This window comes from Temnothorax nylanderi, unplaced genomic scaffold, assembly GCF_030848795.1.
Source record: "Temnothorax nylanderi isolate EJ_2023f unplaced genomic scaffold, tnyl_v1.0 TNYL_tig0854_pilon, whole genome shotgun sequence".
In the NCBI taxonomy this organism is placed as follows: Eukaryota; Metazoa; Arthropoda; class Insecta; order Hymenoptera; family Formicidae; genus Temnothorax; species Temnothorax nylanderi.
Genome location: NW_027249916.1, coordinates 1 through 60,496, shown reverse-complemented (window position 1 = coordinate 60,496; position 60,496 = coordinate 1). Strand labels below are relative to the sequence as shown.

Here is a 60,496-nt window from a genome sequence, read left to right as displayed (position 1 = left end):
TTTTAAATATAATTTTTCTGTTTAGGCACGTGTAATAATTTCAGATGATACGCAGACGAGGCAGACTATAAGTGAATGTGGTGAGGGAGGGAAGATGAAGAAAATGAATAAATAAATGAACGATCTTTATTTATTATTACTACAAGAACAATGACTTTGCTTCGCCAGTAAATAATTGAACAATTAATGTAGGTCATGGTTTTAATCGACCTAACTATAATAATAACATTTATTAATGATTAATATCTCGACATTATTTTGACTATGGATTTTGCTCTTTATCAAGTATATAATCGTAAATTCGCAAAAGTCTTAATTAGCATATCATTGTACCCAAATATGCCACAAGTCTAAAAGTTGAACATTATATATACAGATGAGTCAAAGTATAAAATTTAGTAAATATATGGAAATAAATATAAATATATATAAAACTGAAATGTTTACAAAGGAGAATGTGTAAAAATAGTTGATTTTTGCCCGCAGCCGAAAAATAAAATTTGTATGTTTTTTAAATAGTTTTTATCACGTGGTGCAATTAGTATTCTATAAACATGTGAAGAGAACATATGTAAAAATGTGAAAAAAGTGAGTAAATAAGCACGGATGTGCCATAAGAATGAGATACATAATGATCTTTTTTACGAAACGTTCTAATTCTCGAAAATCATCAAATGTAAGTATGACATTTTGTTCTGATGATAGAGTTTGAATATAAAAGAAAATAACAAACCTACAAAAACTCAAAGAATACACACGCTTCGCACGTCAAAAACTAAGTAAAATAAAGTCGAAGTAAAATAAAATATGTAAAAATATTAATATAATGTAATTATCATTACCAATTTGTTATATAAATGTCTTAATCCTTATCGGAATCCTCACAATCAGTTGCAGTAAGATCCAGACTCAACAGTAATTGTATCGCTTCAGGCGACAACTCCTTCAATTTTTTTTTAGGCAGTTTTCTCAAACTGGATATATAAGGATCTGATGACACCAACAGCCAATTCAAAACGTCTTCCATGGTCTTTTCACGCGAACATTTTCGCGAGAATCCCTCTCGATATTTTTTAACGTCTTTGCAGGCTTCCCGAGCTTCTTCAGATAGTTGCCCAATTGGTAAAAGAGCTGAAGCTATTATCTGAGGACCGTGTATTAACAGTTTGTGAACTGTAGTTGGCATATTGTACCACGGATATTCAGATACAAACATTTTTGCGGTTTCCAAAGCGTACTTTTTGTAATTGTCTACATCAATGTCGTGTCCACTTGAAATAGCTTGTAAAATTATATGGAATCTTTTAATAATTTCTTCATTTAAGCCGGTTATTAAAGCGGTTATTGCCGAATTTTTAAAAAAACACCGAGCAGTGGTTCCGTCGTTTGTACTACCATATCCGGGCGTCGGGCGATCTACAATGAGCCCCAATTCTGATCTGAAGCCTTTTTGAATATCTGCTTTACGTTGGCTAATTAGCTCTTTTTCGTCCTTTGTCCGTGCTTGCCACTTTTTAAGGCTGAGTTTATAAGAAAGATGCAATAAGCACTCAAATAAACGAATCCACGCGTGCAACGTGGACATCCCGAAGCATAAATTTGTTTCCTCTACATCTCTTGTTAGGATTTTATCAATATTATTAAAATCTTTCGAGGTAGCGCCGCATAGATAGCACCTTAAAGTAGAAGGTGTAGACGTGACAGCATTACATACTTTTCCGTCAGTTATGGTAAACAACATTTGGTAATTGACCGTTATTTCTTTGCCATCTATTACGATTTCAAATGGTACTAGCGACGTAATCTGCTGCTCGATAAACTCCACTTCATTAACCGTAGATTGCGTATCTTCGTGGAGAAACTGTAGTCTGATAGGCCGACAAAAGCGAGGAGACGAAGGTCTTGGATTTTTCCAAATAATGATCTCAGTTTCGTTATTACTTTCGGCAAATTTAAGTTGCAAAGGGACAAGCGACGTTAAAAATACATTTGCGTCCGAAGTACTTTGTCATTAAACTTTTGTTTATACTCGCTTTGACCGGGACTTTCGTTGCACCCCCACTTACAGATCAAATCCGCTTTTATAAACATTTCCGTATTCAATGATCGTATTACCTCTCTTTGAGTAAAAAGAAGACGTTCGCATGTGTGGTCTAATAAGTCTTGCAACTTTATATCAGCACTACTTTCAGTAATAGTGATACTAAATCGAGGTGGATAACATAATTCTTTGGCTGCTCGCACTGCGTTGTAGTTCGGATATAATCGACAGTTATGTTTTCTTCATTGATGACCTAATGATATTGTATTGCTTCTTGGTGAGTTTGGCTTCTACCATAATCGAGAGAGCTACATTCGCAGATAACGTAGTCTCGACTGTTGTTTGAAATGCTTTTTTGTATAGTAAAGCTCTCGTTGGTGAAGTTGTAACGTCTTTTACAACTTGTGCCGAATGTAAATTTCCGGAAGAGCGAAGGCTCATTTGCGTTGCGTATGACAGCTCTTCTGTTGTGAAGTTTCGACGAAGATCTTCAGTCTTTCGCCGTTTTGATCGCTCACTAGATGAACCGAAGTCCAGCGAGGGACGACCGCGTACGCTTAGTTATCTGTATCGGAACGTATAGGGAACGACATATTCACTTCCAGCCAATTCTCGTTTTTTTGAAGAAAAATTTCATAGTCCTTTTTGCCTTTTGCCATTTTGCGCGCAGTTTGGAGAAGAATGTTGACATATGTGATCTGGCATCTGGATGGATTTGAATGGAACAGTTATTTTGTTCGGATAATTCCTGCTCCAAATGTTTAATTTGGGTACTAAACTCCTTGCTTAAGCAATTCCGCATAAAGAAAAATATCTCTCTTCTTTTGTAAGTTAGTAGCTCATTGCGAGATCCTGTAAAAAATGCATGAAAAAAAGCGTATATTGTAGTAACGCGATTTTTAGGAGTTTACTCGAGGTAAATGTCTAAGTATGTGTGCGTGAGTGTATTTTTAAGAAGCTTGCGTTGACCCGATGCGAAAGAGAGTCGTTAAGAGTCAAGAGTCAAAAGTCGCGAGTCTTCGGTATAATAACTATACGATGAATAAACAAATAAGTTTGTAAACTCGGTCAACAATTATTTTCGATTTTCTTTGTCTAATTTGTATGTATCATTATTATATTTAAAAAATAAACTCGAGCTCTGAATACCGATTGTGAGAAATTTGTTCGTATTTAGTGAACAAATTTCTTACAATCAGTATTCAGGGTTCGAGTTTATTTTTTAAATATAACATGATATATACAAATTAGACAAAGAAATTCGAAAATAATCGTTGACCGAATTTACAAATATATTTGTTTAGTAAACATCCTGTATAAGGCACCTAAAATCTCCGGTATGTTAATTTCTACATAGACTGGATTTTAAACACTATTGTTATGGGCAAACCCCTCGGGCAGCTGTTACTAAGCGGGACTACCTGAAATGTAAGACGCCGCGGGAGCCTTCTCGGAATGCGCGCAGTGTTACAAAAAAATTCCGTACAACAAGGCTAGCAGATATTAGCAGTTGGTTATTGCGAATTTTAATTGCCAATAGTATAAGCTATAAGGGAGGAAAAAAAGAACGCGGGATCTTGCGGGATCTGCCCCAGGTAGCAAACACAAGTCATTTTGACGTCAAATACTAGTCATGTTTGTACAAATGACGTCAAATGACCAAAAGCGACTATGTCTTTAAAAATGACATTATACTGACGTTATTCCATAACATCATTATGACGTCTATTTTTAGTCATTTTTGGTTAGGTTAGTCTATGACATCGGCGACTAATAATGGACGTTTATAAGACGTCATTTCTTAGACCATCTAAAGACATCATTTAAAGACGTCTTAAAGTCGTCCAAATAAGGTCTTTTTGTAATATAACTATTTTTACTTCTTAATATTGTTTAATAAGTAATAATAAAATAAAAACCACAAAATTAACTGCAATATGTTTGTTTAGCAACTTTATGATTGAAGTGGCGAATTTATGGTATAAGTGGATGTAGTTGCGTGTGATTATAGTTTTATGATAACTATTTCACGCAGTGTTATAGCTATCAAGAAGATTATCATTACAAGATTTTTGAACACTTTAAAGATGTACCTGTTATAGACAAGTACAGTTAATAAGGAAGCATCAGGGTGAGAAGATCGTCACTGTCCACTGGATCATCGAAGTCAAGCGACTCGGACGCGGTACTGTACTAGGAGGGGTGACCGCCTTGAGAGCGGCTATACGCACATGGCATGTAACGAAACAGTTAAAAAGTTTTTTTTTTCTTAGATAAAGAAAAGAACATTTTTTTATAAACGTTTATCAAGTAGACATTTTAACATTTTAATTTCATAAAAAAACATTCTAGAAACCGGTATGTCGTTCAATTGTCTGTGACATTAGACCGTCATTTTAACGTCATTATGCCGCCAGTTAGTGACGTCAGGAATGGTCAGTAAAGGACCAAAATTTGACGTCAAAATGACTTGTGTTTGCTACCTGGGGACGGTCTTATGTCAAAATGGGATATAACCAAAAAACGCCTTGATTGATCTTCTTAAAGCTGAGATTTCAAAATCAGATCAGTACGGCAGAAAGTTACTTACAGATGTTATTGCTACAGATACAGGTATTAATGAAGAGACCATGCAACTAAAAGTCTACACGAAATAAAAATTAAATCGAAACAACAGGAGCTATGTCGGTCCATCGTTATACGTCATTAAACAAACACGGTAAGCGTTATTTAAAATTATACAAGCAAGAAAAAAATATTCTACGTACCTCCAGGAAGAGCATCCATTTTGCAGAATTTGATTATCACTTTTACTTTAAAAGTTATTCACATTAAAGGAGACTGAAATTATTGACGAAACGTGCGAAAAACGTCTGTCGTTGGCGAGAGTCAACTTTGAACTAACATACCTGCTTGATATAAAATAGTGGGGGACTGAGGACAATGAGATTCTATGGGGAACTTAGAACATACCTAGAAGGGAAATCGCCTATGCTGCCTAGGCCGAAAGTGTCTCCAATAGGTATTTGTGCGAGAGAGAAAGGTATACATGGGATGATTGTTTTGTGCGCATGCGTTGGAGATCGTTTCTCAATTTAATCTCAATCCCAATTCGTAGTCTGAGGGCCGGCACTTCGACCAAACTTCGATTAACTTAGTCGTGATTAGTCCATTGGAAATGATCAATCGCATTTGCTCATTAAACAGATTGACAAATGCGATTGGTCATTTCCAATAGACATATAATCAACGATTAAGTTAATCGGAGTTTGGTCGAAGTGATAATGACTTGGATTTTCTCTTCTTCTAAAACTTTCATCTATTTGCAACGCACAATTCACATTCTCAAATATAAGTAATTCTATTATGAAACCATTCACCTTCTACTAAACATTTCTCACATGCAAACTGAGAATTATGTGGCACAACTGCTTTACAAAGCTACTTGTGCATCTAAAATATATAATTTCTAACACAAAATGGAAATACTATTCCATTGCATTTTCAAAATCATTTTCTGCAAGTTCTGCCACTTCAATGTAATTATGGAGATACATATCTAAATTACTTGGTTTCCCTCTACCGAAAAAGATACCGATAATAGGGTAAAAGTACCAATGCCCGGACATGTACCTATATCTAGACACCTTTATTATTTATCAGTATAACGTGAATTAAAATCAAAGATAAAAATATTTATTCTTGTAGTTTGAAACTTTAGTTATAGTATCCAAACATTTATTTTCATAAATTTATATTTTTTTAAAGGTGTTTGTGTTAGTGCGAGAAGGAATTTCGGCGAGAAGGCGAGAAGAGAATTTGAACAGAATTATAGTCTAGACTTTTAAGTTTATAATTACAATGTAATTTGGTAAAAATGTTACTTTATACAGATTATTTACAGGTTGTCGAGTTATCGCGAGTCCGCGAGCCACGGAGCAAATCACGCGAGTCCGCAAATAATAGAATCGCGCGAGCTACGAGATTTGCCGCTGAAACCAGTGTAGACTAAACGTGAGCCGCGAAAGTCTTTCTATTTCGTGCGCGCCCGAAAGGACTTCTAAGCCCCTTGCACAATGCCAGGCAACAGGCAATAGGAACAGGAAATAACCAAAAAATTTTTAATTACAACCTAAAAAATTCGAATACTATGATTGGTTGGCAACAGGCAATAGGCACAGAATTTTCAACGTGACGGAAACTCTGTGTCTATTGCTTGTGTCACTGTTTATTCTGCATTTATACATGATTTCTGATTTCTATTCCCTGTTCCTATTGCCTGTTGCCTGGCATTGTGCAAGGGGCTTAACACTTTCTTTGCTACGAGACTTAAGCCCCTTGCACAATGCCAGGCAACAGGCAATAGGAACAGGGAATAGAAACCAGAAATCATGTATAAATGCAGAATAAACAGTGACACAGGCAATAGGCACAGAGTTTTCGTCACGTTGGAAATTCTGTGCCTATTGCCTGTTGCCAACCAATCATAGCATTCGAATTTTTTAGGTTGTAATTAACGATTTTTTGGTTATTTCCTGTTCCTATTGCCTGTTGCCTGGCATTGTGCAAGGGGCTTTAGAAGCGAGTGCTCTCAGCGCGCGGAGGAGCTTTATCAATTCAAACTTCGAACCCCCGTTCGCACTCCGAAAAATACGTAGGGCCAATCGGTTATCGACGTCTCGAGACGTACGCGATTTTGCAAATTTGAATTGCTCAGCTGTTCTCGGGGTCGGTAACCGATCAGCTGTTTTCAAGGAAGTCTTTCTCGTTGTCTCGGGTGTTTACCTTTCGCTCGGAAGCCCGGAGACAAAGGGAGAGAATTGGCACGAGCAGAAAAAGCGTGACACATTTTTTCTGCCTTTCGAAACTCTCGGAAACATATCGAATATTCTCGGATCGCGAATATACCTATTTAGCCGTAAAATTTAATGTAAGATTTGAGAAAATCTAAGCGAATTTCCGAGAGAAATTTTTTATGTAATTTTATAGCAGGATTAAGCCGTACGATTTCGAACAAAAGGTATCCAGACATAAGTACGTGTCCAGTAGGCCAGTCAAATTAGACATTTGAGCTCGGAAGTGAAGCGGTAGCAATGAAACCTTTTTAGGCTTGTTGGGGGGATGTAGAAGAACTTATTTCTGAGTTTTCGGGTTAATCGGACAGATGGGTTTTTAAGGGGGGGAGGGGGAATGAAAAATTTCGTTTTTTCGCAATAACTCGGCGAATTTTGACCGTACATGATTGACTAACCCCTCATTTTGTAGCTCTTTTAAAGCCCTACAATTCATTTCGTGAAGACCCTAACTTAAAATCAAGATTTGTCGAGTTCTAGCCGGTGAAAGTGGGAAAAAATGTATTTTGTCGCGGTTTTTTGCGTTTATCTCGTTTCCATTAATAGATAGAAATATGCCGCCACTGACAAAGTTGTAGGGCTTGAAGAGACCTACAAAATGAGGGGTCAGTCGTTCAGATTCGTTAAAAATTGAGCCCAGGAAAGCCTCTGGAAGTCGCGCTTTTAACGCGTGGCCGATCGTCGCCGGCGGCGACGCGGGCGGCGCGGGCGGCGCGGGCGACGATCGGCCACGCGTTAAAAGCGCCACTTCCAGAGGCTTTCCTGGGCTCAATTTTTAACGAATCTGAACGACTGACCCCTCATTTGTAGGTCTCTTCAAGTCCTACAACTTTGTCAGTGGCGGCATATTTCTATCTATTAATGGAAACGAGATAAACGCAAAAAACCGCGACAAAATACATTTTTTTCCCACTTTCACCGGCTAGAACTCGACAAATCTTGATTTTAAGTTAGGGTCTTCACGAAATGAATTGTAGGGCTTTAAAAGAGCTACAAAATGAGGGGTTAGTCAATCATGTACGGTCAAAATTCGCCGAGTTATTGCGAAAAAACGAAATTTTTCATTCCCCCCTCCCCCCCTTAAAAACCCATCGGTCCGATTAACCCGAAAACTCAGAAATAAGTTCTTCTACATCCCCCCAACAACCCTAAAAAGGTTTCACTGCTACCGCTTCACTTCCGAGCAAAAGCCTTTTTTTGTCTAATTTGACTGGACTACAGGCACTCTGGTACATTTACCTACTCTTAAGTGTCCCGGCATTGGTACTTTGACCTTAAATGGATATTTTTAATGCAGTGCAAATCTTCCGAGTATCGGCTAAAACTGTTTATTACAATTCTTTTGAAGGGGGAGATTCCGTCTACATTCCACCAAATAATTAAGGGATCAAGAAAAATTCTCTAAAAAATAAGCAAATTTTAAACAGTTATGACTTTATTAAAAAAATGTAAATCCAAATTTAAAAAAAGAATTTTAAAGCTTAAAATTTCTATTTTCGAGAGATCGCTGCTATTTTTCACTTCCTTTACTTACTATTAAGATTTTTAGATTTTCAATATGTGTTCATATAGCAAAAACATGGTACAATACTATTCTCACACTGTAATTCTTATATAACTTTGGCTGATTAACTACCTTATTGAAAACCTTAATATAAGTTCAATTATGACGTTGGGGATCATTAAATTCGAGCATATAAGATTTTTTTTATAAATATAAATATGTGAAATTAAAATATATCTTTTCAAGTATGCACATACAGGTTTTATTTTAAAATTTAAAATGTTTTCCTGATTCACCAATATCCCTCGACGATCATTGTATTTGTTATGAGAAAAAACAAATTCTAAAGTTTTATACTTATTTAATTACATTTAGTATATAAAAGTAATGCCATCTAAAAATCAATTTTTAAAATATTTTATACTTTATCCTGACCCAAATATTTTGATATAAGAAATGAAATATCTCGTACATATAAAATATTAACTTTATGATAACTTTACTCCTTGGTACTTTTAGGCACAAAACAAGAATAGATTGATGAAAAAAATAGCGACTAAAAAATAACATAATAGCATTTAAAATATATTGTGTGTTTATATGTATACCTATATGAACCTATTATTTATGCATCGAATTCGATGCAGATATTTATCTGAAATATTTGTATTATAATATTAATTAATCGTAAATCTATGTTCTCTACTTACGATCATGTATTTCATTACGCGAGACTGAGAAGTCGATTGGTTTATTTCATCGATATATTCACACGCGCGTTTTGCCGTTTACTGCGAGGATAGCTTGATGGTGAAAGTATTATAAGAAACTGTCGAAAAGCAGGTATTATAAAGGTTTCTCCACACCGAAGCAGTTTTCTATATATGATTCGTATAATTATATTATAAACTCAACTTATTACATTAACAAAACGGTTATTTTAAATAAAATTATTGTTTATATTAACATTAATATTTATTTAGATCAAATTAATTAACATCACTGTAGTAATTATACTATTAGATTTAACCAGAATAGTTGATTATATGCAAGTATTAATGTCTCGCACTTATAAAATAAAATAAATTTACAATAACGATGAAGAATTTCTTGTTTCTTATTTATTTGTTCAATACAGTAAATAAGATTGCAACGTTTGCTTCGCATTTTATATGAGAATAACTTTCTTAACGTATAAATATATTTAAACTGTTTAAATTTAATACTAATCTTTGTTGAAATTAACATAATAATATAATTTTATCTGTTACTAAATGTTAGGATTGAATAATTAAATTTGATTACCGCAGAAAAACATTATATGTATGAAAAAACGCAAATAACGCAATAAGAAGTAATATAATTAAATTTGTGATTCGTGCATGCAATTATGACATATCTAACTATTATATGCTTAATCTGATCTAATCTAATAAACAATCAGTACATTTGTTATTAGTTGTTATTACTATACTATATTTAATTCCATAAAGATTGGTTAAATATTTAATGTTAATAAACATGAAATAGATTAGTATTTTTATTTTCCAAAACTGTGTGGTTATCGCCGCGTATTCTAAAAATAAAACCAAATAGCTATAGCTATACCATTGGTGTTGCAAAACATTTAATTATTTAATCAATCGATTTCGAGCTTTTTAAAGCTTTCTTCAACTCCAACAAATCCTTTGCTGTCTTTGCCTTGCCCGGTCGTAGCGCCTCATTAACGCGATGACCTTCTTCCTCTTGGAACCAAGCAACGTGATCTACCAATTTTTTGACTTGTTTATCATGTAACTCCTGTAGAGAACCGGCTTGACCGCCTGATTCATTCGGAAGAACTTCGAGCGGTATGAATTTCTCCAGAGTGTCGCTCGTGGTATGGATATGAAACTAGAATTTATAGAAACATATAGTTCAAAACTTTTATACTTTTTTCATCGAATTATATTCCGCTCCACGCAATTTTTTCCAAAAATAAAATATAATTAAAATACGTATTTATACATACGTATTATATACGCAGTAAATACAATATTTCTCTTATCTCTTAGCATTTAAAATTATATTTTCGAAGATGCAGCGTTGTTTAATATATAAACAATTTGCTATATCAAATAGGAAATTTGATCCTTTCACTTTTTCACTTTTAATGTAATAATGTGGATAATTGATCGGTAATGTGTGTATATAATTTCAATCTTACCATATCCATCAACTGCTTTTTCATGAATGGTCTCATCATATTCATAATGACATCCATTACCGGAGAAGAATTCATAATATGGAAACCCTTCAATCTGACAGGCAATCCTTCTTGTAGATAGTAGAGCCATTTCTTTATGCCCATAGGACTCAAACGGCCGACATGACCGAAAGAAAGGTTTTTCACGTCAAATAACATCATGTGGCCTTCGCAAGTGCCTTCGGTGTAAAGGCATAGATCGATCACCATATTTAGGAATTTCATCACATCGTAATAAACAAAATGCGATGGATCGCTGTCTAGGACACTTCCATAAATGATTTTATAGCCTTCTTTAGTAGTTCCTTCCAAAATTTGGTCTGTTCTGTCGATAATAAGATCACTTCTACTTTGTATGCGAAATTTCTCTGCGAGAAATATTGCTGCATTCATTTGTCGTGTATAAGGAATACCACACACACATGAATGTAACGAATAATTAAAAAGAAAAAGATTATAAATAATATATACTTACACCGTTTCAATTGCTTTTTTGAGTTCCTTATTGTTATTAGGATCTCGATTGCAGAATAACTCAGGTACGTGAGTCCTAACTGTGTAAAAAGTATCGATAGTAGTTTTCGTCGGTTTGAGTCGATAATAATTGCTATGCAAGAACAATGCTAATTCGCTGTCTGATATCTTGGGCAAGTGAGGCTGTTTTTCGCACCATTCTCTCAACATTTGAATATCTGCCTCTTTCAATTCAGGATTCTTCTTCAGTTCCTCCTCGAACGATACTAGTTTTATCGAAGCCATCGATACTAGTTTTATCCAGCCACTTTGAATTTAAACTCCTATGGAAGTGAAAACAATAACAATGTTGACAGAATCGTATAACTACACTACTACATTGTATATCGTAGCAAAACTGGATATATTTTTTATTTATACGTATACAGGTATACAGGTGTAGCAAGGTATGTGACTGAATGGGGCCGCGTGAAAGTCGTTCAACTCGCGAAATTTCAATACATAAATATGTAACATTTGCTTTCATTTATTTGATCCTGCGCTAAAATAGCATTGATCTGAAAAGCTTTGCGAGATAGGAATGTTTTATTCCTTCGTAATACAAAGAGATTTTACAGCAGATTCTATATGTATACACACACACACACACACACACACACACACACGTATATATATATGTGTGTGTGTGTGTGTATTGTGTATATATATACATATGTATATCTTATTATAGGTATATAAAATAACGACATATGATTGAGGAAATAGGGACCATTACGTTAAATTTTTATATCTGTTCGGGAGTCGATCTCTCGACGAGATCGTCCCGATTGAAATGCCGGGATACGCTCAGAGATGAGCGCGAAGACAATCGGTTGCGCGAATCCTTAGATTCGCTGAAGGATCGTGCGCGGGAGAAAAACTTGAGAGTTCGTGTCGTTATTAACAAAACGTTTATTTCGTGCACAAGGTGGAGCAAGGCGACGCCCGGAGCAATTCGCGTACACGCGGAGATTTTCGTCCTTCTGACAAGGCCGTTCCGCGAATCGGATGTAAAAATCGGAGATCTTGAAATTGGAGATCTTGCAGTCGGAGATCTTGCTCGCGGCCGACGGAGATCTTGAGCGCGAGGCCGAGGACGATCGCGAGAATGATACGGGCGTCAGCTCACAAAATCACAGAACACTCAGTGTTATGGCCAGTCTACAATGAGTCATTAGTCGTTAGTCAGATGTCGGAAGAAATAGTCATAAGCGTATGGTAAGGCAATCGGAAGTCTGTAATCGGTGATCGTAAGAGATGGCATTTGGCCAATCGCTTACGATCGCCGATTACAGACTTCCGATCGCCTTACGATACGTTTATGACTTTTTCCGACTCTCTTCCGACATTTGACTAACGACTAACGACTCATTATAGACTGACCTTTACACGCAAACGATTTTCAATCTTAGAACGCTTGGCACGAGATTTTATCAAAGATCGTCAGCTCCCGTACGAACGAGCCGACGATTCAAAGTCTTCTGCCTGCTCCGAAACTCTCCGTTCGGTAGTCGCGCCGTGGAAAACTGAAGAATGTGCTTATTCGGCCAATCACGCGTGACTCTATTTTCAAGCTTTAGTATTTCATTATAGGGTTGCTAATGCTCGCGCGTCGAGCACGTGCTACTGTTGTGAGGCGCGGTGCTTCAACGAATAATCGCGCGCGACGCTCTTCGAGGCGCGTGATCGCGGCTCACGACTGAACCATACCGGGCAGCGAATATCGACGAGTTTAAATTGTATGCCACACGATATAGATAATATATTTCGTTTTGACTTTCAAACAATATCAAATGCAATATTATATTAACTTGTTTATGTGCGGAATCTTCCAAATAATGCATTACAATGTGGAGTTGAACGTAATCGAAAAATGATTGCGTGCCCAATACTTAATTCTTTGCAAGCCAACTTGTCTTGCACAATTGTTAGACTAAAGTATGATCATTTTAATGATAGCGAATGAAATATATACTTATAAGTTCCATATACCTCGGATATACGTGCTACACGTATGTGAAAGAATTTCGGATGTCTCACGATCAGCCTGATGTCTTGGACAGTACTAATTGAGATCTGCATAGACCTTTTAAACTGTACCAGTGACGAAGCGGCAATGGAGAATGTAGCGTGACAGTTGAGTACGTTTATTGACGTACGTGATGAAACATGCTATCTTCGTGATAATTAGGGAATGTATGAAAATGTATGAAATTCTACTTTATAGACACATACAGTTTTCCCAATCAGCAAAAATGAGAGACATGCAATCTATAGCAACGAATGTCTGGATTTATTATGAGTATTTCTTATAATTATACGTAATAAAAATTAATATATACATATTTATATAATAAATAAAAGTGTGCAAGTAAAACTTTCAATGCTCCTCATAGTTTTTAAGTGGCAAGTAGAAACTTGCACATTGCTTCCTCATAATTTTCAAATGTACAAATTATAAATTTGAGCCTATTTTTTAATGTATAATTATTAGTAAATATTTATTAATTTGGCTTCCTTATAGAGAAAACTTTATGAGCGAAATAAAATGTTGATTAAGCAACGTGCAAATTTATAATTTGCATACTTGAAAATTATGAGGAAGCAATGTGCAAGTTTCTACTTGCCCACTTAAAAACTATAAGGAAGCAATGTGCAAGTTTCTACTTGCACACTTTTTTATTGTGATAAGCTTTATTGCGACTAATATTTGTTATACTATTACAAAAATCAATTAAATAATTAATGTTTTTATTAAAATAATCCCTACTAATTGCAGATATTTCTTAATTTTTCCATTTTGTTTTATTTTTTTATTTATACATTAGTTTTTTAGTTCTACTTTAAAATAATTTTTTAAATATATAAAAAGTGATTTTATTACTAAAATTATGAAATAATAAATTAGTGGCACAAATGAAGTTTTACAATCGACACAATGTTAAATCGATGTTGACTTGAGTAGTTCAGGCTACATGGTCCATATATGGACTTGAGAATATAAGACTGAAGAATATAACAGATTTAGAATTGAATAAATTGCAACTGGTTTGGCGCAATTTTTCTAATTTTATTATATTTTTAAGTCTTTTCTCCCAGTATTTCATATATAATTCTTTAAGATTTGGTTGATTAGTGCTTGAGGCATCCTGTCTTTTTATTAAGAACGTTCAATGAATTTATTCGATCGAAATCTGTAAACAAAACACTATTGCTGCTAAGGTGACGACAAGTGTCTTGAACATTCAAAGGAGTATGAATGTGTTAAGAATTTATGAAACTTGACAAGTATTAGATGAAGTTGTAGTTATTCTTTAATTAAATAAAGATTAAATACTGTTCTTTTTAAATTTAACATATCTTTGAGATGCTGTGATGTAATTGTGTCCGAAATTATTTTTCTAATACCAAAATTAGTGGCTGCTGTAATTTTGGTATTATAAGTACGGATCATGCCCCGATCATGGCTTAATTGTCTGGATCATGCCCCGATCTTGGCTTAATTGTCTGGTTCGTCCCCCGATCTTGACTTAATTGTCTGGATCATGGTGTTAGAAGTCTTCTAACACCATGGTCTGGATCGTCCCCCGATCTTGAATCAAATCATGCCCCGATCTTGGCTTAATTGTCTGGATTATGCCCAAATCTTGGCTTAATTGTCTGGATTATGCTCCGATCTTGGCTTAATTGTCCGGATCATGCCCCGATCTTGGAATAATTGTCTAGATCATGCCCCGATCTTGCCTTAATTGTCTGAATCATGCCCCGATCTTGACTTAATTGCTTGAATCATACCGATCTTAGATCATGATCCGATCTAGACAATTAAGCCAAGAATATAATAAAACTATAAATACCCCAATATTTCAAAATTTGCCACACATATTTCTAAAAAAATTATGGACCTTTAATCGCATGTAAAAATTGATCTAATCAACTAAATCTTAAAGAATTATATATGAAATAGGGGTAGAAAAAAGTGAAGAATATAATAGAATTAGAAATAGATCGATATCTCAAATATTGAGAATGCTACAGCGTAAAACACACTTTTCTAAAAAATGAAAATCCCCTTAAAATCCATACCGGTCGACAGATTTTAATAAAATTAGAGAAGAACATACTTTCTATGATACTCTATTTGTGTGCAAAATTTCAACCCGGTATCTAAAAAATTATAGAAGTAGATGCGTGTACAAAAAATCCGTACACACACACACACACACACACACACACACACACACACACACACACACACACACACACACACACACGCACACGCACACGCACACGCACACGCACACGCACACGCACACGCACACGCACACGCACACGCACACGCACACGCACACGCACACGCACACGCACACGCACACGCACACGCACACGTACATACATACATACTTCCGGACATTTTCTACTAATATAATTTCTCGATATTTTGGAACATTCTAAACCTATTTTTATCAAAATCTCGAAACATTTTTTTTTCACCATCACAAAGCTTCCTCTATGAGGAAGCAAGATTACAATTTGTAATATGCATTCGGAATATCAATTTTAAAACAATTATAAAGTATAATAAAACCACGGTATATGGTTAAAAATTTATTTTGGTATACCGAAAATGTTGTAAGTTTTTTATTGTTTCTGAAAAAGATGAGATGGCGATTGTATATATTTTAAAATTAACAACTCAAGATATCGTGTTAAATACAGCTAATTGTCACAAATCATCGTTTTCAGTTAGGCGCACAATAATTTTGATATTTAAAAATATAATAGATATAAACCTCAAAACAGTGCAGTCGCTGAAAGCACATAATTTATAATCAAATAGATACATATTACTTCTAATTATTTCTATATTAAAATTAATTTATTTATCAGTTTTTGTCAACAAGATTTTTTATTTTTACGCTTTTTTCGGTTACTGTACATACAATATTTATATATCTCCCTCTTATACGTATATTTAAACTGACAGGGAGACCGGGGCCTAACCGTCAGTTTTTTTTCGGTGCCGATTTTTTAACAAGAAAATAAATAATTTTAGTTAAATGTGGTATACCACTGTAAAGAGTGAACTTTTAGCTACAAAATTTATATAGGAAATTTTTATCTACGTCGCTTTGTTTAACCGGTATAGAGCAAAAACGACAACGGTGGAAAAATTGAAATCTTAAAAGTGCCGGGGTTTAACCGTCACACTGCATTTTCAATACATATACGTACATCTAATCCTGAAAAATAATAGGATACATGCAATAATTGTTTTTTAAGAGAAAAATATAAAAAATTATTTAAAATTTTTATGCGAAACATTATTAAAAAATAGTTACGAGGGTTCCTCTTTCCGCAGAAGTCACTTGCCCGACTTGTTTCACTCCTCGACGTCCGATGACTCTATTCGGTGTCTGAACGGTTGTAATTCCCGTCTCATCCATATTCCATATGCAGTGAGCCCGAAAATGCCTTGGAAATGCACCCGGACTGCTTACTGACCGATTAGCCCCAAACACAAGTTTCAGGTTTGATCGCCCACGAAATATTAGACATCAACGATAATGAAAAAACTACACTGGATTCGTGTTCAGCATGCATTACTCTTTATAATCACGTACCTCGAGATTTGGAGAGCAAATATTATTGCAGATATTACAAAATTTCCACGCGCAGAAAATGTAACTTTCACCTTCCGAAAACACGTTTGCCCTCGTAAAAATCATAACACGGCAGGTAACCTGCCGAAACTCCGTTGGTCACATGGGTACCATAAGCAGCGTTTACAATGTTAATAGCGAGTTCGCACAATATACAGGTTCCGAGATATTTGATTTGACGGTTCAACCCCGGCGACGGTTAGGCCCCGGTATTTATATATCTCCCTCTTATACGTATATTTAAACTGACAGAGAGTTCTGCAATGCATTTTCATGGAATCTTTTTTTAGGAGATAAGCCAAATCTACAATGTGTTCTTTGCTTCCTGTTTTCTGCTCTTTTAACCTCTTTGCGACTTATCTCGTATTTCGCAATTCCGTCGCGTAACATGATGTTTCTTGTCTCTTCTAAAGTTCGTCAATTTTTATCTTGGGCGACAGAGAACAAAAAACATCGCGTTACGCGACGGAATTGCGAAATACGAGATAGTCGCAAAAAGGTTAAGAGCAGAAAACAGGAAGCAAAGAACACATTGTAGAGCAGGCTATATGTTCTTATATGGACAACAAAAATTTGTATGCATTTTTAAAACTGCTATTTAGCGATCTAATATTCAATTCCGCCGAGTTAGCTCTTTTTTCTGATGAAAATTTAAACAATAGTTAATATTGCACTATAAAAGTCGATTTCCGTATGACGAAAAGATATGTCGTATCATTATGAAACATTATGAGCTATTAATAAACGTCGAGAGTCATAACTTCATTCGAATCCGATATCATTATCCACATTAATTACACAGTAGACGTCATAAGCTTCCACTCAGTAAATTCAAATATAATTGAAACATGGATTCTTAATTAATCGGTTCCTAAACAGAGGTATATTTAGAATTCTTGCTGGTGTATCGAGAGAATTGCAAATTGTTAACTTAAATTTCTTATTTGTAGAATACTCAGGATATATGCGGTTGTAAGTTGTAAGATACATATGCGGTTGTGAGTATATAATATTCATTACTTTGAGGATTTTTGCAGTTTTGATTATATTTCCAAATTACTTTAAGATTTTATTACATATATAATTATGTTCAACGTTTTTATTGTTTTTGCATTTTTAATACTTATATATTTGCAAAAATAGAATATTTAAACATATATTTTAACATGTTAAATCGCTTTTGCTCTCTCTCTCTCTCTCTCTCTCTCTCTCTCTCTCTCTCTCTCTCTCTCTCTCTCTCTCTCTTATCCGACTAACAAGAAACAATTACCGCGCAGTACTTTGATTAGAACGAGAACTACTGTCGGGAAGTCAGCACTGTTGTGTCCTCGTTCTTACCTTCACATTTAGCTATCCTCTCTTCTCCTCTCCTCTAGCTAGATGTTTACATGTATTAAGATATATACTTATTATGATACGTATAGCCTTGTCAGTTCTCGGAGATTCCCCAGTTCTTAAACTTCGTATTGAAGAATCTTCCAATGCCACATCGGGATAAGCATGTGTTAACCATAGCTAATTGTTCTAAAAGTTGTATTCTAATCGGCACACAATTTCAATATATAGATTTCGTCATCAGATGGTAAGTTACATCTTCACTTATTTCAACAAACATATAGCGTAGAGGTACGTTTAAATAATTCGTAAGAAGGAATTCGAAATATACATTTTTGTTCTTCTAATTTTGAAAAGATCATCTTCTAAAAATTATTGCCATCGGGAATTTATTTCTTTTAATAAATATATTTAAATATATTTTGATATAATTGTTAATATTGCTATTATTGCTGTCCCTACTTTCGTTGATATAAAAACGAGTTCAAGTTTGTATATCACAGTTTTATCTTAAAATCTTGTACTCAGAGATTTCAAATCTATAAGAAATTTCTGGCGGTATAAAATTATTGTATTAATGGCTGTATATATTGAATGTTAGAGACACTTTTTATAGCATATTTCTTAATATATTATTTTACATTTTCTTTGAGATGTGTTTTATAATAAGTTAAATGTACAATGGAAATGAACAACAGAACGAAGAGCTAATTCTTTATTATGAGAGAACATAATACATAAAATTTTATAAGATTTATAAACAAGTATACATTCATATTATATGTAACAAACATGATAAAAATACGAACGCGCAATAATCAGCGTTTGACTCGTATTTAGATCGATATTCTCATCAGTTACTCGTGCTCACATATGTAAGGCAATAAAATAATTTAAATAAATTTCGTTTGACTGTGTTTGTTTGTTACTGACAAAGGAAACCCACGGAGGTGTCCCACTCCGATCTTGATGAGTTTTATATATGTTGTTGTGTAGACAAAAATAAGAGATACGTTTTTCTTTATATGTGCCCATATACGCATGTTTAGAGAGTGAACACCCCTTCGGAAAAAATCGATTTTTCTCTTTCGGGCCGAATATCTCCGAAACTATAAGAGATAGAAAAGTTTTCAAAAATGTAAATTAAATGGCTTCAAAAGTACTTTGAAATAATAACAAAATATTTTTTTATTTCTTTTATTTTTTAACATACCCCCGCCACCAATACATTTTTTTCAAAATTTTAAAATTTTTTGATTACCAAATAAAAGGTTGTTTTTTTATGAATTCAACCATGTATGAGGAAGTTATGTTATGATAAACCATTTTTGAGAAATAATTATAAACGCCTCTGTACACACTTTATCCGTGTCCGCCTATGCGCTCGATTCTTCATGCAACGCGTTCTGTTTGCATCTTCGCGTACTTACACCTAATAGAAGATGACTAATACATTTGGAGGACATTCTACGTAATCATGGAAATTTTTATCGTGTTCTAGAGTCTAGACATAACAACTGAATCATAGATAAGATTAATTGTAAATAATGTAAATTAAATCATGCGCGACGCATATCAAATGTGTATGTTTCTAATTTGACATCACAAGGTGACTTATATATCGTAGTAATAATAAGTATTATATATTATTATATCGAATTATACATATAATTATACATATAATTATGGTGATTTGGTATAATAATATATAATACTTATTATTACTACGATATATAAGTCACCTTGTGATGTCTCAAATTAGAAACATACACATTTGATATGCGTCGCGCATGATTTAATTTACATTATTTACAATTAATCTTATTTATGATTCAGTTGTTATGTCTAGACTCTAGAACACGATAAAAACTTCCATGATTATGTAGAATGTCCTCCAAATGTATTGGTCATCTTCTATTAGGTGTAAGTATTCTATTAGGCGAAGATGCAACCAGAACGCGTTGCATGAAGAATCGAGCGCATATAGGCGGACACGGATAAAGTGTGTACAGAGGCGTTTATAATTATTTCTCAAAAATGGTTTCTCGTAACATAACTTTCTCATACATGGTTGAATTCATAAAAAAACAACCTTTTATTTGGTGATCAAAAAATTTTAAAATTTTGAAAAAAATGTATTGGTGGCGGAGGTATGTTAAAAAATAAAAGAAATAAAAAAAATATTTTGTTATTATTTCAAAGTACTTTTGAAGCCATTTAAGGAGGGTGGTTAGTAAAATCACTTTGATAAGAATTAGTTCAAATTTACGGAGAATATTCGTCTATGGGAATCTGTCGTCCATGCCAAAGTTGAAGACAATCGTCTGCATGGTTGTCGAATAATTAATTATTGAAGTTATACTCTTGTCTCTCTCTTATACACGGGCGACACAGCAGAAATGTTACCTAACCTGTAATGTAACTCTCGAAAGCATATTAAAAATGATAAGAATTTAGTGAAAATAGGTGCAAATAACTCTTTACATATTTAGAAAGAACTTTCTCGAAGACTGAAATGATTCGTCTTTATAGTTATCAAGAAATTGTAAAAATAAAATAGGACCACATTTATTATTTCCACATTTCAATGTGGATAATAACGTATTTGGGTTTCAATTGTACAAACAACTCTTTTTAAACCTTAAGAAACAGCAATTAAATGCATTCCACATATTTATTTGCTAAAATTCGTTTATTTCACGCGACGAAAATCTAACCTATTGCTTTTTCCCTGCCGCGCGCCCCTTCTCCGCACGAAGAGCGAACCAACCTCCTTAATTTACATTTTTGAAAACTTTTCTATCTCTTATAGTTTCGGAGATATTCGGCCCGAAAGAGAAAATCGATTTTTTCCGAAGGGGTGTTCACTCTCTAAACATGCGTATGGGCACGTATAAAAAAAGACGTATCTCTTATTTTTGTCTACACAACGACATATAAAGCTCATCAAGATCGGAATGGGACACCTCCGTGGGTTTCCTTGTGAGTTGCTAGTCAGCTACTCAGCTATAATATTTGACTAGCTGGAAAGAAATGTCAAACACACTTCGAAGCAAGTTAATAAATATCGTTAATCTGTTATGTCCATCTGTTTAAAAAAAAATTTAGTTGCACAAAATTATTCTGATTCAAAACATTTTGGAACAAATCAATAATATAGATATCTTTCAATTTTTCGTGTGTAATATTATTTTAAAGGAACATTGCGATATATCTTTAATCCATTATTACTTTTAACTGCAGTATGCACAACTGGAAATATGATACATAAATCCATTAAAAAAGAAAACATTAATAAACTTAATAGCTCATTTTCGAACTGTTCTGGCGTATTGACAAAAAAAATGATCTTATTCATTCTTTAGGCTTTTTCTATAACAAATTTCCTCAGCACAGTGCAGTTTGCAATGTAATAATTTGCTTTAGAAATTTATGTCGAATGTTATTAGAAATATTGAAATGTTAGAAATAAATAAATAAATATAGTAATCTTGCTTTATAAGAATTCAGAATCTTTAACTGTGAACAACGAATCGAATACAATCGGAAAATATTTTTCTGGTCGAAGATTATTTAAGGAACAATCGGAAACACCAAATGCAAACAGTGATGCTCTAATATAATATAAATGAGATATACAAGAAAATCTTGACGTATACTATAATAAAACGTATTCTTTTAGACGATGTATAAATTTCGTGGGAATGACCTCTGGTTTTTATAAATCGTAAGACGTTTGATAAAATGACTGCAGTGTCGCAACGAAACATAAATGTCAAAAAAATATATATATTATATGTAAACAGTTTATAATAATGTCACTAAACTATTAACTCAATAACATTAACATGTTATGTGTCTCTATGAAAAAATAAATTATTAAAATTTTTCACCACATCCCCTTTTAATAAAAATTGTAGTAGGTATAATCTTTTGTATCCTTCTTCCACTTTTCTTATATACTAAATTATATATATGATAGACAAAGCTCTGCGCCGCTTTAACGAACAAGATAAGTAAAAGAAAGTGAGAAAATTTTGATAATTAATTTATAATCTCATAAAAAGACACGTAAAATATGTCAATATTATTGTGTTAATGGTTTAATGACATTTTATTATAATATTATTTATATATATAAATACATATTTTAGATGTTGTAACATTTATGTTGTATGTTATAATACCATAGTAATTTTAACAGACGTCTCATGATTATACATATAAATCACAAACCATTACCGCGAAGTTTAATTTCACAAGGAAATTTTTTCTACAGATACATGTAACGAAAATTGACATGGATTCTTTAATGCTATTATTAATTATTAAAAAGCCTACTATTTCTTAGTGCGGTAAATCTAGCTATTGATAAAACTTCCGGAAATAACAATAGATTAACAGATAAAAGCCGTTTAACAGATGATGTAATACCGCTGAAATATGATCTTTCTTTGGAACTACATGATACCTATAGGAATACTTCTTCCCGCGGCGTATGCAGAATCCTCGTTCTGATAAAACGTCCAACGCGAAATATAAGTTTCCACGCAGACAGATCGCAAATACAGGAATTAACGGTTAATCTATTAGAACATAAAGATAAACTACAACGTTAGTTGTAAGATGCTACAACGTTATCAGCCAACAAGTAATTCGTACGGTGTTGAAACTGACATCTATACCTTTTCTTTCGCTGTGAAATTATCTGGTAATTACAAAGTGTTTTTGATGTTTGCCAATGTAGAAGATAATAACAAGGGAAGCTTCTTCAGAACATTATTTATAAATAATGACGGAAACAGAACGTGAGTAAAAATAAAAATGCTACAGGTAGATAGTTAAGCAATGCGCGCGTTGCAAATACCTCTAATTACTATTCTTTGCATTTCCGATACTTTACTCTCGTCAAGACATATAAAAAACTTTAAACGTAGGTTTTGTAATACATGATAAGATACCAATTAAACGTTATCGCGTTTTACTAAAATCTAGAAGATCCTTAACATTTAAATATAATTACACAATTATGTAAAAATGCGTAACAATAATCAGCAATGTAGCATAAAATAATTTGTTTCTCTCATATCAATTTTGCTATACTTATGTTTTTCTAAAACTTTCAAAAATGTTTCGGTTAAAGTAAAATTAAAATTAAGAAACATTAAACTTTCTTCCATAATTTATAAGTTTATATTGCGTTTGTATATCACCTACATGCTGCACTACAAATACCACTCTTTATCACAATAAAAATGGAATTTTAACTACTTGTGTATAGAAAAATATCCTCTCTCTAGCGTGATAACATATTATAATAAAACGAAACTGATCGAAAAAATTAAATTGATCTCGAAATAGCGTTCACAAAAGCTGATTCATACAATCCTCGGATTAACTTTTAACCCTCGGTTGTCCTTGGGGTCAAAGTAATTCCATTTTTCACTTTGAGGATCTTAAAAGTACTATGCAAAATTTTGAGCAAAAACATTGAAAAATAAGAGTTTTGATTTTTTCCGCAAAATGTGTTTTTTTGGAACTTACATTTTTTAAGGATTTTTTTGAACATGATGTCACTCAAAAAGTTAATTTTGTATAATAAAAATACAATCTACAATGTTTAAATTTAATTCTAGAATTTTTGCGATCTACTTAAACTGTTGGTTTTTGAACAGCAGCTGCTTGAAAATTGGTTGAGGTCAAATTGACCTCGTGTGACAAATGTGTTCGAAAGAAGAGGTGTGACAACTGAGGATTTTAATATCACAATATTGGAATATTTATAATTATTTGAAACATACTTTTAATATGTAACAGATGGTTAGTCGCGACAGACCTGTGGCCAATGGGAGCTCGACGATTGTTTCCTTGTTGGGACGATCCGATATATCCGGCACATTTTAGCATTAACATAAAACATTCTAAGACATACAAGGTTTGGTCGAATATGCCAAGGCAAGAGATAATTACAACTGATCAACCTGATATTATACAGACACGTTTTGTGAAAACTCCTCAAATATTCACGTATCACGTCTCAGCAATACTATTGTCGTCTTTTTCATCTACTAATATAATTGATACTTACATCGAACATAGAAAGCAGTTACGTTATTCTTACATATACTTTACACTTATCGTGTTTCACAAAGTCACAGAATATTTCAAATCGCAAAGGATGTATTTACAGAAACAATTATCTCATGTTGCAATCCTATACATACATACATACATATTTTATTTATAAAAAAAATATCTTTTTTTATAAAGATATACATATATGTTTGTATTTATAAAAATTTGTTATATACATATACCAGTCATAAATCTACTCTTTTATTTCTACAGAGAAATTGATATTACAGTAATATTAACAAATATTATTAATCATGTATACTCCTAGTCTTTATTGGATAAGGTAAATTACAGAAACCTTCCCTTAAGAAAAAATGCAGTCAAAACTGATAAAAAAACTGGGCACTAACTGGTGGATAACTGATTATTGTAACTGATGACAGCACGATCAGTATATTGAAACAAGTTACTGATAAAAGGAACAGTTGTACCAGTTACTGTTAAAAGAACTGGTCAATATTGGTCCAGTTTTATTCAGTTTTATATTGATCAGTAACTGATAGAACTTCCATGTTGTTCGGTTGATCAATTGAATCAATTGAACTTTCACCAGTTCTATAAACTTGCCTGAAGAACATAATCAGTATCTGACAAACCGTTAAAAAAAACTGAGGACCAGTCATTAGTTACTGATGGCAACACTCAGTGTCTAACCAGTTTTTTAGATTAATGTAGAAACTGATTATTAAAACTGGGCGTCAACTGAAGAACATAATCAGCATCTGACAAACCGTTAAAAAAACTGAGGACCAGTCATCAGTTACTAATGGCAACACTCAGTGTCTAACCAGTTTTTAGAGTAATGTAGAAACTGATTATTAAAACTGGGTGTCAACTGAAGAATATAATCAGTATCTGACAAACCGTTAAAAAAAACTGAGGTCCAGTCATCAGTTACTGATGACAACACTCAGTGTCTAACCAGTATTGTAGAAACTGATTATTAAAACTGGACGTCAACTGAAAAGCATTACCAGTAACTGACTCTCGTATTCAGTCACTGATAGAACATCACAAGTTACTGATTCAACTTCATCAGTTACTGGTGCAACTGCTCAGTTCTTTTTCTTAAGGGAATTATTATAATACATATTATTAATCATTTATTATTAAACTCATTTACTTATCAGTAGGTATATCACATATGATATGCATTACAAACGTCTCAGGTAGCACATATTGTTTTGGAAACGTTTCCAAATGTCTTGCACTGCACGTTTATAAAATGCTACATGCGTTCAAATATATGAAAGCAATATGTGCTACTTGCGATATTGCTCTAATTATGCTGATTACGAGACATTATATACATTATGCTGGTTTTTCATAATATAAAACTAACATACTAATACCGAATAAGTATCGAAATAATTCTGTTTTAGATAAATAAATTTTTGAAAGATTATTTTATAACGTGGCCGACTGGTCTTTTTAGACATCCACTTGTTGATGATATATTATATAATAAGGTAAATTCTATATATCTGAAACATATTCACTTCATTGAGTATATTTATATCCACATATACATATACATACGCGAGTACGCGTGCACGTGCGCGTGTGTATTACTTTATTTTAATTATAACCACAATTTTAAAAGACAATGTTGTGTAAAATTCTTACAGTTTGATGACGAATTATTATTCAATAATTAATGTTAAATGCATTATTTTAATCAATCCAACAAAATTCATTTTAGATAACGAGATGCACAAGTGGTGACATATCAGATTTAATAATTTATGGGAAAATGTTGTGTTTTAAACACAAAATAGAATTACGCTTATCTGAAATAATGAGCGTGAATCACTTTCGGAGTTTTTACTTATAAATCTGTATTAATAGTTTGAAAAATTATAATTTATCGTTTAATATAATGTTTTAATCAATGTTATGTTTAATGTTTACATTTATATTTACTATTTGTATATATCTATATTTATTATAAATACTAATCTTAATATGTATATTTTCACATAAATGTTTGTAATAAAAAATATTTATGAGTATTTTTTTAAAAGTTATAAAATAATAAGAAAAGATTAATATAAAAGACACAAAATACATGCAATTAAAAGGAGATTACAATATTCGTAATGTGCAATCGCTAATATTACTTTTAAAGTTATTTTAAAATACAATAATACCATGTATAATAAACAAAGTGCTAATTTATGCTCTCTGTTAGCTTACGATAAAAGAATAAAAATATAAAATATATTTTCTAGATGTTACTAAAAATCATTTTAGCTTTTTGACAGAGATTACTATAAAATTCACCTGATTATATATTGAATAACAGTATCTACTGATTAGTATGTGTTAGCGATTTTGTATAGGTATTACATCAAGCGGCACGCATGTATAAAAAACGTGAAGACATCTTAAACATGCGTGCTTTATTGTAAGATGCCAAAATTGTTGTTAATCTTCGATTAGTTCTAGAAAACATAAAATCGTATATATATTTGATATCAACAGCAAAGAATATGGTATTAAGCACAGGTAATTGTCACTTAGGATTGTTTTTAGTTAGGTGCATAATTTTGCTGTATAAGATGAATTGCTATATAGAGATAATATGCACCTTAAAGCAGTTGTTATTATTGAAACACATTAATTTATAATCAATTAAATGCATATTACTTTTATATTAAAATTCGTTTTTTCTCGATCTTTATTAACAAGATTCACTTTTTATCTTTACATTTCTTCCGGTTACTATAATGTATTTATATTTTCCCTTTTTATAAATCAAATCTAAGAGAATTCTGCGTTTCATGTTTTCGAGGAGATATCTATGTTCTTACGGACACCTGAAACGAAAATTGGCCTGATATTTTTAAAACTGCTATTAATTGACGATCCAATATGTTCAATTTCGCAAGGTAGCATTTTTTGGAAAAAAATATCAAACAATCGATTACGCGCACTGAAGTTTATTTTCGTATGACGAAAAGATATATGTAGTATCGATACATTATGGCTGTATTTCGGTATTCACTGCAAATTCTGAAAATCGATAGTTTATGTCACATATATATTATAGATTTTCAGTACTGCGTGAATTTCGAAACGCAGTCTATAATGTCAAGCTATTGATGAACGTCGAAACGGACTTTCGATTTTATCATCTACATTAATCACACAAAAGACATCATAAGTTTCCACTCAATAAATTTAAACATAATTGAAACATTCTTAATTCATCGGTTCAAAAACAGAGATAAATCCCGAGTAATCGCTCGTATATCGAGAAATTGCAAATTATCAATCTATTTTGTGGAATACTCATGATATATGCGGTTGTAAGGTACGTATGTGGTTGTGAGATACATAAATAATATTTATTACTTTGAGGATTTCAGTTTTGATTATACTTCAGATTACTTTAAGATTTTATTACAAATATAATTATGTTCAATGTTTTCATTGTTTTTACATTTTTGAAACTTTTATATTTGCAAAGATAGAATATTTAAACATCTTATATTTTAACATGATAAATCTCTCTCTCTCTCTCTCTCTCTCTCTCTCTCTCTCTCTTTCTTATCCGATTATCAAAAACAATTATCGAGCAGTACCGTTATAAGAATCAGAGCTATTGTAGAGAAGTCAGCACTCTCAAGTATCCCCGTTCTTACTTTCACCTTTAGCTATCTAGCTAGATACCTTGTTTACATGTATTGCCATTGCTTATTATGATACATGTAGCCTTGTCAGTTCTCAGAGATTTCCCAGGACAGTCAGATTGTTCTCCTTACCATCTCGTATCAAACAACCTTCTAAAGCCATATCAGGGTAAGAATGCGTTAAACATAGCTAATTTCTCCAAAAATTATATTCTAATCGGCACATAATTTCAATATACAGATTTCGTCATTAGATAGTAAGTTACACTTTCTCTTAAAAATTATACAAACGTAAAAAGTAGAGCAGGTTTGAATAATTCGAAAGAAGGAATTTGAAGTATACATTTCTGTTCCTCTAATTTTGAAAACATTATCTTCTCAAAATTATTGTCATCACGAATTTATTTCTTTTAATAAATATATTTAAATGTATTTTGATGTTGTCGTTAATATTGTTATTATTGCTGTCTCTACTTTCGTTGACATAATAATTCTTTATTATAAGAAGACATTACATAAAATTTTATAAGATTTATATATAGACAAATATATATTCACATATTATATATAATACACATGGCAGATACGAACTGTACGTGCGATCATCAGCGTTTGAATCGTGTTTAAATCTATCATATCAGTTACTCGTGCTCACATATGTAAGGCAATAAACTAATTTAAATAAATTTCGTTTGACTGTGTTTGTTGCTGAGTTGCTAGTCAGTTACTCTGCAGCTATAATAATATCTGACTAGCTGGAAAGAAATGTCAAAGAAACTTCGAAGCGAGTTAATATCGTTGATCTGTTATGTCTATCTGCTTGAAAAAAAATCTAGTTGCACAAAATTATTCTGATTGTAAACGTTTTGAATCAAATCTATGATATAGGTATAACTTTTAATTTTTCGTGTGTAATGTCATTCTAAGGGAACATTGCGATATATCTTTAATCCATTATTACTTTTAACTGCAGTATGCACAACTGGAAATATGATACATAAATCCATTAAAAGAGAAAACTTTAATAAACTTAATAGCTCATTTTCGAACTGTTCTGGTGTATTGACAAAAAAATGATCTTATTCACTGTTTAGGTCTTTTCCATAACAAATTTCCTGAGCACAGTGCAGTTTGCAATGTAATAATTTGGTTTAGAAATTTATGTTGAATGTTATTAGAAATATTGCAATGTTAGAAATAAATAAATAAATATAGTAATCTTGCTTTATAAGAATTCAGAATTTTTAACTGTGAACAACGAACCGAATACAATCGGAAAATATTTTTCTGGTCGAAGATTATTTAAGGAACAATCGGAAACACCAAATGCAAACAGTGATGTTCTAATATAATATAAATGAGATATACAAGAAAATCTTGACCTACTATAATAAAACGTATTCTATTAGATGATGTATAAATTTCGTGGGAATGACCTCTGGTTTTTATAAATCGTGAGACGTTTGATAAAATGACTGCGGTATCGCAACGAAACATAAATGTCAAAAATAAATATATATTATATATAAACAGTTTATAATAATGTCACTAAACTATTAACTCAATAACATTAACATGTTATGTGTCTCTATGAAAAAATAAATTATTAAAATTTTTCACCACATCCCCTTTTAATAAAAATTATAGTATAATCTTTTGTATCCTTCTTCCACTTTTCTTATATACTAAATTATATATATGATAGACAAAGCTCTGCGCCGCTTTAAGGACGTTCTCCGGTCCTTATACTAGAGAAAATCGATTTTCTTAGGATTTTCTTGAAACTGTGAATATACGTTAATTTAGGTGTGCTTTATGCGTGGTATAAATTTCAGTACCTCTTCCGGTATAAAAAATAAAGATACTGAGCCTCAAAGTTTCAAAAAAAAAAAAAAAAAAAAAAAAAAAAAAAAATTAATTTTAATTTTTTTTTAGTTTTGGCATTTTTTCCTTATAGAACTCGACGAGAGGAGCAACTTTGGTCCTCTTGGCCAACCTCTTACCGTTCGGCCTGGAAAACCTTTTCATTAGTAAAAGTTGAAACTTTGAGGCTCAGTATCTTTATTTTTTATACCGGAAGAGGTACTGAAATTTATACCACGCATAAAGCACACCTAAATTAACGTATATTCACAGTTTCAAGAAAATCCTAAGAAAATCGATTTTCTCTAGTATAAAAACCGGAGAACGTCCTTAACGAACAAGATAAGTAAAAGAAAGTGAGAAAATTTTGATAATTAATTTATCATCTCATAAAGAGACACGTAACATATGTTAATATTATTGTGTTAATGGTTTAATGACATTTTATTATAACATTATTTATATATATAAATACATATTTTAGATGTTGTAACATTTATGTTGTATGTTATAATACCGCAGTAATTTTAGCAGACGTCTCATGATTATATATATAAATCACAAACCATTACCGCGAAGTTTTATTTTACAAGGAAATTCTTTGATTCTTTCTACAGATACATGCAACAAAAATTGACATGGATTCCTTAATGCTATTATTAAAAAGCCTATATACTATTTCTTAGTGCGGTAAATCTAGCTATTGATGAAACTTCCGGAAATAACGATAGATTGACAAATAAAAGCCGTTTAACAGATGATGTAATACCGCTGAAATATGATCTTTCTTTGGATCTACATGATACCTATAGGAATACTTCTTCCCGTGGCGTATGCAGAATCCTCGTTCTGATAAAAAGTCTAACGCGAAATATAAGTTTCCACGCAGACAGATCGCAAATACAGGAATTAACGGTTAATCTATTAGAACAAAGATAAACTACAACGTTATCAGCCAACAAGTAATTCGTACGATGTTGAAACTGACATCTATACTTTTTCTTTCGCTGTGAAATTATCTGGTTATTACATAGTGTTTTTGATATTTGCCAATGTAGAAGATAATAACAAGGGAAGCTTTTTTAGAACATCATTTATAAATAATGACGGAAACAGAACGTGAGTAAAAATAAAAATGCTACAAGTAGATAGTTAAGCGATGCGCGCGTTGTAAATACCTTTAATTATTATTCTTTGCAAACCATTTCCGATACTTTACTGTCGTCAAAGCGTATAAAAAACTTTAATCATAGATTTTGGAATATAAATACATGATAAAATATCAATTAAACGTTATGGCGTTTTAGTAAAATTTAGAAAATTTTTGACATTTAAATATAAGGTAAATGTCTAAAAAAAGCAACCTTACCAATGACCTTGACCTTGATATATGTTGTCAAGGTCAATATCCTAAGTAACCTTCAAAAAGTTTTAATCAGCGGTCGTTGTTTATTAAAAAAGTTTTTAACAAAAAAAGTTTAAAAAATATATAACAGTTATTTTGAGTATTAAAAGGCATAAGCGACTAATATGTATGTGGAAATAGTACATGTATGAACGAAGGAAAGTCATTTAAAGCAGTGAATCGTTAATATATTATACAGTCTTTTTGTTAAAGCAGAGAATAGTTGGTATAGAAAAGTATGTATACAATTTTATGTTATAGAAAAGTATGAATACAAAGTATTTTTTGCTTTAACCACACACACATGTATAATCCACCGACGTAACAACTGAGTTGGGTTAGGTTATTTTTTTTGGAGATGGAGCCCCCCGCAGGGGGGAGGGCAAAACCCACTACAATCACGCATATATATACTGTTCCACCCATATAACAATTCACATCTGTCTCTGCTATACATTTGAACTTGGCGATTTAGTTTCTGAAAATGTTTGAAATGCTACTCTCTAACAATGTAAACAACGCCGTTACTGTTTGATTCCTCTATTTACATTCTTGTTCAGGAATGTAGACTGATAGGGACAATCATGTAGTTTGCTTTCAACAGTTGAAGAAAACAGTCTTCAATATGAAAATGTATCAATTTGTACGGATCGTCGATAATTACGAGACGTTATTAAATTTTAATTTTTAATTTTTTATTTATCGTGTTATTTGCGATATATAATTTGTCCAAAATGTGGAATGGAATTCCGGGAAAGGGACTCACGCATATACTTTGTGTATTGCTTCATAACTTTTGAACGGATTAAGACCCCTACTTTTTTCAAGGTCAAAGTTACTCAGGACGATGACCTTGACAACATATATGTCAAGGTCAAGGTTATTGGTAAGATTGCCCTTCTTCTAGACATTTATCAAATATAATTACACAATTATGTTAATATGTATAATAATCTACATCTAGTAATAATAATCTACAATGTACCATAAAATAATTTGTTTCCTTCATATCAATTCTGTTAAACTTACGTTTTTCAAAAACTTTCAAAAATGTTTTAGTTGAGTGAAATAATAACTAAAAAACATTAAATCTTTTTCCATGCTTCATAAATTTACATTGCATTTGTATATTACGTGTTGCACTACAAATATCACTCTTTATTATAATAAAAGTAAAATTTTAACTACCTGTATGTAGGAAAATATCCTAGCGTGATATTATATTATAATAAAACGAAACTAATTGAAAAAAAAAAACACGGAATTGATCTTGAAATAGCGTTCGCGAAAACTGATTTGTACATTCCTCAACCTTTAACAAACACAATAATTGAGAATATTTATAGTTATCTGAAATATATTGTTAATATGTGACAGATGGGTAGTGGCGACAGATCTGTAGCCAATGGGAGCCCGACGATTATTTCCTTGTTTGTATGAACCGATATTCCGGGCGAATTTTAGCATTCTTGTAAGACATCCTAAGAGTTACAAAATTTTGTCGAATATGCCAAAACAAAAAACAAGTATAACTGAGCAATCTGACATGATATGGACACATTTTGAGGATACTCCTCCAATCCCCACGTATCACGTCTCAGCAATACTATTTTCGTCTTTTTCATCTACTACTAATATAACTGATGTCCACATAGAACACAGAGAGTAATTAAATTATTATTACATAAACTCTACACTTTCCGTGCTTGACAAAATCACACAATATTTCAAATCGCAGAGGATGTATTTGCAGAATTTAAAGCAATTATCTCATGTCGCAATTCCTGGTTTCCGACATGATGCCGTGTCAAATTTGGGATTCATTTCTTATAGGTAATAACAAGTGTATGAAGGAATATTTAAAGAGATAATTGTTTTTTTAACATTAGAGATTTTAGAAACACATTTGTTATATTTAATTATTGTCTCACATACGTTTTGAAATATGCATGCAATACATTATAATATCATATCTTTAAAAGAACAATATACAAAAAAAATATAGAATATAAATTTATTTTTGTGACCTCATATATAGCATGTATGCATATTAATATTGTATCGTCGAAAACCTCTTCAACATGAAGAAGTCTCCCGGTTTCGGAATGGATAAGTAAAATAAACAAGTCGTGATTTCGAGCCAAGAGAAAAATAATCTTTTATTAGCTCATGGGGGAAAAGCCTGTTAAGGCATAAAAACCCCCTGAATTCACGTGATATACAATTGGGTGAATAATTAGAGAATACGTGTATACAAAGATTAATGGCGATACTCGGTATCGCGAACGGGGCCCCGTAATCGAGACTCGGCTCAATCGCGTATTCGTATGAGAGACTCGGCTCTTCCTACGTGAGATAATATCCCCGTACAAATGATCGTTTTGCGAAGAAGGGCGCGACGAATTGTCTATTCTAAGAAGATTCGCGTGAGAGATTGATTTTTTCGTTGCCTAGTTAATTAATAACAAATTCAACTGCCGCGACAATTGAATTGCGCTCGACGCTCCTGCGACGGTTCGATCACCGCCGCCTTTGATCCATGGAACAAATATTATAACACGTTTGAGCTACAAATTATTAGTTTATTATTTTGCAAAAATGCAAATACACCGTTAAATATTAAAAAATGAAAATTTTTAATCAATACCTTACGTCAGAAAATATTTTGTTATTTTATTAGGAGTATAAAAAAGTTCTCGGCTTTTTTTCACAAAATTCAATTTTTATTTGAAAACGTACAGAAAGAGCTGCTGTGCAAGCTCCTTTTCAGTTTGTTCGGTGTTTTGATCGAGTAATGCTTACAGTTCGTCCGTTTCAAATTGGGGAGGGCGTCCAGCACGCAAATGGTCTTCAAAATCGAAATTTCCTTCGCGAAATCGTTGATACCATCTTTTACACGTAGAATGTGTTACGACATTCTCACCATATGCAGCACAAATCATTTTAGTGGCTTCAGCAGCGTTTTTCTTCAAATGAAACGCAAAGTAGATGGAAAATTGAATATGCTCTTTTGTTATTGCCATTGTAAGCACCACCGATTTGTAAGGTTATATGCATCAAATGTCAAACTGTGTGGCATTTTGAAAAGCTATATGTCAACACTTTCAAACCGCAAAAGAGCGGGAGAATAACTAAAATTTAAAATGTAGTTTCGATTTCATGAAATCTAAAGCCGAGAACTTTTTTATACTCCTAATAAGTACCACGTGTATCGAAATTTATTATTTTAGCACAAGCGAGTATTATTATTGTATAACTCCATTGGTTTAGTTAAATTGACATTATGTTGTTAAATTAACATTGAGAAGGAGCAGTGGCGACCTATACGAATCGTTAAACATAAATTAAATTGAATATTATTTGACATGACAAATTTAACAGTGTATTATATAAATAAGTTAATCAGAAATATAATTCTCGGTTATAGTATCTATACAATATAAAATAATCAATTTATATGCCATTTTGCAAAAAGTGACAGTTAAAGAAAGCGTCAAGATTTATTTGAAATTTGATATATCATGACTCTATTGATATATATTATGACTAACGGTGTAAACAAGCAACAAACAAATAAACACACACACGGGCGCGCGCTCGCACGCGCACACGCGAATGCACTTTTTATGTTAATATCTCTCATACAGTTAAACAGGAGGAACAACAAAATCGTAAAATAATCCTACTATTATAAAATGTTTTCTAGAGAAACAGCTATTATATTTGATGAAAAGAAAGATCCGCCTATGCGTCAAATAGACATTGCCCGTTTATTAGGACATGCAGTGGCATATCAGTGCCTTAGTAACCGCAACGGTTCATCTTCTTGGTCTTACATATGGTTGAATCAGGGTATTTCAACGTTACTCGCAATGGACGCTATCGATCAGGTATTTTCAAATTAACGCAATTTCACAAAATTAGGACATATATTTAAAAACAATAGGACATATATTAAAATAAAATTGATAGAGTAAAGATCTGCAAAGACCTTTTTCGAGTAATTCAGATACTACCTTATCTGAATTAATGACATTACACATTTTACAGAAATTTTACTCAAAATTAAAAAAAAAATAGTAAAGTTATATTTAGTAATAATTTACAATCAGTTCCATAGCAATGATCCAATGATGCATGCTGTTAATGAGTATTCAGCCCGATTAAATATTTATCGATTAAATTAAATTAAATTAAATTAAATTAAAACGTTTCATTTTTCTAGGTTTACCCAAATTACCATATAAAAGATTTGTTTGTTGTTCAAACTCTACAAGAATCTTTTCGTCTCGATACTGATTCCATCATGAAGCCTCTTATATCAGAAGTAAACGGTCCTTCTGACATTGATTCAGGTTTCTCTTTTGCTTGTTATATTAAAGGTAAATTAGCAATTATAAATAAAATTAAATACCCGGGTGGAAATGTGTCTGGGCGATCCAAGTTTCTATTTTGGGCCCCGTGGGGAATGTCGTGGCACGCCCGTATCGGAAATCTAGCCAGGCGCTGCCTAGTGTTTCATCTAGGCGCTAGACAGAATTGTGCGGGGGTGCCAAGATGGGAAATCCAGTCGGGGACTAGCTAGCGCCCGGCCAGTGAGGCAGGATTATAACCCATGTGCGAATGTCGGACTTCTGCCAGAGTTGTCCGCATGGCCCAGAAGTGGCACAATATTGGCTGCCAAGACTTGATGTGTGTGGGTGGTACTGCCCCAGTACGGATAAACCGCTAGATCAGTATTGTGCCAGTCTCGGTGACCAGTACCCCCATGCAACCATATTCTGTTCCGAGGCGAGTCTTGTCTCAGTACTGACCGTGTATAAGGCCAGAAATGATATTGATCTACGGCCGAGAGTCGGCTCAGTACTGGGCATGTATTGGGTCGACTTAGAAAATTTTCGCTCGAGCGGCGCCGGAGGTAACAACCGCGCGAAAGCAACACGCCGCGAGGGGACTTAGAAAACTTTTTGCTCAAGCGGCGCCGGAGGTAACGACCGCGGCACGAAAGCAACACGTCGCGAGGGGACTTAGAAAGCTTTTTGCTCGAGCGGCGCCGGAGGTAACGACCGCGGCGCGGAAGCAACACGCCGCGAAAGGACTTTTCGTTAGAGCCCACGCCGGAGGTAACGACCGCGTTCGTGCCTCTCGGTTACAAGTACCCCGAATTATGGTGTCATTCGTCTCGCTTTGCGTCAACGTGGCGTATCGTCGACCCCCGAGACTAGCTGCCGGATATCTCGTACGGTAATCGAATTCGCGTCGTCGTCGCTCTCAGCGGTCAAGTCCCGATGGTCTCGATGGTTTCGCCTCCGGCGCCCGTAAGCGACCGTGCGTAAGACCGTGCGTCGCCGATCGCTCGGCCGGCTGGTTGGGTACTATAAGAGGTGCGGTGCGCTCGGCGAGCCGAGAGACACGAGCGATACGTACGGACGTGCAAACGCGTTTCGTTTGGTCCGTACAAATGTGTAAAACGTTTGTGGAATACGCACACGAAAGGGGCACGTACGACGAAGTCGATGCGGGGAGCATCGTTTCCCGTTCGCTCGCGCTCGTAGTCGATCGCTACCGTCGTGTAACTTAAGCCCCTTGCACAATAGGCGATAGCGATAGCGATAGCGACAGCGACAAAGGTGCCGACAAAGCTATACCTTTGTTGGCAACTTTGTCGCTGCCTCTATCGCTATCGCTATCGCCTATTGTGCAAGGGGCTTTATACGAACACAGCATTGCCACGAGTCGGTGTCGAAAGACCGAATTGGACTTGGAGAAATTCTCGCTCGAGCGGCGCCGGAGGTAACAACCGCGCGAAAGCAACACGCCGCGAGGGGATTTAGAAAGCTTTTTGCTCGAGCGGCGCCGGAGGTAACGACCGCGGCACGAAAGCAACACGCCGCGAGTATGATATGGCAATCAGTGTTGTCTTGGGGCAACATTGCTCCGCGAGCCAGGGCCTAGATAGTTTTCCAATATTGGAGCTGGCCATTATTGCCGTTACCACCCAGTACAACCCCAGGCTAGCCTTCCATCATAGCGCCCACATTAACTCGTGGAAAACTAGCCGGAGCCCATACAGCGCCAGGTTGTAATTTCCACCCGGGTAATGGTCTATAAATTTTTAAACGTCAAAAGAGAATAAGTTATGAATATTTATTTCCATTCTACATATTATAAATAATTAATTTGAGGAACTAAATTTATTATCTTTTTACAAGATTAATTATTTTGACGAATATGTGCGTAGATTACAACAAATACGATTCAAATGTATATAATCTCATTTTACAACGTGAATTTTCGTAGCACCTGCTATATTGCGCATGTTACAATACATGCTTGGTGAGAAAGTGTTTCAGAATGGTATCGATAAATATTTGAGCAATGAGTAAGTATAAAAACGGTAATATATCATTACTTCTAAAATACTAGCAAATATAATGAATTTATTAATTGTAATTTTATAAAGTATTTATTTTATTTTATTTTTATCTTTCTTTATTTAATAATGTCTCAATTTATTGCAATTATGTTTCTTTACTTGTAATCGATAAGCTTTTCCTCATAATCAAAAAACATTTTCTTCTACATTTAAACAAAGCATAACATTAAATATAATAAGAATATATGACTGAAAAAAATACAGGTAAAAAGTAAAGATGAAAAAAAGAATCGTAAATTAAAAATTCTTTGTATTTAAAAAGACTATAATGGTATGCATGTGTATATACAGAGTGGGCTATTTTAATTAATCCACGCGGTTATGTCCCGAACTATTCATTATTTGAAACAATGTTTAAAATAGAACTTACTCTATTTCGAGAGGGATATTTTATGTTAGACGCAAATCTTGCCTAGGGGGAGATGCCTCTGAAATTTCAAAATAACCTATTTTGTTTCTTTAAAACCCTCTCTTTTTTATTTTATCACCTTTTTCTATTAATTAAATTGAACAAGTTTTACGTCAAAAATATTTTTTATTTACCTAATATTTTTTGAGATATTCAAGGAAAACTCGGTAAATATTTTAATATATTAAGTTTGTGGATATCTCTTGATAATTGTTTATCGAAGGGAAAAGTGATACAGAACTTTTTGACTTGATTTGGTCTTAAGAATATGCTGCTGATGCTGTAATAATGCCCAAAAATAAAATATTATTGTATAAATTATGTTACAACATACATAATTTTACAAAAATGAGGACTATTGTAACAGCATATTCTTCAGACTAAATCAAATAAAAAAGGCATGTATCACTTTTTCCACCTATAAACAATTATCAAGATAGCATAAGCTAAATATTAAAAAGTTCATCGAATTTTCCTTGAATACCTCAAAAAGTATTAGGCAAATAAAAAAAAGGTTTCAGACAAATGTTGTTCAAATTAGAAAGGTAATAAAATAGAAAATAGATGGTTCCATTTAAAGAAACAATAAGTCTCCTTGAAATGTCAGAGGCATTTCCCCCTAGGCAAAATTTGTGTTTATCATAAAATGTCCCCCTCGAAATAGAGTAAGTTCTATTTAAAACATTTTTTCGAGTAACGAATAGTTAATTGGGACATAACAGCGTAGATTAATTAAAATAATGCACTCTGCATGTGTGTGATGTATAATACTCAAAATCTGTGATGTAATAATGTATATAAATTTTCTTGCTAATCTAAAAGTTTATGTAACAATTTACGTAATGCAACTTATTAGAATATTTATTAATAATATTATCGTTAAATTTTATAGTCCTTTTTATGGAATGGAAGATATTAAAGCTTTCTGGATTTCTATGCAAGCTGCTTATGACGAGCAGAATGTAATGTACTTAAATTTAAAAGAGACAATGGAGGCTTGGATGACGCGAGAGCACTATCCTGTGATGAATGTTACGCAAAATAAGACTCACTTCGTAGTAACAACAGAGAGTACAAGTACAAAGGAAAGCGAAAAGGAATGGTGGATACCTTATATCGCAATGGTGATGGAGGAAAGCAATTTTCCTTTATCCAAATCAATGCGGTATGTTTCGATGAATATAGGTCACTTTGTACATGTGAGTGAAGATTGGCTTATAGTTAATTTACAACAAATAGGTAAGTACTAAGTGAGAAATATAATGTGCTTACATATGTGCTTACATACGTTTAGTACGTATACGAGTACATTTTACATTTGTATTGCTCTATCTTATTTAACAAATGCAAAAAATTCTTGTGTAAAGTCCATGTGCATTTTATGCAATACTTAAACATAGCATGCGAAATTACTGTATAGGATAACTCGGGGGAATATGCCACACTTAACAAAAATTTGATTTTTTTTATTTTTCTTTCTCTTTGAAGTATTTTTGCATACTGCTCTCCTTTTTCCTTCTTTTATCTGTTATTTGTACATACATGATTTTAATAAAATATTTTAATTGCTTACTATTAAAAAGAAAGAAATACAAAAGTGTTGCAAAATAGCATATTACCCAACCATATAGGTAATACACCACATAGTATAAAATAATATACTACATACAAATATGTAGTAATTTAACTTCAAAAGTTACTTTATTCATAAAAACAGTTCAAATAGTCTTTAAAATAAGTCAGTATAATCAGTACAAATAGTTTTTAACATAAAAAATAAACTTTTAAATTAAATTGTAATATTAAAATTATTGTAATATTGGATTGCAACAATTAAAATTAAAATAAAAAATAAATCTTAAAAACTTTAAAATCTTAAACCTTACAAATTTTAAAAACTTATAAACCTTGAAATCTTAAAACTTTGTAAATTTTATAACTTTAAATTTTATAACTGTCAGCTACACTTTTTTCAACTATATTTTTTTTCTTTTTAGTCTTCCTCGTATACATTCGAGGCATTATTGTTTAAAACATATGTTTTAAAACGTGTAAAAAATGTGTTTTTATTACTTTCTTTGAATTTCAATAATATTATTAAAATAAAAATTATAATACTGTCAGGAAATAAACAAAACTTATGCAAAACATCAGATATAGAGCTATAAACAATTTCATGGTATTTACAAGAGTGTTTTTAGCCGTAACTTTGTTAAACACAACGAGTGGCATATTCTCCACAGTGGCATATTCCCCCGAGTTACCCTATTACGGTTTACACATTACATAGTCGTAAAATTAAAAAGTTGTTAAAATTAATTAGTAGAAAACAATGATATAGTAAAAAATAAGGGTTTTCACTTAAAAAAATTGAGCCTTACGTCTCCAACACGGGCCCCGGATCCAAAATCTAATAATATGATCTACTGGCCCTCTTCAAACCGTATAAAACTTTCGTCTGATACATTTTTTATCAACCTTTTCCTTTATGAGTTATTTATCTGTACTGTTTTAAATGGCACACCTTGTATATGCAATATTTAAATAAATTTTTATATTACGCAACGTTTTCGGGAGTGACAAGATATTATCATTTACAAAATTGTTTTTCCTCCGCTACATAGTTATTTTATATTAAGAATGAGAAATACTTAAATTCCTCTTATATTTCACTTCAAAAGTTTTCTTTGAATACGCAGTAATAATTTTTCACCTATTTTGTCAATTGTAAGAGCGACTACGGTCACCTGAGCACTTACTATGTACGCAGATTGACTATATGATCATCGATCATTTCTCTCTCTCCCTCTCTCTCTCTCTCTCTTTCTCTCTCTCTCTCTCTCTCTCTCTCTCTCTCTCTCTCTCTCTCTCTCTCTCTCTCTCTCTCTCTCTCTCTCTCTCTCTCTGCCTCCCTCCCTCCCACCCTTCTTCTCTTTCTCTCTCTCTCTTCCTTCCCCTCCCTCCCTCTCTCTCTCTCTCTCTCTCTCTCTCTCTCTCTCTCTCTCTCTCTCTCTCTCTCTCTCTCTCCCTCCTCTCTCTCTCTCTCTCTCTCTCTCTCTCTCTCTCTCTCCTTCTCTCCTTCTCTCTGAAACGCGTCAAATGTTTATAAAAAAATAACTTATATCTAACTATGCAGCCTAAACGTTTTTGTTCGACAATAACCGCACCGAAAGAATTAGACTCAATATCTATTGAATCTATTGAATAAAATAATATTTTTTATATCTATTGAATTGATTTTGCAGTCCTTACTTGTTTTGCTAGTATACATATATTTAATATTATCAACTTAAAACTGATAACATTTTTAACGCACAAGCGCATACGCGAAGCTTCCTTATAAATAAATAATTATTATATAAAAGTATCACATTATTTTATCCATGTGTTTAAATTAATTTAAATTTTTTTGCGCGTGACTTAATTAGAAACCAGAATTTAAAGTTCAAAATGTTGAAAATAATCTCAATATAACAATATAATAATAATAATATAAAAAATAAAATTTACAATTTCTACTAAATATATAATGTAACCCCAGTAAGCAAAAAACGTCAAGAAACATTTCAACTACATTGCATTAATGTTAAAACGTTGCTGTAATGTAGTTAAAATGTTTCTTGATGTTTCTTGCTTACTGGGACATTATATGTACCTAGTATGCATTTTACTCATAGTACATTTCTATACAGTCCTAATGTATTAATCACAAAGTATAGAGGAAGTAACAGGTATTTAAAAGTATCGTCTGCGAAAATCGATCGCAAATATGTAATGATTGAAACAATTTCTTGATTGTACAACAGGATATTATCGTGTCAATTACAATGCCGAGAGTCTGAAGAGAATCGCGAATTATCTAAACACTGATAAATATTTCAAAGTACATGTTCTCAATCGTGCTCAAATCATAGATGATGTATTTTACTTTTTGATAAGAGGCCAACTCAATTTGTCTGTATTCATGGATCTCACCATGTACCTATTGATGGAAAGAAGTTACATAGCATGGTATTCTATGTTCAAAGCTTTTGAATATATGTCGTCTTTCTTCCCATTTGAAGAAAGTTCTTATATCAAGGTATGTAGATAATAATAAATTTTGTCTGTTATGCATGTTAAATATTAAACCGCAATGAATTTATATCAATTATTTCTCAATATTTAAAAAAAAGTAAAATATAGAAAATAAAGATATCTTTATACACATTTTTAATGTTTTTATGTTTAACTTTGTTAAAAAGCAGAAAATTTAAACAAGTTCCATACGTATCTATACGATTTATATTTTGCACGTTAAACATTACTTTTACTTTTCTCATGACTTCATTCAATTTACATTAATATAAGTCAATTTTACGTATATACATTGTCATGTCAAATTTTAAAATAGAGTAATGTCTTTCTGATTCTCTTCATTTGTTTTAAATATTTATTGAATGTGTGATTGAATAATTTTCATGTACTTTGCACAAAACCCGAAATAAAACTTTAGAAACAAATTTATATTTTTTTCTATAATATAAATTTTCGGACTGCGTTAAACCTCGTCTATGTTATTCGTGTTTAATTTATTAATATTGCTTTGAAGATGATCTTCTTTATACAAAAAAGAGTCAAAACGTCAGCTAACTTTATGTATTGTCTGAGAATATAAATCATTGCGCACTAATTACCGCGCCTGGCTCTTATTACCTCTTTTGTTATGTCTGATTTACATTTTTTTGTAAGCAACCTTTTGATAATCAATTTAATTAAGAAACATATACTTATAATGAAATGAAATGCTTTGCATGAACTTGAAATTATTGTATTCTTTTGATACGCATCTACTTAATATTAAAACAATGAAAATTACAAAAAAATATAAATTATAGTACAAAAAGTACAAAAAAATATAAATCAGAATGTATAACTGAATTGATGAGCTTTTATGCAATATGTCACAATTAACTAATATTATAAACATTTCTTGTTATAAAATATACACAATAATTTCTAAAAGAATTCTGATTATGCTTGATTCATAAAAATATAAAAGTTGATTATGAATACGTACATACATAAAGGTACATATGTATACACCACGCTTTTCCTTATCAATATAATAAGCAATCGATGTAATCTCTTTATGTATCTTAATAATTCGTAGGAAAGAATGATAAAAATATTCGACAAACTTCATCAGACAGTGGAATATGAAGAAAGAAATGATACGGTTTATTTCAGCAGTAGTTTACAGCAAGAGGCAACAAGATGGGCATGTGCTTTCGGTTCTTTTAAATGCAAAAAACAGGCTGAATCTGAATTAAAAGTATATTTGATGCAGAAAAGGTATAATCATATTTTTTTTTAATTTCTAATAATAGACGTAGCTTTTATATTTATGCAATTTACATTTACGCAATGCTTAATAAATTATTCGAGCAAAATGCAAAAGTACGCGAGCACTGTTTTCGTAACTGTATATATATATATATATATATAATGTATATATTTTTTTCTAATATTTTATTTTAGTTATTTTTTTGGGTGGAAAGAATGGACATATTTTAATGGTTTAATAACAACAGAGAATTCTATTTGGAATAAAGTATTTCAAATGTACATAGAAAAACTTGATTATACACTTTTAAAATCCCTGGCTTGTTCTGAGAATTTCACTATTATCAGTAAATATTTAAAGATAATAACATCAAAGCATTATGATAAAAAAATAAAAGATAATGATCGAATTTTTACATTTTTCATTCTATCGTTGCGAGGCATGCGAAAAATGATACGATACTTGATTATATATTAGCAAATTTTGACAAAGTGAAACCAAGGTAAAATATCTTTTTCCATGAAGATATATGTTTGTATTTATAAAAATTCGTTATATACATATACCAGTCATAAATCTACTATTTTATTTCTACAGAGAAATTGGTATTACTGTAATATTAATAGATATTATTAATCATGTATACTCTCAGTCTTCATTGGATAAGGTAAATTACAGAAACTCTATTATAATACATATTATTAATCATTTATTATTAAACTCATTTTTTATCAGTATATCGCAGATATGCATTACAAACGTCCCAGGTAACACGTATTATTCAGGAACGTTTCCAAAATGTCTTACACATTTATAAAACGTTACATGCGTTCAAATATATGAAAGCAATATGTGCTACCTGGAACCTGGAATGTTGTTCTAATTAAGGTAACTCCGGTATTTACGCTGCGCGGGGTTTTACGCCGAAGATGTCAGAAAAAATAGAAGGAATAAAGGTGTGTTGTAATTTCAGTTCTTTACTGTTAATATTAACGAAATTGTCGTGAGTTGAATCAATTTCTCACCGTAGTAAGAAGCGCGATCTTGTGTTACGACCTACGTAAAATGATTACTGTAGGGAATGTAAAAGGTTTAATTGTTATTTTATAATACATAAGTATAGAGGGATAGTAAATGATGGAATACAGCAAAATACAAGTGCATAGCTCTCTCTCTTGTATTTTTTGTTTAATTTAATATCTTGTATATCCCTCCTGTTTGGGATATACGGCAAGTTAGTGTTACGTCCAACCCCAGGATTAGGATAAGAAAAACTGGGAAGCGAAGAAAAGGCTAACCAGAGGGGTAGGGGTAAGGAAGGACGCAACCAGATACCTACAAATGTCGCTCGCAGGTACACGCTCTGAAGCGCGAGCCGAACGCACTTTCAATGGCTCAGGAAGGGTCAACGTCCGTAGGGACGCTAGGACGCCTTCCGTGAGCGGTGCAATCGTCGGTCCTCTTTTAATCCCTTTAACTCGGACCTCGTGCGATTTCGAGAGGGGGATGAGTAGTGGGTGAGGTCTTAGGTTATAAATAAATGGAATGGAAATTTATATTTAACATAAATAAAACATTTATTCCAAATATGAGTTAAGTAACCTATCGGTATTACAATAAATGAGAACTAGTCAAATTAAACACAGGATAGAAAGCATCTTAAAGTGAAAATTGTATGCGTAAAGTGTATGTGTGTATTTCTCGCGGGTGTTACAAAGGTGCGGGGGTGATCGGGCAGGATTTTTGAAGGGAGACCTATTTTGAAATGGACATCCTGCCCGCTATTATTACAATTGAAATCAGAATTGAATTACATAATTGCTAACTAATTGTAAGTGTGCGTGTGGTGTGTATGTGTATGCTAATTAGATTAAAACATATAAAATTTAAAATCAATAAAGTTTATACCTTAGGATGAGTTAATAGTTAATCTAGGGTGATCACCTCGGGGTCGTTTATCTCCTTGAGGGTGACTGTGGAACGGTGGAATATATTCCAAAAAAGGGTTATGGGAATCAGGTACGGGAATTCGTATTGCGGGAAATAAACGGGGATGGCGTCGTGGGGATCTGCTGTCTCTACGAGGGAACGGAGTCCGACCAGGTCGAACTCGTAAGGACCGAGTGTAAAACTATTAGGAGGAAGAGAATCGGTGTATTGGAGGAAATGAGCTGAGGGGTTCCAAAAAAGTGGTGGGAAGGGAGCTCTCGAGTGGGCTCCTCGGAAACCGAGGAATATGAGGGGGACAGAGTTCTCGGAGGCTCCAAGTCCTCACCCAGACGATCCTGGCTCCGCAGGGAAGGGAAATGCGGTACCTCTCCGATAAATTATACGGTCGAGGCATCCGAGACCGTTGGAGAGGAAAGTTCCTCGCGAGCAACCGGGGAATACGATCTCTCGTATTCGGGACTTAGGTGGGAGGAAGGTGCGGGGGAGGGGGAATCGAGAAGTTCCTCGGGACGAACCGGAGAATATGAAGGTTTTAGGAAAGGCGAGGAATCAGGGGTGTCGGGAATCACGCGATAAGAAAGGGGAATTAAGAGGAGATCGGGGAGGCGGCGACGGCGGTTCTTCCGGCTGAGCGGGCGGAGGCGGTGGAGTGGCGAGTCGCGGAGGACCGACGTTCTCCCGTTCGTGTCGGAGGAACTCTAGTATTATTTTTTTTAGTCTCCTTCGCGTCTGCTTGTTCCGACGATTCCGCGCGTGTTTCGCGGCGTTTCGGGACTTCACACGGGTTTCAGCAAGGCCGCGCAAATCCACTATAAGTTAGCGGGGGGTTAATTTATCGTAGTTCGTTAATCGCGGGGAAGTCGACTCGGGTTTGAAGGATTTAAATTAAAGAGGGAGGATCTGCTGACCTTGCCAGCAGTGAATGAAAAAGAGATTACTCCGAGTCCGCCGATAAATCAGCTAACTCAGAAGTAATGGAGATAAGAGATTACTCCGAGTCCGCCGATAAATCAGCTAACTCAGAAGTAATGGAATAAGAGATTACTCCGAGTCCACCGATAAATCAGCTAACTCAGAAGTAATGGAATAAGAGATTACTTCGAGTCCGCCGATAAATCAGCTAACTCAGAAGTAATAGAAAAATTAAAAGGGTTTAGAGGACTTGAAGGAACGTGTACCCGAGAGACCTTCCGAACACAAGAAAGTAAAGATAACAAAAGAGATGTATATACGACTTACTACTTGGCGCTGATCTAGTTTAGGTTCTCTAGAAGGCTCTTAGCAGGATTCGGTAACTCTCGATTCCTTGGTGATTCTCCGCGTAGGTTGGTGGAATTATCACTCGTAATTTTAACGCGCAACAACTTGATCGATTAGAACTCAAGCGACAGAAGACTCTGAGGCCGAGGTTGACTGCAGAGACTGAAGCTTAAGTTGTTCAAGAGACTGAAGTTCAAAAAGAGGCTGAGCGCTCCAATGTCGGGATTTAATGGAAGGGGTGGATTCCGTTGTGGGAGGTGTTCGGTTGTGTCTGGTTTTCGTTTTGGGGACTTCTGGTTGGCGGGATGTTTCTCACCCAGGAGATGGATTTTTGGGTTTTCGCCTATCTTGGTAAGCTAGATACGGTTATCGATTTTTACGGCTGTTCATTGGTGAGTCTTCTCGTAAGGCCCCCACTGTCTTATTGGGGGTGCAACCCATCGATTCTTCCAGTGACTCATCTAGTGTTTCGACTATCGCCGATTTCTCTTTTATTAGGGTTCCTTATTTATCTCGCGACCCTGTTTTTATGTTGACAGACGATGCACACATACCCTTCAATCTTAAATACAAACAGAAACTTCCGCCACGTGTATTTACAGACACGTCTAAGGCTTTGTTTCCGTTTGTCGGAAACATCGTACGAGCAATTTTAGAAAGCTCGCTTGATGCAATAAAGATCTTCATCAACTCTGTCTGGGATTAAGGTCCCTTTGGCGCGTCGTGTCGCCGGGTTTATGGACCAGACAAAGCCGATGAAAATCTGATCACGTATGCACCTTCTGTCGGTAATTCATCTGGAAGGTCGCTTTTAGTTGCCTAAGCAAATGGATAGTTTGGTTATAATAAAAAAAAAGGAAAGTGAAGGGATCAAGGCTTACTCGCCGATCGATAACCGTCCGTGCTCAGTTTACTTAAAGAGATTAGAATAAGATTAGGATAAATCTTAAGGGCTATCTTAGACGCATAGGAATTTCTGCGAAAAAGGGAAATCGTGGAGTTCGCAGGACGTAACATTAGCATGCGGGATTTATGCCATAGTACAGACACTTTGTAAAACTCGAAATCTCCTATGTGTTCTTTTTCCTTCTTTTTTTGGATCGTGTAACAATAATCTTTAATGCATCTATCGCTCTTCTATTTTCTTTTTAAAATTTTTCAGTTTTATAATTTGTTTATCATTCTTACATCTTAATAAACTTCTTACACACATTATATAACTTATTATGACATTTCATTGCCTTATTTATAAACATTATCTGTAATTTTTTATAAGGCGTATATTTCAATCATGAATGTCATATAACCCACCCCTCTGGGATATATGGCAAAAATGCAAGAGTTTCTAAAAGTTTTTTTTATTAAATACAAAGAAAGAATATTTTATATTTTTATTTTTTTTTATAGTAGTAGACAGTATAAAGTTTTTATTGGTATAATTCATTTGCCTTAAACATAGTAAATAGTACTCGATAAATTAAGTTTGTCTTAGCTGCGGCGTATATACCGGAGTTACCCTATTTTAATTACAAGACATTATATACATCTCACCGGTCTTCTATAATATAAAATTAACATACTAATTGCGAATAAGTATAATATCGAAATAATTCTGTTTTAGATAAACATATTTTTGGAAGATTATATTATTTTACAACGTGGCCGACTGGTCTTTTTAGACATCCACTTATTGATGATAGATTATATAATAAGGTAAATTTTATGTATCTGAAACATATTTACCTCATTGAGTATATTTATATCCACATATATACATACGTGAGCACGTGTGCACGTGCGCATGTGTATTACTCTATTTTAATTATAACCATAATTACAAAAGATAATGCTGTGTGAAATTCTTATGGTTTGATGACGAATTATTATTTATTAATGTTAAATGCATTCTTTTAATCAACCCAATTTCGTTTTAGATAATAAAATGCACGAGTAGTGACATATCAGATTTAATAATTTGTGCGAAAATGTCACATTTTAAACGCAAAATAGAATTACGCTTATCTGAAATAATGCGACATGTGAAACACTTTCGGAATTTTTATTCATAAATCTTTATTAATAGTTTGAACAATTATATTTTATCGTTTAATATAATGTTTAATTCAATGTTATGTTTATATTTATATTTACTATTTGTTGTTGTTTATATCTATATTTATTATAAATACACTGCAAATCCAAGTATGTTATTTTAACCGAAGCTGTTCTTACACATTTCTTGCTATTTTAAATCACGTCATTTAACACGATTGAACTTGTAAATTAACTTTTAATTTAATACAATCAAATGTGTTAAATGACATAATTTGACACATAAAGAAACACGTAAAAAGAGCTTATGTCTAATGTGTCTCATTTAATCTGTCTCATTTTTAGACGTTTATGCGTGTAAAAATAACACACTTGGATTTACAGTGTACTAATCTTAATATGTATTTTTTCACATAAATGTTTGTAATAAAAAATATTTATAACTATTTTTTTTTAAGTTATAAAATAATAGAAATAGATTAATAAAAGACATAAAATACACGCAATTAAAAGGAGATCACAATATTTGCAACGTGCAATCGCTAATATTACTTTTAAAGTTATTTTGAAATACAATAATACGATGGTATAAGAAACGAAGTGCTAATTATGCCTCTGATGGCTTACAATAAAAGAATAAAAATTTAAAATATATTTTCTACATATTACTAAAAATCTTTTTAGCTTTTTAACAGAGATTACTATAAAATTAATCTAATTATATATTGAATGACAGTATCTATACTGACTAGTAAGTGTCAGCGACCTTGTATATTACATCAGACAGCATGCATGTCTAAAAGACGTAAAAATATCTTAAACATGCGTGCTTTATTGTGATATGACAAAAATGTTGTTAATTTTCAATTAGTTCTAATAAACATAAAATAAAGTATACACATAAATATTAAATATCAACGGCAAAGAATATGGTGCACAGGTAATTGTCGTATTGCTTATAACTTATAATTAGGGGCATAATTTTGCTGTATAAGGTGAGTTGCTAGAAATAATTTGCACCTCAAAGCAGTTATGCAGTCATTGAAGCACATTAATTTATAATCAATTCAATGCATATTACTTTCATATATATTAACATTTGTTTTTCTCGATTGTCATCAACAAGATTCACTCTTTATCTTCACATTTCTCTCGATTACTGTAATATATTTATATTTTCCCTTTTTATAAGTTAAAACTAGCAGAAAATTCTGCGTTCCATGTATTATATTATAGTCGTTTTTCTGAGAGATATGTTCTTACAAACACTTAAAACAAAAATTGATATTTTTTTTAAAGAAAAATCAAACAATTGATTACGCGCACTGAAGTTGTGATTTCCATGTGAAGGAAAGATATATAGCACCGATATATTATGGCTGTATTTCAATATTTACTGCAATTACTGAAAATCTATAGTTTATGTCACATATGTTATAGATTTTCAGTACTGGCAGTTTAGTACAGTGAATTTTGAAACGCAGCCTATGATGTCAAACTATTGACAAACGTCGAGAGTCGTAAATTTAATGGACTTTCGATTTCACTATCCACATTAATCACACAAAATTGCAGTTTTGATTATATTTCCAAATCACTTTAAGATTTAATTACAAATATAATTATGTTCAACGTTTTCATTGTTTTTACATTTTTGATACTTCTATATATTTGCAAAAATAGAACATTTAAACATCTTATATTTTAACATGATAAATCTCTCTTGCTCTCTCTCTCTCTCTCTCTCTCTCTCTCTCTCTCTCTCTCTCTCTTATCTAACTAACAAAAGAAACAATTATCGCGCAGTACTTCGATCAGAAGGAGAACTACTGTCGAGAAGTCAACACTGTTATGTATCCTCGTTCTTACTTACACATTTAGCTATCTAGCTAGATATCTTGTTTACATGTATTGATACATACTTATTATGATACGTATAGCCCTGCCTGTCAAAGATTTCCCAGGACAGTTAGACTGTTCTCCTTAAACCTCGTATTGAAGAATCTTCTAAAGCCACATCGTGGTAAGCATGTGTTAACCATAGCTAATTGTTCTAAAAATTATATTCTAATCGGCACACAATTTCAATATTTCGATTTCGTCATCAGATGGTAAGTTACACCTTCACTTATTTCAACAAACATATAGCGTAGAGGTACGTTTAAATAATTCATAAGAAGGAATTCGAAATATACATTTCTGTTCCTCTAATTTTGAAAAGATTATCTTGTAAAAATTATTGTCATCAGGAATTTAGTTCTTTTAATAGAGGAAAGTACCCGATTATAAATACATTTTATTATTGTTATAAGCAATAATATTGCTATTATTGCTGTCTCTTCTTTCGTTGTCATAAAAACGAGTCCAAGTTTACAGTTTTATCTTAAAATCTTGTACTCAGAGATTTTAAATCTATAAAAAGTTTCTGGTTTTATAATAAGTTGAATGTACAACTTATTTTGTATTCTTTTCTTTCACTTTTCTTATATACTAAATGATATATATGATAGACAATGTTCTGCGCCGCTTTAACGAACAAGATAAGTAGAGGAAAGTGAGAAAATTTTGATAATTAATTTATCATCTTATAAAGAGACACATAACATATTAATATTATTGTGTTAATGGTTTAATAACATTTTATTATACTAAATACATTTAGGATAATAAACCATATTTTACATATGGTAATGTTTATTGTTGTATTATGTTAATTGTGTTATGAGTCATAATTTATGACACGGCAGTCATTTTAACAGATGCCTCATGATTTTACATATAGACCACAAACCATTGCCTTGAAGTTTTATTTCACAAAGAAATCCTTTGTACAGATTCATGCAACGAATTTTGGCATGGAACCCTTCATACCATTATTAAAGAGCCTACTATTTCTTATTGCGACAACGCTAGCTGTCGACAAAAATTCAAGAAATAACAATAGTTTGACAGATGGAAGCCGTTTATCGAACAATGTAATACCGCTCCACTATGAAATCTATTTAGATCTACATGACACATATGGTGATATTTTATCTCGCGGTGAATGCAAAATTTTCATTCTGGTCAACCGTCCAACGCGAAATATAAGCTTTCACGCAGACAGATCGCATATACGGGAATTAAAATTTGATCGAATGAAATCTGCAAATAGTACAGCAAATGTGACATATCATGGGCCAATACACGAATCGTACAATGTTAAAACTGACATCTATACCTTCTGTTTCGCAGAGGAATTATCTGGTTATTACGACCTGTATTTAACATATACCAATGTAGTAACAAAGGATGACAGTAACAAGGGAAGCACCTTCAGAACATCATTCATAAATCATAACGGAGATAAATCGTGAGTAAAAATTGAAATGCTGCAGGTATATCGTTAAGCAATGCGTTGCAAATACTTTACTACAAATTACTATTCTCTGCAAACCATTTCCGATACCTCCTTACTTGTCGTAAATTAAGACATACGATAAACTTTAAATCATAAAGATATTATAATACATAATAAAATAAACCAATTAAATCGTGTTTTAGTAGAATCTACAAAAACTTGACATTTTAATATAGTTACACAGTAATAAATGTCTATACCCAGTAAGAAAAGCATATCAAGAAACATTTCAACTACAGCAACGTTGTAACGTTAATACAATATAGTTGAAACGGTTCTTAATGTTTCTTTCACTGGATAATAATAATAATCTGTAATAAAGCACGAAATAATCTGCCCAGATAGCAACGTGTCTGCATTGTTGCTGGCATGTTGCCGACAACATAGTATGTGTTGCTATCAGAATTGTGGCAACTGAGTCCACATTTGTCGGCAAGTTGATGTCTTCACGATATAACAATTTTGTATAGCAACTTGCCAGCAACTGGTTGGTAACTTATACTGCGGTCTAAAATCGTCTGATTCAAAATTCGAGCTGTTGCTGTCATGTTGCTGTAATAATTCATAGGATCACACAATGCTGTCACATTGCTAGCAACGCGAAGTAAATTTGATGCTGCTCTCTTGCCGATAAATTGCTGGCAATACATATATCGTTGCCTGCGTGTTGCTTTAAATATTAAATTACTCGAAACCAATTGAATCAAATAAACGGCAAGTTGCTAGCATCATAAGCAATTACAGGTTTGCGCGATTTTACTCAGACACGCTTGGCTATCTGGGTGCTTTCTCATGTATATTTTGCTAAATTTCAAGACTGCAAAGACTATCAAAGATATAGTTTTCGATTAAAGTTAAATAACAATTAAGAATTAAATGCTAACATTTTCTTAAAATCTTACCATGATTGAGAAGTTTATATTGGATTTGTATATTACGCGCTGTACGACAAATTCACAATTTATTTTAATGAAAAGAGAATAATCACATGTGTAGGAATAAAATATCGTAGTATGATAACGTCATGTGTAACACATGATGTGTTATATTGGATTTACATTGTTGAGTAAGAAATTGTAACTTGCATGTAAGTTACATGTAACTTGGTGTTTGCTGGGATATTACAATAGAACAAAACTGAAATTGATCTTGAAATAGCGTACAGAAAGGCTAAATTGTATATTCCTCGACTCAACTTTTAATAATCACAGTAATTGAATATTTATAGTTGTCTGATCGTTAATATGTGACAGATGGATAGTGGTGACAAATCTGTGGCCAATGGGAGCTCGACGATTATTTCCTTGTTGGGACGATCCGGTATTTCAGGCGAATTTTAGCATTATGATAAAACATCCTCAGAGTTACAAAATTTTGTCGAATATGCCAATTCAAGAAACATATAATACTTATGATACTGACATATGGACACTTTTTAAGAAAACTCATCAAATACCCACGTATCATGTCTCAGCAGTATTGTTACCACATTTCCGTTCTATTAAAATACATGATATTCACAATTTAATTGCACTCAGATGGGAATTAATAACTCATCACTTTCATTACATAAAATTTACATTTCACTTTCTTGAAAAAATCACAAAATATTTCAAATCGCAAAAGTATTTGCAAAATTTAAAGCATTTATCACATGTCGCAATACCTGGTTTTCGACTGATGCCGTTTCAAATTTGGGACTCATTTTTTATAGGTAACTAGCTGATTACCCGGGCTTCGCCCCGGAGAACATATGTAATAAGACACACAAATAGTCTCTCTCTCTCTCTCTCTCTCTCTCTCTCTCTCTCTCTCTCTCTCTCTCTGTAAGTAGGAATACATCGTACGTTGCATTGCTCCTGAGAAGGGGCTTTAGCTGCAGTAATCTTCCCTCCGGGGGTTTTTATTTCAGTGTATCCCTGTTCTTGAGTTAACTCTGCTAAAGTATGAGTAAATAACTCCGCTTTTGATTGAAGAATTTGGTCATGCGGAAAGGATATATATAGGATAACCTCAAAATCGAGTGTGCTCACTCCATGCGACAATGAGTCGAGTCGATGATGGAGGATGTGGCGGTGCGGGGAGGGAGACGGAAGCAAGAGAATGCGCTAAGTGCCATAAATCTGTGAGCAGTCCGGTAATATGTGATGTGTGCGATATGGCGTATCATCCTGGATGTGCGAAAGAAAAGAAGATTCTTAATGCAGCCGGCGAGTTGATATGCTGTAATAGTGGAATTGGAAATGTTCAAAGTAGAGGAGCTAGGTCAGGTTCTCTTCTCAACAAAGGAAATAAGATAGAAGAGGGGAAGCAAGATAAAAGTAATAGAGGATGCAATAAGGAGGATAGAAGTGGAAAGGAAAATAATGATATGAATCAGAAACTTGATGGAATGGTAAAAATGCTTGCACGGATTAATGAAGATCAGATCTCTGAAGAACGTATCAAGGGATGGATCCGAGAGGTTATGAAGGAGGAACTTAATGAATTAATAAGAGAAAATGCAAAGTTATTAAACGAGATAAAAATGTTGAGACAGGAAAGATTAAGCACAGATAAACATAAGTCAGGTTATGTAAGCTACGCAGAGAAAGTAAGAAATGTGCGGAGTGATGAAGTGATAATAGTAAAACCTTTAGTTGAACAACAATGTGAAGAAACGAAGAAAGATATTAAAAAGCATGTAGATGTTGCAAAATTAGGAATTAGTGTTAATAAGGTTAAGAAAGGGAATAATGGATCAATTATTATTGGATGTGAAAAAAGTACCTGGATATAATATAGTGAGATGTAACTCTAAGTCAAGAAGAACTGGAGGGGTTATAATATATCTTAAAAGGTATATTAAGTATGAAATAATGGACAATAGGGAATGTGAATTGAATCTGTGGACAGTTACATTAAATTGTATTATTGGTAATGTTAAGAAGTGTATTACGACCGTGTACCACTCACCCGGAGCTAGTGATGCGGACTTTTTGAGGCTCCTTGAGGAGTTATGTGATAAAATGATCTTACGTCATAGTATAGTAGTAGGCGACTTTAATATTGATTTAATGAAGGAGAGTGTGTACAAAAAACGGATAAATGAAATCATGCAGGGACTAGGATATAAGCAATATGTAAAGGAACCAACAAGAATTACTCAAACATCGCGAACGCTAATAGATCATGTTTATGCTAATGAGGAGGTAATGTGTGAGGTGATACATACGCCGAGAATAACTGATCATGCCATAATATGTGTTAAAGTTAAAGGGAACAAAGAAATAATAGGAAATACGGTTATTAGAAAAAGGAACATTAATAAAATCGATGTAGAGGCGTTTAGTTATTTATTACGTAATGCGAGAAGAGACTATAAACATAATAATATGACAATATGTGATATAGATGTTAAGGCAGATTGGCTAGTACGTGTAATAAGTGATGCGGTTAATGAGTTGGCGCCGATAGAAGAAAAGATTGTACAAATTAAATGGTTGCATAATAAATGGTTTAATGGAGACATATTGGAAGCAATTAAGGAGAGGGATAAGAAATATAAAGAGGCTATAAAGAGTAGGAATCCGGAGGTGTGGACGGATTTTAAAAGGTGTAGAAACAGAGTCGTTAAACTAATCAGAGATAGAAAAACGGAATACTTGTTAGATCAAATTGACACATTTAAAGGCGACTCATATAAATTATGGAAAGCAGTTAAGACTAATATATTGAAATCTAGTAAAAATACTGAATATGGAGTAGGTATACTGATAGACGGAATAAAATATGAGAATGATTTAGAGATAGCTAATAAACTAAATAAATATTTTATTGAAAGTATTGATGAAATTGTTGAAAGTATAGAAATAGGGGATGAAAAGTTCTGTGACTACTTGGGTAATAAGGGAGAAGGTGTGATGGAGAGTTTTGAGGAGGTAACAAATGATGAATTAGCAAAGATAGTTAGAAAGTTAAAACGTAAAAGTGGGACGGATGAGGGTATTAGTACGATAGTTTTACAATGGGCATATGAAACAATGAATGGAATATTTTTGGAGGTTTGCAATATGTCTCTAGCCAAGGGGGTCTTTCCGTCGGAATGGAAATGTTCTACTGTTGTACCGATACCTAAAGTAACAGGCTCAAATGATGCGAAAAATTTACGACCGATTAATATGTTGCCAATGTATGAGAAAGTATTAGAAACCGTAGTGAAATCGCGATTAGATAAATTCTGTGAGGAGCACAATATTATTACCGATTGCCAATCGGGCTTCAGAAATAGCTACTCGTGTGAAACTGCATTACAAAGTGTAATATCTGAGTGGAAGTTAGCAATAAGTAAAGGTAGTAAGATTGGAGTTGCTTTTCTGGACTTTCGTAGAGCCTTCGAGACAATAGATAGAAAGATATTAATTGCTAAATTGGAATTTCTTGGATTTGAAGGAACGGTTATCTCTTGGTTACAAGATTATGTGAATAATAGAGTACAAAAGGTAAAATATAAGAATGTAATGTCTGAAGCACGGAAAGTAAACAATGGAGTACCCCAGGGATCAGTCCTTGGGCCTCTATTGTTTATATTATATATAAATGATATTGTAAACTTAATGATTCTTGGATGCAAAATTAGAATGTTTGCAGATGATACTATTGTATACTTTGAAAACTTAAGGATAGATGCTATTGAATATGTTATTAATAAACAACTGGAGAAATTATATGGTTGGTTATGTGCAAATAAATTGAAATTGAACGTGGAAAAGAGCAAGTTCATGTTACTAAGAAGTGGTAGATGCGAGGAAAATACGGAGTGTGAGATAAGAATTGCGAACGAAAGATTGGAGCAAGTAAATGAATATAAATATTTGGGTGTAGTGGTGGATGAGGTATTGACATTTGAGAAGCATGTGCAATATATTATTAAAAAGATGAGTGCTAAGACACAATTTATTAGGAGAGTGGGTGTCGACCTATCATTATATGTAAGAAGCGTATTGTATAAGGCTATTGTGGCACCACATATGGAATATTGCTCAACGGTATTTATAGGATTGAGTAGAGTACAATTAGAGAAGTTGCAAGTATGTCAAAATAGAGCAATTAGGACAACACTTAAATGTTCGATATATACCTCATGCGATGAAATGAGGAGTGTCTTAGGAATTATGAGCGTAGAAAAGAGAATTAAGTATAATGTATGTATATTTGTGTATAAACTAGCTAATGGATTGTTACCAAGTGGGTTGTGTAATAAGATTGAGAAGGTAGGAGAGCGGCATAAGTACAAAACGAGGCAAGTAAATCAATTACAAGTACAATTTAGAAAAACGCGAACAGGACAGAAAGATTTGTTTTATGATGGTATAAGGATTTATAATGAGTTGCCTGAGGAAATAAGAAACATTGATAATAATGTGAGCGAATTTAAAAGGAGATTGAAAGGAAAATTGATTTAAGTAAAGTGTATTGTGTATTGTATGATAGCTAAAAGCTAATAAATGTATTCATTCATTCATTCATTCTCTCTCTCTCTCTCTCTCTCTCTCTCTCTCTCTCTCTCTCTCTCTCTCTGTAAATGTAATGATTGGCGGAGATTGAATTGCAATTTGTCATCGACCAGTTACGAGGCGAACTACTTACGCGAGCTTATGTTCAGCTTATCACTGCACATTATTAATTCTGAACCTACCCATCACACGGCTACCTCAGACTCATGGCTTGATGTTTTGATTATTGATGATGCTGATAAGCTTTTATCTTTCGCTAAATCTCAGTGTCCTTTCATAGCTGGTCATGATATAATAGAGTTATCTATGTTACTAAATTCTAATTCGATATCTGAGCGCACTATTTCGCGGCGAAATTACAGGAGTATTGACTGCTCTGAATTCTTGGATTACCTTGTATCCATCGCTGGTATAGTGCGGGCAGAGGTTGATGAAGTGTCTAACGACATTGTTGTTGACAAATTCTGCGAAGTGATGTCTCGCAACCTGTTAAAAGCACTGGATATTTTTGCTCCCATTCGTATATTTACAATTAAGAAGCCTCCAGTGCGGTGGCTCACGGGTGATCTTAAAGCTCGGATGCGTACTCGCAGTCAGCTATATAAGCAGGCAAAACGCTCCAATAGTCTACTTGGATATGCTACTTATAGACATTTTCGCAATCAGCTTAATGAAGATATTAGACGCGCTAAAAGTGTATTTCAATTTAAATCTCTTGAAAACATCAACGATCCTTCAAAACTTTGGAGAGAACTTGCTCGTCTTGGTCTAGTAAAGTCAACTCTGGTCTCACCTTTACATTTTTTTACTCCTGATCAATTAAATTCTTACTATGTTTCGGTTTCTGCTACTCTGTCACCTTGCTCATTTACTGACTTTATTTCTGCTATTGATCTGGTCTCTCGTCCATCTCAGCGTCCTGAGTTTGTTTTCTCTGTTATAACGTCGGATATGGTCTATAAGCTAATTTCTATGGGACCTCTTCATTCTTACGCGTCGGGTGTGGATGACTTACCTCTCTACATTCTGCGAATGGCTTGGCCCGCGATTTCATCGTGTCTAACCGCGCTGCTCAACCGCTCACTGGAAACCTCTTCTTTTCCGTCTCAGTGGAAGCGGGCGCTTATCCGTCCTCTCTCAAAGATTCGGACTCCTTTATCCCCATCTGATACGCGACCGATAGCTAATCTGCCCGAACTATCGAAAATACTTGAAAGGATCGTCGCTTCGCAGATCACTGATTATTTAAGCAAGTACAATCTCATAAATCCCAGACAGTCTGCGTATCGCCCGAGTCATAACACTCAGTCAGCACTTCTGCGTGTTTGTGATGAGATCAAGAAAGCGATTGACAACGGACTCGTGTTGATTATGATTTTTTTCGATTTTAGTAAAGCGTTTGACACTGTTCCGCATCTTCAACTTCTCATTAAACTTAAAGAGTTAGGATTTTCTGACCCAGTCCTTATATGGATTTATTCATATTTGACAGGCCGTTCTCAGGCTGTGGTTGATGATGCGGAGGGTCTTTCGTCTTGGCTTTTTACGTTGTGTGGAGTACTGCAGGGATCTGTACTGGGACCACCTTTATTTTCCTTGTACATAAATGATATCAGCAGAGCACTGTTGTATTCAGAACATATGATATTCGCTGATGATGTTCAGATATATCGAGCGTGTCCACCCTCTGATATTCTTCATAATCTCAATTTGATCTCTAGGGATGCAAACGCCATCTTTGATTATGCCTCGGTAAACGGTTTGAAACTGAACCCTGCCAAATCCAAAGTGATCATATTCGGCAGCAATAGAAACGTCAATAATATTGATCTCAACCTTCTACCACCTATCACAGTTAACAACATACCTTTACCATTTGTCAGTGAGGTGAGGAATTTGGGAGTAGTTTTTGAGTCCAATCTCTCTTGGAGGAAGCACATTTCGCTTGTTTCGCAAAAAGTCCATTGGGCGTTATACAAGCTTAAGTTTAACAAAAACTCTCTCTCCACTGAGCTTAGAATTAAACTTGTGACGACATTAGTTCTACCTCATTTGGATTATTGCTGTCTAGTTTATCATGGCCTAAGTGAGGAACTGAACACCAAACTACAGAGACTCGTGAATTGTGGTATTAGGTTTATTTACAACTTGCGACGAGATGAGCATGTTACTCCGTACAGACGTCGCCTGGGATGGCTTTCAGTCAAAAACAGACGGCTGTATTTTCTCGGATGTCAGATATATCGCATACTTTATATGTCCTCACCTGTGTATTTAAGTGAGCTATTTACACCTCTTGACTCATCGCTTAGGAGATCTGAACGATTGGCTACTTCTTCAACTCACATTTTTCATATTCCAGCTCATACAACAGTTACTTACAGAAACTCTTTCCAGCTTTCGTCCATTTATTTCTGGCATTCTCTTCCAAGCAATATTACATCAGCTTCGTCTCTTGCATCCTTTAAGTGTCTTCTTCGTGCGTTTCTGTTTTCGTCTGAATCAGAGTGACCGGTTTTTAGTCTCCGTCTGTCTGTGCAATATTTTTCCGTTAGTTTTAAGTAGTGTTAAGTCAGTTGTATTTTGCGTTGCGCACTTTTATTAGTTTTAAGTACTACTGTAGGTTGGTTTTTTCTTTTTTGCTTTTGCCTTGTAGTTCTTTTAGTTTAAGCATTAGTTTTAAGTTTAATACTTATGATGCAATATGTTTATCATGCTTCTATTTCCTTTTCTGGGTCAATATTATGTTGCATTCTATGTCTTTGCTATATTGTATATTTGCCCTATAGCTTATGTTTGGGCATAATAAATAATTAATCAATCAATCAATCAATCTCTCTCTCTCTCTCTCTCTCTCTCTCCTCTCTCTCTCTCTCTCTCTCTCTCTCTCTCTCTCTCTCTCTCTCTCTCTCTCTCTCTCTCTCTCTCTCCTCTCTCTCTCTCTCTCTCTCTCTCTCTCTCTCTCTCTCTCTCTCT

At 33.5% G+C, this 60,496-nt stretch overlaps 2 protein-coding genes and 1 pseudogene across 7 annotated transcripts; 1 reads left to right on the top strand and 2 right to left on the bottom strand.

Annotated features, from left to right (window-relative positions):
- Positions 1–112: 112 nt before the first annotated feature.
- LOC139785651 (uncharacterized) lies at positions 113–1,993 on the bottom strand. Its single transcript, XM_071724827.1, has one exon. It carries the CDS (start codon positions 1,739–1,741, stop codon positions 863–865), a length of 879 nt encoding a protein of 292 aa, XP_071580928.1. The 5' UTR covers positions 1,742–1,993; the 3' UTR covers positions 113–862.
- A 7,511-nt stretch (positions 1,994–9,504) lies between these two features.
- LOC139785650 (alpha-tocopherol transfer protein-like) lies at positions 9,505–12,735 on the bottom strand (annotated as a pseudogene).
- A 5,417-nt stretch (positions 12,736–18,152) lies between these two features.
- On the top strand, positions 18,153–49,071 carry LOC139785652 (aminopeptidase N-like). 6 transcript variants are annotated; one of them, XM_071724828.1, is made up of 11 exons: positions 18,153–18,401; positions 25,672–25,758; positions 34,899–35,082; positions 35,418–35,574; positions 37,493–37,574; positions 38,930–39,276; positions 41,844–42,118; positions 43,190–43,371; positions 43,961–44,030; positions 48,195–48,286; positions 48,508–49,071. In XM_071724828.1, exons 2-11 carry the CDS (start codon positions 25,739–25,741, stop codon positions 48,509–48,511), a joined length of 1,413 nt encoding a protein of 470 aa, XP_071580929.1. In that variant the 5' UTR covers positions 18,153–18,401; positions 25,672–25,738; the 3' UTR covers positions 48,512–49,071. The 6 variants fall into 6 exon arrangements, 1 of the variants encoding a protein (XP_071580929.1); XR_011722027.1 differs by lacking the exon at positions 48,508–49,071 and adding an exon at positions 43,558–43,865 and having other exon boundaries at positions 18,154–18,401; positions 48,195–48,262; XR_011722026.1 differs by lacking the exon at positions 48,508–49,071 and having other exon boundaries at positions 18,154–18,401; positions 43,558–44,030; positions 48,195–48,273.
- The last annotated feature ends 11,425 nt before the right edge of the window (positions 49,072–60,496 follow it).

Bases quoted from the DNA above. Each gene is read 5' to 3' on its own strand.
- LOC139785652 (XM_071724828.1), top strand. From the start codon at position 25,739: ATGATATATTATATAATAAG. The intron at 25,759-34,898 runs GTAAATTCTATA...AATGTTTTCTAG, and splicing joins ATGATATATTATATAATAAG to AGAAACAGCTATTATATTTG. The intron at 42,119-43,189 runs GTATGTAGATAA...AATAATTCGTAG, and splicing joins AAGAAAGTTCTTATATCAAG to GAAAGAATGATAAAAATATT.
- LOC139785651 (XM_071724827.1), bottom strand. From the start codon at position 1,741: ATGTTGTTTACCATAACTGACGGAAAAGTATGTAATGCTGTCACGTCT.